Source organism: Mobula birostris, chromosome 8, assembly GCF_030028105.1.
Source record: "Mobula birostris isolate sMobBir1 chromosome 8, sMobBir1.hap1, whole genome shotgun sequence".
NCBI classification, from domain to species: domain Eukaryota; kingdom Metazoa; phylum Chordata; class Chondrichthyes; order Myliobatiformes; family Myliobatidae; genus Mobula; species Mobula birostris.
Genome location: NC_092377.1, coordinates 5,137,790 through 5,209,878, shown reverse-complemented (window position 1 = coordinate 5,209,878; position 72,089 = coordinate 5,137,790). Strand labels below are relative to the sequence as shown.

General features: G+C 45.3%; 1 protein-coding gene across 1 annotated transcript; it reads right to left on the bottom strand.

Moving 5' to 3' along the window:
* Nucleotides 1-18,533: 18,533 nt before the first annotated feature.
* LOC140201980 (uncharacterized) lies at nucleotides 18,534-68,144 on the bottom strand. The gene is made up of 4 exons (XM_072266846.1): nucleotides 68,019-68,144; nucleotides 38,225-38,332; nucleotides 24,497-24,989; nucleotides 18,534-22,030 (listed from the first exon to the last, which is right to left on the bottom strand). Exons 1-4 carry the CDS (start codon nucleotides 68,142-68,144, stop codon nucleotides 21,525-21,527), a joined length of 1,233 nt encoding a protein of 410 aa, XP_072122947.1. The 3' UTR covers nucleotides 18,534-21,524.
* Nucleotides 68,145-72,089: the final 3,945 nt, after the last annotated feature.

The following is a 72,089-nucleotide window of genomic DNA, read 5'->3' as shown; positions in this document are numbered from 1 at the left end:
TCTTCACCAGAGGCACGTAACAAGGTTTTAGATGCACCAGGTTGTGATTTGACCTTCCCAGTGGGGGGAGGGGAGAGGAGCTGTGTGCATCCTTAACGTTAGCGTACATCAAATCCAGAGTCGATCGATGATCTCTGATTAGTAGTGCAAACCACCCCCTCTTTAACTTCCTTCCCTATCTTTGCGAAAACTTCTAAAACATGATCCACTCTTGCCCATCTCTGAACCAAATTTCAGTAATGTCATGGTCCCGTCTGGCAATCCCCCACCTTGCCATTTGCATCAAGATTTGGGCCTCGATCACCTCATTTAGATTCCAATCATTCCCAAATACCACTAACTACACGCACCTGCTTCCCATCAAACGGCAGGATAAAAACCCTGTGACCACAGCAAGAAGCTGCTAGTTCATTAGTTGACTCTTGTGAGAGTAACCATTGTTTCTTATTCCTGAGAACTGTTAGTTCTAAGCTTCGCATCGTCTCCTGGATATTGGTTCCCTGTTCGCGGAGGTGCTACGCCTAAGTGTGTCCTACACTTGGGTTTGTCCCCAGCCACGACCTTGCAACAGAACGAACCGGCCAACATGAACTCAACGGCCACGAATCCTCTGCAACAAGCCCTCGCCAGCCAGGGCTCTCTATTGGGCTTGCACGATCAGCTGCTCTGGGAAGTCATGGAAAACCTCCGTCGCCTGTCGGTAGATGTAAGAAAGGTCAGTGAACAGGTAGACGTAAGAAAGGTCAGTGAACAGGTCGACCGAGTATCCACCTATCTTACCCCGTCGACTCCGAGAACTCCGTCTGACCAGCCCAGACAGTCTGTAGTGGCGACGCCCGAGGCGTCAACAACACTTCCGCTAAGGGAGCCGCGCGTTCCTGAACCAGAACCCTACGCCGGAGATCTGGGGAAGTGCCGGGCTTTTCTCCTACAATGTTCCCTGGTGTTCGAGCAGCAGCCATCCACGGACAGATCTAAAATAGCTTACATTATGGGGTTATTACGAGGAAATTCCTTAGCGTGGGCCACCGCGATTTGGGATAATCAGCCAGAGACCTGCTCTTCCTTCCCCACCTTCATCTCAGAAATAAGGAACATTTTTGACCATCCCGTCCGCGGTAAAGATACCGCTAAGCGGCTACTCACCCTCCATCAAGGCTCACGTAGTGTTGCAGAATACTCCGTGGAGTTCTGGACGCTAGTGGCCGACGCGGGCTGGAATGATGAGCCACTCCAGGAGGTATTCCGGCAAGGCCTCTGTGACAAGGGAAAGGACGAGTTGGTGGCTATGGATGACACTAACAGCCTGGATTCAGTGATCCCCCTAGCCACCAGGCTGGACAACCGACTCCGAGAACGACAGAGGGAGAGAACCGGTCGTTCTTTGGCCACCCCACGGCACGCTTTACCATCTACTCCTAGCCCTAACCCCTATCCTCCCACTCCTAGAATAGCATCCGGACCGGCCGTTTCCTCTAGCCCGGGAGAGGAACCAGTGCAGCTGGGACGGAGCCGTCTTTCTCCCTCAGAGCAACTCCGGAGATTAAGAGCAGGGGATTGTTCCTATTACGGTCAGTCTGGCCATTTTCGTGACACCTGTCCCCTTCGGCCAAAAGGGAGGGCTCACCAGCAGAAAGGGGGACCCTGGTGAGCCAGACCACATTCCCTTCTGTCCACCAATCCCGGATGCAAGTCCAAGCCACTGTAAGCTACAACCAATTGTCCTTGTCTGCCTTGATAGACTCCGGTGCTGAGGGGAATCTGCTTGATGAAGATAACAGCCCAGGCCAGAATTCCTGGAGAGCCGTTGACTACCCCTCTGGAAGCCCGGGCACTGGACGGAAGACTTCTGGCCCGAATCACTCACTGTACCCCACCACTGCCTTTGATTCTCTCGTGGAACCATCGGGAACAGGTACAATTTAACTTGATCTCCTCCCCTCAAACCCCAATAGTTCTTGGCTACCCATGGTTGAGCCGCCATAACCCTTGCATTGATTGGTCCACCAGGAGGATAGCCAGCTGGAGTCTGTTTTGTCACGCCACCTGTCTGCAGTCGGCCCTTTCCCCTGCGAAAACCACCTCGACCTCACCTGCAGTTGAACCCCCTGACTTGTTTAGGGTTCCAGCGGAGTACCACGACCTGGGATACGTGTTTAGTAAACAACGCGCCCTTTCCCTGCCTCCACACCAACCATACAATTGTGCTATTGACCTACTCTCCGGAGCTCCTCTGCCCACCAGTCGGCTGTATAACTTGTCCCGGCCAGAGAGGGAAGCAATGGAGGGTTACATCAGCGAATCTCTCGCGGCGGGCATCATCCGACCCTCATCCTCCCCGGTGGGCGCAGGGTTCTTCTTTGTGGGGAAGGATGGCTCCCTACGTCCCTGAATCGACTACCAAGGCCTAAATCATATAACCATAAAGAACAAGTATCCACTGCCTCTAAGTTCTGTGTTCGAACCACTTCACGGAGCCACCATCTTCTCGAAGCTGGACCTACGAAGCGCTACCATCTGGTCCGAATAAGGGAGGGGGACGAGTAGGAGACGGCGTTCAGTACCCCTTTAGGCCACTTCGAGTACTTGTCATGCCTTTTGCCCTCACCAACGCCCCTGCAGTCTTTCAGGCCTTGATTAACGATGTACTACGAGACTTTATTAACCGCTTTGTGTTTTTCTATCTGGATGACATCCTAATCTTTTCCAGCAGTCCCCAGCAACATGTTCCCCATGTCCGTCAAGTCCTGCAGAGACTGGGGGAGAATAAGTTATTCGTAAAGGCGAGCTCCACGTCCCCCTCGGTCAGCTTCCTGGGTTATATCATCGAGAGCGGACAGCGAGAAGATCCAAGCTGTGACGGAGTGGCCCAAACCCACGGGCCGCAAGCAACTCCAACAGTTCCTAGGGTCTGCGAACTTCTATCGCTGGTTTATTAGAAACTACAGTCAGGTGGCGGCTCCTCTGACCCGACTTGCCTCATCTGCCACACCTTTCCTTTGGAAATCCGAGGCGGACTCGGCATTCGCGGAACTAAAGAGGCGCTTCACGTCTGCTCCCGTTCTGATTCAACCGGACCCCTCCTGTCAATTCATTGTGGAGGTTGAGGCCTCCGACTCCGGGGTGGGAGCGGTACTGTCCCAACGTTCGGTCCCGGATCAGAAACTACATCCCTGTGCCGCCTTCTCTCGCTGACTGTCTTCCGCTGAACGAAATTACGACGTGAGGAACCGGGAGCTACTGGCGGTCAAGCTGGCGTTCGAAGAATGGAGACACTGGTTGGAGGGGGCGGAAAACCCGTTCATGGTGTGGACAGACCATAAGAACCTTGAATATATCCAGACCGCCAAACGCCTGAATTCTCGCCAGGCCGGTTGGGCATTATTCTTTGGCCGGTTCAGGTTTACCTTCACGTACCGTCCGGGATCCAAGAACAGAAAGCCGGACGCGCTATCCTGCAGGCATGACTCCAAGGATAATACCTCCAGTTCCGAGACTATTATCCCACCCTCCTGCGTGGTTGCCACCCTCACTTGGGAGATCGAGGCTAAAGTAAAGGAAGCCCACCGGGACGACCCGGACAATGGACCCGGCGATCGCCTGTACGTGCCCGCCTCCGTCAGGTCCTAGGTTCTCCAATGGGGGCACACATCCCGGTTCGCCTGCCACCCGAGAGTGATCGGACCCTGGCTCTCCTGAGGAAGCACTTTTGGTGACCGTCCATGGAGGCGGAACAACTGTTCTTGTCTCAGCTTGTTCCATCTGTGCCCGGGGAAAAGTTTCTCATCGACCACCTGCGGGGCTACTTCGTCCTCTACCTGTTCCTGCTCGTCCCTGGTCACACATCGCCTTAAACTTCGTCACCGGTCTACCCCCCTTCCCGCGGAAACACCACAGTCCTCACCGTGGTAGACCGATTCTCTAAGGCGGTGCACTTTGTGGCCCTCCCTAAACCTCCTTCCTCTCAGGAAACCGCAGATCTTCTCGTCCGCCACGTCTTCCGTCTCCACGGATTCCCCGCGGACATCTTCTCCGATCGAGGTCTCCAGTTTGTCTCGCAAGTATGGAAGGCCTTCTGTCAAGCCTTGGGCGCATCGGTCAACCTGTCATCCGGCTTCCACCCCCAGACGAACGGGCAGACGGAACGGGCAAACCAAGACCTGGAGGCGACGCTTCGTTGCGTAACGGCGAACAACCTATCGACCTGGAGCGACCACCTCCCGTGGGCTGAGTACGCCCACAACACTCTGGTGAGCTCTGCCATTGGGAGGTCTCCGTTTGAGTGCTCCCTTGGGTACCATCCCCGCTGTTTCCCGCGCAAGAAGAGATTGCAGTACCGTCGGTTCAGGACCATATTAATCGGTGCCTTAAGATTTGGGAGGAGAAGCGCACGGCCCTACTCAGATCCACAAATCGAAATAAGAAGACAGCCGACGGACATCACATCCCGGCGCCAGAGTACCAACCTGGACAGATGGTGTGGCTGTCCTCCAAGGCCATCCCGCTCAAGAACGAACATAGAAAACTCGCCCCTCGCTTCCTGGGACCATTCAAGGTGGAAAGGGTAATCAATCCCACAGTGGTCCGCCTAAAGCTGCCTAGATCCATGCGCATCCACCCAACCTTTCAAGTGTCTCAGTTAAAGCCAATTTCCATCAGCCCGCTGTCTCCTTCCCCCCTCCCCCCGCCGAGACTCTCCCACCTGCCCGTATCATCGACAATCATCCGGCATACACCGTCCGACAACTACTAGATGTGCGCCGTCGGGGCAGGGGTCTCCAATATCTGGCCTGACGAAGGGTTCCGGCCCGAAACGTTGACCAATCTTTTCCACTGATGCTGCCCGACCTGCTGAGTTCCTCCAACGTGTTGAGTGTTGCTTTGACCACAGCATCTGCAGATTATTATGTGTCTCCAATATCTGGTACGGGTACGGTCCAGAAGAGCGTTCCTGGGTCCCCAGCTCCTTCATTCTAGACCCTTCCCTCATCCAGGATTTTCATCGGGACCATCCGGACAGGCCGGGAGGATCGCCTGGAGGCTCCCATTTTTGGGGAGGGAGGGGGTTACTGTCATGGTCTCGTCTGGCAATCCCCCACCTTGCCATTTGCATCAAGATTTGGGCCTCGATCACCTAATTTAAATTCCAATCATTCCCAAGTACCACTAACTACACGCACCTGCTTCCCATCAAACGGCAGGATAAAAACCCTGAGACCACAGCAAGAAGCCGCCAGTTCGTTGGTCGACTCTTGTCAGAGTAAACCTTGTTTCCTATTCCTGAGAACTATTAGTTCTAAGCTTCGCATCGTCTCCCCGTTCGCGGAGGTGCCACGCCTAACGACTCTGCCTGAGCATCTGTGTCCTGCACTTGGGTTCGTCCCCAGCCACGTCCTTGCAACAAGTAATGGCTGCAATAACATAGTTCCCTGCACTGATCGTGCTCTAAGTTCATCACCCTTGTCCATAATACTCTCAGCATTAAAATCTCCACATTTCAAACAATCTGATCCATCATACCTGCTTTATCTTTCAATATTTTTCCTGATCTCTACCTTCTGGTCTAATCCTTCCCTTACTAACCCGGGGCTGTGGTTCCCAGCCCCCTGCAAGACTATTTTAACTCTGCAAAGGAGCATCAGCAAACCTCTAGGCCAGGATATTGCCTCCCCTTATAGTTCATGGCAACCAGTCCCTCTTGTCCAAGTCCTTACTTCTCAAGAAAAGGTTCCAGTGACCCAAGAACTTGAAACTCTGTCCCCTGCACCATCTACAGCCACTCATTCACCCGTGCTACCACCCCATTCCAACCTGCACTAGCCCATGGCTCGGAGTAATCTGGAGATTGCAACCTTGGAGGTCTTTCTCTTCAGTCTCTTTCCTACTCTATATAGTCACTGAGTAGGACCTCTTCCCCTCTTCTGCCTATGTCATTGGTGCCAATGTGCACCACAACTTCTGACTATTCACCTTCCCCTTTGAGAATATCCTGCAAACGTTCCAATATATCATGGACGATAGCACCCCAGATTCAACGCACCATCCTGGTGGCCCTTTTGCAGCCACAGATTATCCTTCTGTCCCCCTAGCTACTGAGTCCCCTATAATTCCTGCACTGCTTGACTTTATCCTTCCCTGTCAAAGCTCAGAGCTGGCCACAGTGGCACTAGCCTGGCAGCTGCAGACATAACCTGGGTCATCTAGTGCTCAGCAGTATCCAAAGGGTATACTTGAAGTGTGGCCACAGGGAGCCCTGCACTGACTTCTTAAACCTCCTACTTCTGGTAGTCACCCATCAACTGTCCAAAGCATGTACTATTGGTGTAACCACCTCTTCACAAGTCTTGTCTGTAATACCTTCAGCCTCCTGAATGATCCTGAGTACCTCCAATTCTAGCTCCAATTCCTTGTCCTGGTCAGTCAGGTGCTGAAGGTGAGTGCACTTCCAACAGATGTAGCCATCAGGGAAACCATGTTTCCCAAATTTCTGTTTCTGACAGGAGCATTCTATCCTTACTACTCTATACCCCCCCCAAAAAAAAGAGGCTTGCCTCTTAACTGTGCCTTCACCTGTTCACGCCAAAGCCTTCACAGGCTATCACTGGCACACTTCAACAATGGCCACTGGGTCTGAGCATTCCCTGCTTTTATTTGCAGCTGAAATGAGGCCTCTGACAGTGCCATTTTCTGCTCATGTGTAGTCCAAAATGACTGGCTTTGCAATCCTCTGCTCCTTTTATCCTTTCTATCAACCTCTACAGGGTGCTGACCCAATAGATACTCTGCTCACCAGAGACATCGAAGAAAGACCAGCTTTACCCAGGTCTGCTCTTATTCCTCTCCTAGGTTTGGTAGGTCTTCAATGCCAACACTGTGCCTGCACAGTGTAAAGAGTCTAGCCTTGTCTGAATCTGCTGCTTTTATCTGTTCACCCAACTTCTGTAGGGCTTTGACCCAGTACACACTCCTCTCCCCTGAGGTGCTGAAAAAAGACCAGCATTACACGAGGGGGGCAGCACAGTAAGGGTGACAAGGTAACATAAGGATAACACTGTAATGTGGGGGACACTGTAATTTAGCAGGGGACACTAATGAAGGGGTCAGTTATAGGGGGTTGAGACTGTAATGTAGGCATGACACAGTATAAATAGGGTGGGGCTAAAATGCAACCAGAAGGTGAGAAGCAGCCCATGCAGATATGCAAAAAGGGGCTGCAGACTCTCACACTCCATGTACGTGGTCTCTTCCAGCCTGCAGAAGTGCTAATGCGGCTGGGAGATCCATGTACAAACTAAAAAAAATTATTACAAGTCACTGCTGTATGCAGCAACCTCCACCCCAGGTGTATGGGGAGAACTCCCTCGTAAAGGAACTTCCACTGGGGACTCCCTTCACCTCCAGGTGGCAAGACCAACCACCATGGCATGTCAGTGGACAAGGGGAAGGAAGTGGAGGGTGTGGAGCATCAGCCCATAGAGGTACCTCCTACTTGCATGCCTGAATGGGATTGTGGGTGTCAAGGACACAGCTCAAGTTGTGTGGACTCGGCTCTTGGATAAGGTTGCGGGGCCTGGGCCTGACAAGCAGCTCAGCCTGAGTCGTTCCACACACCTGAGCTGCACTGACATCTGTTGTGGCAGGGCAACGGTCAACTAGAACTCTGCCCCCTGCCAGAGGAGGGGATTCCTGGCCTGAGGCAACCATGTTCCAGACTTTCAGTAGGTCCTGATAGAAGCCGGACAGACTCTGCAAAGCAGCACGACTGATGTTCACCGGTGGTAGCTCCATATCTTCGTGAAGACAGCAGCCTGTCCGGAGGAAGAAATTTGCCAACATGTACCACCTGAGGGGAGGGGATGCTTGGCGTACAGGAATCTCTGCAGGATCCTGAGGTGGAGAGCTGCCAGTCACGTGTGTACACACACCAATGACTGTCTGCTCTCTCCCACTGGGAGACTCAACACTGCTGCAGAGACCCAGTGTTTCCTGTTACCCCAGAAGAAATCCATTAACATCCTCTGCATTCTTGTGACAAAGGAGGCAGGAGGGACCAAGGTGACCATCTGGTACCACAACTTGGAGGCTACCATCTGGTTTATGACCACCACTCTGCCTCAATAGGAAAGCACCCTGAGAAGGCCTGACCAGCACCCAAGCTGGGCCATGACTTTCATCTCCAGCTCCTGCCAGTTTGCCAGCCAGGTAACAAATTTAGACCAATCTGTAGAAGTGTTTTCACTTTAATGCAAAAGAATCTTTTCTGTTGATCTGTGTGGAAAAAATTAAATCTACACTTCCAAGGGGGAGTGAATACTTTTAATAGGCACTGTAGAAATGGTGGTGAATATGTGGAATTCATAAGACCATAAGACATAGAATCATAGCCGATCCATTTTTCTTCTCAGCCCCAAACTCCAGCCTTCCCCCTGCATACCTTCATGCCCTAAGCAATAAAGAATTTATCAACCTCTACCTTAAATATACATAGATAGCCTCCACGGCTGCCTGTGGCAAAGAATTCCACAGATTCACAACTCTCTGACTAAAGAAATTCCTCCTAATCACCATTCTAAAAGGACACCCCTCTATTTTGAGGCTGTGTCATCTGGGCTTAGACTCTCCTGCCATAGGAAACATCTTGTCTGCATCCATTCTATCAAAGCATTTCACCACTCAATAGGTTCCATTCAAGTCATCTTTCAATCTTTAAAATTCCAGTGAACATAGGCCCAAAGCCATCCAACATTCTTTATAAGACACACTGTTCAAATAAGAATGATTTTTCTGAATCTCCTTTGAACCCTCTCTAGTTTGAGAACATCCTTTCAAAGATAAGGGGGCCAAGACTGCTCACAATACACCAAAAGAGTGCTCACCACCTCTTTATAAAATTGCAGCATCGCATCCTTTCTTTTATATTTTAATATTCTTGAAATAAATACTACCATCACATTTGCCTTCCTCACCACAGACTCAACCTGCAAATTAACTTAGGGAGTGTATACATGCACACCCAAGTCCATTTGCCCTTGTGATTTTTGTATTTTCTCAATATTTAGAAAATAGTCACCCCTTACATTTCTTCCATCAAAGTGCCCAACTATACCCTTCCCAACCCTGTATTCCATCTGCCATTTCTTTGTGAAAAGAATCCGTCCCAACATACACCCCTGTGTAACACCACTAATCACTGGCGACCAATCAGAAAAGGCTCCCTTTATTCCCATTCTTTGCATCCTGCCAGTCAGTCACTGATTTATCCATTCTAGAATCTTTCCTGTAATACTGTGGGCTTGTAACTTGTTGTGTATCCTCATGTGTGGCATCTTGCCTTTTGAAAATCCAAGTATACAACATCCTTCAATTCTCCTGTGTCTATCCTGCTTGTTATTTCTTCAAATAATTGCAACAGATTTGTAAGGCAATATTTTCCCTTGAGGAAACCATACTACCTATGGCCCATTTTATCACGAGCCTTCAAGTACCCCAAAACCACATCCATAACAATTGACTCCAATATCTTCCCAACATTGAGGTCAGACTAACTGGCCTATAATTTCTATTCTCTTGCTTTTCACCATTCTTGAAAAGTGGAGTGGTACTTGCAGTTTTGCAGTCTTCCACAACCATTGCAGAATCAATTCATTCTTGAAAGATCATTACTGATACCACCTCACTCTCTTCAGCCACCTCTTTCAGATCACTGGGGTGTACACCATCTGACTTACCCACCTTCAGACCTTTCTGTTTCCCAAGAATCTTCTGCCTAGTAATGGGAACTTCACGCACTTCATGACACCTGACTCCTGGAACTTCCACCATACTTCTTGTGTCTTCCACTTTGCCACAGATGGTTGTGGAGGCCACATCACTACGTATAATTAAAGTGGAGGATGATAGGTTCTTGATTAGTCAGAGCACCAAAGCTCATGTGGAGAAGGCAGAAGAATAGAGTTGAAACGGCTAATAAATCAGCCATGATGAAATGGTGGAGTAGACTCGACTGGTCCAATTTTACTCCTATTTCTTATGTTCTTGTAGTCTGACAGGCTTTGGGAAGTGGAGTCGGCAGGATATCATGGTCCCTTGTAACTTTCTGCCCGTCATTTTATACCAGTATATCCCCTAATGCACCTTCCTTCTGCTTCCCATCCCTCAATCTTCTCACAAATCCAAAACACATCAGCACTTGGAGTAAACGGGTGCCGATTGGTTCACTTAAGCTTAGCAACACCACAGACAATGGGTCTGCTGTGGAGTGCGGGTGAATATCAATGAGCTGTCTGACCAGGGATGGTGGGAGGGTGAGAAAGACTCCTTTGTGCAGTCAGCTCACTGAGTACAATGCAGGATATTTATTCTGAGTCGGAGACTGTGCCCTTGTTTCATTTTGATTCCAAAGAGGCGATCCCTTCTTGGGAGCAGGATGTACCAAAGCATTGTCCAAATATAAGGCAACAAAGGAGACAGATTCGAAAGTGGAGGCTTTCAGGACTTGAGAGTCAGGGTAACACATACAAAGTGCTGGAGGAACTCAGCAAGCCAGACAGCATTCCTGGAAAGAAACAAACAGTAAACGTTTTCGACCAAAACCCCTTACCGTGACTGCCCGACCTGTTGAGTTCTTCCAAAATTTTGTGTCTGTTGAACTTTGAGAAATCTAATTTATGGGGGAATAATAAAGTTAATGGCAGGACCCTTACTAGCATTAACATCTTGGGGACCAAGTGCATAGCTCACTGAAAGTGGACACACACGGAGAAAGGATGAGAGATTGCCATCATTAGTTGGAACATTGAATGTAAGAGTCCAAAAGCCATGTTACAGCTCTACAAAACTTTGATTGGACTACAGGGAAAATCGGATACATTTCCCATCACCCTATGACAGGAAGGATGTAGCTGCTTTGGAGAGAGTGCAGAAGTGGTTTACCATGATGCTGCCTGAGTCGAAGCTATAAGGAGAGGTTGGGCGTCCTAGCACTGTGTTTGGTGGAGCATCAGAGGCTAAGGGGACCTGGTGGAAGTTCATAAGTGTATGTGAAAGGCACGGCCAGACAGCTGGTATATCTCCCCCCACACCGAGACTGAAATGTCTAAATTGGAGCATTTCTGTTTAAGGTGAGATGTATGCGATGCATGGGACAAATTATTTTTACATAGTGGTGCGAGTCTGAAACAGGCATTGGGGTGTTGATGGATATGATAACGGTGTTTGTGTTTAAGAGGTTGTTGATAGGCACATGAATATACAGGTAATAATGGGAAATACAATTAGTGACTCTACTTTATTAGGTACACCTAATAGGTATACCTATGCTTGTTAATGCAAATATATAATCAGCCAAACACGTGGCAGGAACTCGATATATAAAAACATGCAGTAATGGTGAATGAATTTCAGATCGGGGAAGAAATACGATCTAAATTACTTTGAACTTGGAATGATTATTGATGCCAAAAGGAGTAGTTTGAGTACCTCAAAAACAGCTGATCTCCTGGGATTTCCACACACAGCAATCTGGAGTTTACAAAAAATGTTACAAAAAAAAAATCATCCCGTGAACGGCATTTCTGTGTGGGGAAAATGCTTTGTTAATGAGCGAGGTCAGACAAAGATTGCCAGACTGGTTCAACCTGACAGGAAGGCATCAGTAACTCAAATGACCACAAATTATAACAGTGGCATGCAGAAATGCACCTCTGAACGCACAGCATGTCGAATCTTGAAGTGATGGATTACAGCAGCAGAAAACTATGAATATATACACTCAGAGGCCACTGAGCATATGGGAAAAGTACACTGTTAATGAAAGGACCCCTAACAGCTTAACATACAGAGGAATGTATGTTCCTTTGAAGTCTAAGTCGATAGTTCCCTGAAAGTGTACATATTGTGCAAGTGATAGATCACCTTCATTAATTGGGGCTTTGGATATGAGTGAGGAAGTTATGTTGCAGTTGTAGAAAACTTTGAATAGGCTGTACTTGGAGTACCGAGTGATTTCTGGTTGCCCCATTTCAGGAAGGATGTAGCGGCTTTTGAGAGGGTTCAGGCGAAGTTTACCAGAACGCTGCCTGGATTAGAACGTTTGGGCAAGTTTATAAAATTATAGGACCCTCTGAGCAAGAGCAAGTTTAGATAAATGAGTTATTTTCTCGGGAGTACCAGAGACCAAACTGAGACCTGATAATGGTTTATAAAATATTGAGAAGTATAAACAAACAGTTGGTGTCTTTTCCCGCAAGGGTGAAATGTCTAGTACTAGGTGGGCTGTTTTATGGTGAGACTTGTGGGGTATACCCTCGTACCCCATCCGTTATTCATTTATAAAACTTCCGCTAATGCCCCACCTCCCCCTCGTACCCTATCCGTTATTTATTTATATACACACATTCTTTTTCTCTCTCTCCTTTTTCTCCCTCTGTCCCTCTGACTATACCCCTTGCCCATCCTCTGGGTTTCCCCCCCCCTCCCCCTTTTCCTTCTCTCTGGGCCTCCTGTCCCATGATCCTCTCATATCCCTTTTGCCAATCACCTGTCCAGCTCTTGGCTCCATCCTTCCCCCTCCTGTCTTCTCCTATCATTTTGGATCTCCCCCGCCCCCCCCCCCCCCAAACTTTCAAATCTCTTACTACCTCTTCTTTCAGTTAGTTGTGATGAAGGGTCTCTGCTCGAATCGTCGACTGTACTTCTTCCTAGAGATGCTGCCTGGCCTGCTGCGTTCACCAGCAACTTTGATGTGTGTTGCTTGAATTTCCAGCATCTGCAGATTTCCTCGTGCTTGTGGGGTAGATATTTTTTTGGTGGGTACCTGGGACCGGCTGTTTAAGAAGTTCTTAAATAGATATGTAAATATACAAGGAGTAAAGGGTTATGAGTCATGCGCAGGGAAAAGGGGGAAAGGAAATTAGATTAATTCGGCATCACAACATGATATACAATCACGTTGAGTGATGTCACAACAACATCGCATTCAACGTTAGTAAGACCAAGGACCTAAGGAACTGATTGTGAACGTCAGCAAAGTTGGGAGAGCACACTAGTTTTCGTCAACTGGTCAGTAATGGAGAGGGTAAGAAGTTTCGAGTTCCTTGGTATTAATATCCAAATCTATTCAGATGCGTCTGCAGGATCGCGGACATCCCAGGAACTAACGCTCTTAACTACCTGGGATATGGGTCAGCAGAGATCACTCAGTTGTCCGGTTGGGAGGAGACTGGTGGCCGGCGCGATAGCCAACCAATCAGAACAAAGAGCTGAACCAATATGAACACCAGTACTCGGCAGAAAGAACAGTCAATTACGCACCCCCACTGCTGACGAAACGTTTGCGACTTTGTCTCCAAGCTCGGCGAACGACACTACAAACAGTCAGATCTATCCTGGGCCTAACATAATGTTGCACCGATGTCTGCGGCTATACTTCATTCGAACTTTGAGGAGGTTTAGTAAGTTCCCAAAGCCTCTAGCACACTTCTACAGCTGTTTCGTGGAGAGTATTCGAACTTGTTGCATCACCGTCTCTCATGGAGATGCCATTGCACAGTTTGTGAAATGTCTGCAGGGAGTTGTAGATTCACCCAGATCCCTCTGGGGCGCAACGCTCTCCACCACCGAAGACATCTTCAAAAGGCGAAGCCTCAATAAGGCGGCATCCATCACGAAGGACCCTCAACATCCATAACATGCCCTCTCATCATTGCTCCCAGGAGTCTCCGGACGCACATATAGTATAACTTCTCCCCTTTGCCATCAGATTTCTGAACGATCCATGATCGCTACTGCAATATTCCGTTCTTTTTCACTATTTATTTATCTAATACATATTTATTATTAGAATTTATGATATTTGTAACTATTGCACTGCCACAAAGCAACACATTTCACTCCATATGTCAATGAAGTTACAAGTACTTCTGACCGGACATTGTGGGCTGAAAGGCATGTTGCCCTGATGCATTGTTCTGTTTCACGTATCATTCAGAAAGTGGTGGACCTTAGTAAATTCAGTCACGGAGTCAAATCAGAGCATTGATTGCTTATTTTAGGCTATTAGTGAGTGGGGAATGCGGGGATGTTGCGGGAGGTGGAAGATCAGCCGTGCTTTTGATGAGCAGTGGAACAGGTCCAGGGGTCGAATGCACCGCTCCTGTTCTTATCAACAGGCACTGCCCACCGGAAAGGGAGTGGAAGAGCCCCACAGCCAGGCACGGCATTTGCTGATTCCCCAAAAGCCAGGAGTAAGACAGTCTTGGAAACAGGGCAATAACAATCCGTACCCCATTGTGACCTCACACCCACCAACATCCTCCTTTCCAAACCCATCCTAGCCCTTCACCCACAGACCGTCCTCCCACATCATTACCTTCCCATGAATCACTCCTTCATCCCACTGACCTCATCCTGCTCCCACCCCCATAGTAAGCTCACTGCACCTCCATCAAACTGCCCTTCCCAACTCTTCACCAACTCCTAAATCACCCGCTATCCCCACTGACCAACACCAACAACCTTCACTGGCCTCGGTGCCTTCATCCCCCTGCCCCAAAGCTGCACAAACAATAAGGAAGCTTGTACGTTCTTCCCGTGAGCTTATGGGTTTCCTCGGGATGCTGCAGTTTGCTCCCACAGTTAGAGGGTTAATTGGTCATTGTAAACTGTCCTGTGATTTGGCTCGGGATAAATGCTGGGCGCCAGGGCTCGTTGGGCCAGGAGGACCTGTTTCATGCTACATCTCTAAATAAAATAAATAAAATCATCCAAGATACCCATAGTTTGGATTGTGATACCTTCTTGCAGATATCATCTGGCAGGGGTACTCTGAATAAAGATTTAAATGTTCTTCCTCCTTGCTATCTGCTAAATTAAAATGGAACTCTTTCCAGCAAAATAGCATTAGCCTGGAGTCAGATTATTTTGAGAAAGTAAGAGGAGTATAAATCTTAAGGGTTAGCGAAAATGAATAGATCTAAAGAAGTTGAGATTACTCTGCAGGCCCCGGCAACAAATGGCCCCTTATTGGAAAGGTCTACTGGTATGTATTTAGTTGGGTATAGAAAGGGAGTCAATTTTTTATGCAGAAGGAAATATATTCTTAGGCTGGCTAATAGGTAATGGTAGTTCTAAGGGTTGGTGAAAGAGACAAGGGGAGAGGAGAGAGGGGAAAGAAAGATGCATGAAAAGTTTTGTGTCTGCAAATCCCTTGGGCATTCTGCTGATCAGCCCATTCAGTGAATAAATAATAGTTTTCTCTCTGTACTGCCACGTCATGGACTATTTGGTTTCATTTTGCATCACAGATTTTAGATAATTCCATTAAAGTAATTCCTTGCAGTTTAACACCGGTATAATGCATCCTTTGTTTGCGAATACATACGCGAATGTCTCTTGCTGAACCAGAAAAAGAATGGAACAAATTTTAAAATATTTTCATTACAGGTGCATAAGTCTAACATCCCATATGACCATAGTCCTGACCAGCTACTTTCTTTTAACCATTTGGTTGAACCCTAGTCACTACAGGTTTGCAATACATTGAACACTTTGCACTAAAATGAGCTCTATCCTTATTCCCTTTATGTTCTCCCTTGGTGCATAATTTGTTTCATTCGTTTTTCTTATGAATGCTGCTAACATGATACTCCGTTCCTGTAATGCTGCTGAATTGCATCTTTGCATATTGATGTCAACAGTCCCATCGTGACCTCAGACTCCTCACTCTCTTCGTGGTCATCCTTGTTCTGGGTTCTCGCCATTCCATCAGTTTTCATTGGTAATAGTTGGGTTAAGATCCCCATATGATATACTAAGTGTGAATATTCCCACATCCCGTCTGTGCTCCCATTCACTTGCACCAGATATCTGTCCCAACAGGATTTTCTTGATAATGGGTGCGTGTGCAGGATAAACAAGTACCAGCTTCATCCAGGGTGTAGCTGAGTGACTTCCAAGGGGAAATTGGACAAATACTTAAAAAAGAAAGTCTAGCTGAAGAGCACATATGTAAATAATTTTAGAGATTCCAATTAGCAGCACAGACATAATGTGATGAATGGTCTTCTTCAGTTCTTTATACCACTGGGGTCGACCTGGTGATTTACACAATAACTTCATTAGCCCTTAATCATCATCATTATGTGCCATGTCATATGACGTGAGCGATCATTGTCTTCCACCTGTTGGCCATGAATGCTCTTGGCAAATATTTCTACAGTACTGGTTTGCCATTGCTTTCTTCTGGGCAGTGTCTTTACAAGACAGGTGGCCCCATTATCAATACTCTTCAGAGATTGCCTGCCTGGTGTCAGTGTTCGCATAACCAGGATAAGCACCAGCTGTTCATACCACCATCCACCACCTGATTCCTCGGCTTCATGTGGCACTGAGTGGGCCAAAGCAGCTGCTATATATTACCCAAGAGTGACCTGTAGGGCAGAGAGGTATCTCTATCCTGCAATCCCTTAATACATCCCCCTAATTTCAAGTTACAATATATAGTTGGAATCACAGAGACATGGCTCCAGGGTGACCAAGGATGGGAGCTCAACGTTCAGGGATATTCAATATTCAGGAGGGATAGACATGAAGGAAGGGGAGGTGGGGTGGCGTTGCTGGTTAAAGAAGAGATTAACGCAATAGAAAGGAAGGACATAAGCCGGGAGGATGTGGAATCGATATGGGTAGAGCTGCGTAACACTAAGGGGCAGAAGACGCTGGTGCGAGTTGTGTACAGGCCACCTAACAGTAGTAGTGAGGTCGGAGATGGTATTAAACAGGAAATTAGAAATGTGTGCAATAAAGGAACAGCAGTTATAATGGGTGACTTCAATCTACATGTAGATTGGGTGAACCAAATTCGTAAAGGTGCTGAGGAAGAGGATTTCTTGGAATGTATGCGGGATGGTTTTTTGAACCAACATGTCGAGGAACCAACTAGAGAGCAGGCTATTCTGGACTGAGTTTTGAGCAATGAGGAAGGGTTAATTAGCAATCTTGTCGTGAGAGGCCCCTTGGGTAAGAGTGACTATAATATGGTGGAATTCTTCATTAAGATGGAGAGTGACATAGTTAATTCAGAAACAAAGGTTCTGAACTTAAAGAGGGGTAACTTTGAAGGTATGAGACGTGAATTAGCTAAGATAGACTGGCAAATGACACTTAAAGGATTGACGGTGGATATGCAATGGCAAGCATTTAAAGGTTGCATGGATGAACTGCAACAAATGTTCATCCCAGTTTGGCAAAAGAATAAATCAAGGAAGGTAGTGCACCCGTAGCTGACAAGAGAAATTAGGGATAGTATCAATTCCAAAGAAGAAGCATGCAAGTTAGCCAGAGAAAGTGGCTCACCTGAGGACTGGGAGAAATTCAGAGTTCAGCAGAGGAGGACAAAGGGCTTAATTAGGAAGGGGAAAAAAGATTATGAGAGAAAACTGGCAGGGAACATAAAAACTGACTGTAAAAGCTTTTATAGATATGTAAAAGGGAAAAGACTGGTAAAGACAAATGTAGGTCCCTTACAGACAGAAACAGGTGAATTGATTATGGGGAGCAAGGACATGGCAGACCAATTGAATAATTACTTTGGTTCTGTCTTCACTGAGGAGGACATAAATAATCTTTCAGAGATAGTAGGGGACAGAGGGTCCAGTGAGATTGAGGAACTGAGCGAAATACATGTTAGTAGGGAAGTGGTGTTAGGTACATTGAAGGGATTGAAGGCAGATAAATCCCCAGGGCCAGATGGTCTGCATCCTAGAGTGCTTAAGGAAGTAGCCCAAGAAATAGTGGATGCATTAGTGATAATTATTCAAAACTCGTTAGATTCTGGACTAGTTCCTGAGGATTGGAGGGTGGCTAATGTAACCCCACTTTTTAAAAAAAGGAGGGAGAGAGAAACCGGGGAATTATAGACCGGTTAGCCTAATGTCGGTGGTGGGGAAACTGCTGGAGTCAGTTATCAAAGATGTGATAACAGCACATTTGGAAAGCGGTGAAATCATCGGACAAAGTCAGCATGGATTTGTGAAAGGAAAATTATGTCTGACGAACCTCATAGAATTTTTTGAGGATGTAACTAGTAGAGTGGATAGGGGAGAACCAGTGGATGTGGTATATTTGGATTTTCAAAAGGCTTTTGACAAGGTCCCACACAGGAGATTAGTGTGCAAACTTAAAGCACACGGAATTGGGGATAAGGTATTGATGTGGATGGAGAATTGGTTAGCAGACAGGAAGCAAAGAGTGGGAATAAACGGGACCTTTTCAGAATGGCAGGCAGTGACTAGTGGGGTACCGCAAGGCTCAGTGCTGGGACCCCAGTTGTTTACAATATATATTAATGACTTGGATGAGGGAATTAAATGCAGCATCTCGAAGTTTGCGGATGACATGAAGCTGGGTGGCAGTGTTAGCTGTGAGGAGGATGTTAAGAGGATGCAGAGTGACTTGGATAGGTTGGGTGAGTGGGCAAATTCATGGCAGATGCAATTTAATGTGGATAAATGTGAAGTTATCCACTTTGGTGGCAAAAATAGGAAAACAGATTATTATCTGAATGGTGGCCGATTAGGAAAAGGGGAGATGCAACGAGACCTGGGTGTCATTATACACCAGTCATTGAAAGTGGGCATGCAGGTACAGCAGGCGAAGAAAAAGGCAAATGGTATGCTGGCATTTATAGCGAGAGGATTCGAGTACAGGAGCAGGGAGGTACTACTGCAGTTGTACAAGGCCTTGGTAAGACCACACCTGGAGTATTGTGTGCAGTTTTGGTCCCCTAATCTGAGGAAAGACATCCTTGCCATAGAGGGAGTACAAAGAAGGTTCACCAGATTGATTCCTGGGATGGCAGGACTTTCATATGAAGAAAGACTGGATGAACTGGGCTTGTACTCGTTGGAATTTAGAAGATTGAGGGGGGATCTGATTGAAACGTATAAAATCCTAAAGGGATTGGACAGGCTAGATGCAGGAAGATTGTTCCCGATGTTGGGAAGTCCATAACAAGGGGTCACAGTTTGAGGATGAAGGGGAAGCCTTTTAGGACCGAGATTAGGAAAACTTCTTCACACAGAGAGTGGTGAATCTGTGGAATTCTCTGCCACAGGAAACAGTTGAGGCCAGTTCATTGGCTATATTTAAGAGGGAGTTAGATATGGCCCTTGTGGCTACGGGGATCATGGGGTATGGAGGGAAGGCTGGGGCGGGGTTCTGAGTTGGATGATCAGCCATGATCATAATAAATGGCGGTGCAGGCTCAAAGGGCCAAGTGGCCTACTCCTGCACCTATTTTCTATGTTTCTATGTTTCTAATATGAGTTGCTATCTTAGAAAGTTCATTTTCCTTCAGAAGATGGAGATTGTTGGAAACACCCAGCAGGTTAGGAAACCGATAATGTTTCTAGTCGAAGGCCCTTCTTCAGAACAGAGAAGAGATGTGTGTGTGTGTGGTGGTGGTGGGGAGGGGGGGGGGGGCACGGGAGGACAGCAAAGGGATTATCTGAAATAGGTGCTGTCCAGGAGGGTCTATGATGTTGGTCCACCTGAGAGGGAGTAGGAGTCACTTCTTGTTAATTTCAGCCGATCTGTCTGAGGGGTGTGTACAGAGTAATGAGTGAGCAAGCATACAGCAACAAACTGTACCGGAACAGAAAGATGCTGGAGAAAATGGACATGATGTGGTAGCCTTCATTACTCAGGAGTTAAGTTCAAGAGCTGCGAGATAATGCTGCAGATCTCTAAAACTGCAGTTCAAGCACACATGGAATATTGTCTTTAATCTGGAAGCACGTGGAAGCTTTAGAAAACATGCAGAGGAGATTTAACAGGATGCTACCTGGATTAAGGGGCAGTTTTATGAAGATAAATTGAGCAAGATAGGGCTTTTTTGCTTTGGAGCAGAGGATGATAAAATGTGAATTGATTGAAATGTACAAGATCATAAGAAGCGTAGATTGAATGGACATCCAAAGACTTCTTCACAAAGTGAAAATGACAAGCGTAGGATTAGGAATAGTCAGCGTGTTTTGTCAAAGGCAGGTCGTGCTTACGAGCCTGCTTACATTTTTTGAGGATATGACTAAACACTTTGATGAGGGTAGAGCAGTAGATGTAGTGTACATAGATTTCAGCAAGGCATTTGATAAGGTACCCCATGCAAGGCTTATTGAGAAAGTAAGGACGCATGGGATCGGGGGGACATTGCTTTGTGGATCCAGAACTGGCTTGCCCACAGAAGGCAAAGAGTAGTTGTGGATTGGTCATATTTTGCATGGAGGTCAGTGACCAGTGGTGTACCTCAGGGATCTGTTCTGGGACCCCCCTCGCTTCGTGATTTTTATAAATGACCTGGATGAGGAAGTGGAGGAATGGATTAGTAAATTTGCTGATGACACAAAGGTTGGGGGTGTTGTGGATAGTGTGGAGGGCTGTCAGAGGTTACAGTGGGACATCCATAGGATGCAAAACTGGGCTGAGAAGTGGCAGATGGAGTTCAACACAGATAAATGTGAGGTGATTCATTTTGGTAGGTCTTCATCTACCGTGAGATTGAGTTTAAGAGCCGAGAGGTAATGTTACACCTATATAGGGCCCTGGTCTGACCCCACTTGGAGTACTGTGATCAGTTCTGGTCACCTCAATACAAGAAGGATATGGAAACAGAAAGGCTGCAGAGGAGATTTGCAAGGATGTTGCCTGGATTGGGGAACATGCCTTATGAGAATAGGTTGACTGAACTCGGCCGTTTCTCCTTGGAGCGGCAGAGGATGAGAGGTGACCTGATAGAGGTGTAAAAGATGACAAGAGGCATTGATCATGTGGATAGCCAGAGGCTTTTTCCCAGGGCTGAAATAGCTAGCACGAGAGGGCACATTTTTAAGGTGCTTGGAAGTAGGTACAGAGGAGATGTCAGGGGTCAGTTTTTATGCAGAGAGTGGTGAGTGCGTGGAATGGGCTCCAGTGACGCTGGTGGAGGAGGATATGATAGGGTCTTTTAAAAGACTACTGGATAGGTACTTGGAGCTTAGAAAAATAGAGTACTCTAGGTAATTTCTAATGTAAGTACATGTTTGGCACAGTATTGTGGGCCGAAGGGCCTGTACTTTTCTGTAGGTTTTGTATGTTTCTATGACTAATACGAGAAGGCACAATTTTAAGGTGATAGAATGAAAGCGTGGGGTGGGGAGAGGGTGATGTCAGAGGTAGGTACTTTACACACAGAGTGGTAGGTACCGGGAACACTGCCTGGGTGGTGGTAGATGCAGATATATGAGGGTAATTTTAGATTTTGTGAAAAAGGGACATTGACGTTAGCAAAATGGAGAGGTCTGTAGGAGTGAAGTATTAGATTGATCTCAGAGTAGATTAAAAGGTCAGCACGCCCTTCTGGGCTAAAAGACATAGTGTGCTGCACTGTTCTATGTTCTGTGGACTGTGTGTTCCACTCAGAGGGCTAGGCGGCATCTGGGTGGGCAGGGGTGAGAAGTTTGCACTTGGTAGTTACTGCTGGGCGCGTTGTCTCAGAAGTGGCCCTCCGTTTGTGCCTTGTTCCTTTCCTTCAGTCTGGGTAACGTGCTCCCCAGAGTGTGGAGGACTGAGCGGGCTTGCGGTGCCATCAGCAGGAACTCGTTGCCTGGCACCCTCTCCTGGACTTGTTCGCAAGCCATGACGACCAGGGGTATGACCGGGCCCAGGCTATACAGGTGCTGGCTCTGGGTTTCCAGCACCTTCACATGTCCGTGGAGGGTGGACAGGTACTGGGTGCAGCTCTTGAGTTGGCACTGTGCGTCAGCCAGCGAAATGCGCATCTGCTTGAGCTCTAGCAACTCTCCCTTCACCTTGCTCAGTGCCTCAGCCGCCTTCTCCGCCTCCTTCTCCAGTTCCGGTGCCCGCTCCTCGATCCGAGCCAGCTCCTCCTCGTCCTTCTTGATGCCCGCCACCATCTGCGCAAGCTCCTTCGAGGCTGCCTCCACTTCCGACTTCCTGAACACCCGCTCCTTCTCAAAGGACACCGCCATGGGGATCCCTGCAAGAAGACACACTACAGCGTTGGAGGTTGTTCCTTTATTGCTGCTGAACCCACTTGTCTCCCCTTGCCCTCACCACCTCCTAGTCCACGTCTGACTTATAAGCAACTTGATCCTTCAGCTCTCTATCCCAGCGTGCTGTGATTAATGAGTCCACCGGGAAAGTCAAAGGCCCGATGTCTGAGAGTCTGAGACAACCCGAGACCTACCACAGCCTGTCAAGCGGTTGGAGGATTGCATATCTGGGGCGTTTGTTGTGTTATGTGTTGTGCTGCCGGGCATGGGCGAGCATGATATGTCTGTGGTGGAATTTGTGCCCACACTTGCGGGCTACCCCAGAACATCCTTGGGTGTGTTGTTCATTAACACAAGTGATGCATTTCACTGCACGTTTCGATGTACGTGTGATAAACGAATCTGCGTCTCTATTCATTCCTGTCCATTGAAGCTGTCTGACCTGCTGAGCTCCTCCAGCGTTTTGTGATACAGCTTCTGAATGAGATTCAGGTTTGTCGACATTTCAGGATGAGACCATCCATCAGGACTGGTAAGGAAAGCGTAAGAAGCCAGAATAAAAAGGTGGAGGGAAGGGAAGAAGTACAAAGTACCTCTCTCTCTCCATAGAAAAAACATTTGGACAAATGCCCTTGAAGGAAGAGTTCAGAGGAATATGACGAGTTGTGCCGAGTAAATTTTTTTCTAGAAACATTGCAAATAATTGTTATTTTTCTTGCAAATGTGATGCTTTGTGCTGGGAAGGTCGATGCAAGGAAGCATCATTGCACCAATTTCAAGTTCTTGGACCATTGGACCCTTTTCTGGAAGGAGTGACCTATACAAGAGGGACGAGAAATTCCAGTAGAACCATAGAGCCATAGAGAATTGCGGCACAGAAATAGACCCTTCGGCCCATCTAATCCGTGCTGAACTGTTATTCTGCCTAATCCCTGCACCTGGTCCAAAGCCCATTATGCACCTCACAATAATGTATTAACCAAATGTACCTAAAATTCTGAGATCGAACCTGCTTCCATCACTTCCACTGACGTCTCATTCTGCACTCTGAGTGAAAAGGGTCTCCCTCATATTCTCCTTAAACGTTTTACCTTTCACCCTTCACCCATAGCCTGTAGTTCTGATCTCACCCAACCTCAGTGAGCATATCTTTTAAATGAGAGCGGGGAAGTTTAAAGGAGATGTGTGGGTCCTATTTTTACACAGATAGGTAGGTGCCTGCAGAATGTTGGCGGGGTGAAAATGGAGCAGATAACATAGTGGAATTCATGTTCGACACTACAGGAATATGCAGGTATTGGAGGGGTATGCATCATGCGCAAGCAAATAAGATTAATGTAATTTGGTATCATAGTCAGTGAAGACAAGATGGGCCAAAGGATCTGTCCCTGTGCTATACTGTTCTGTGTCTATGTTCCAATGTGTTGCAGTGAGACTGCAGGTACGGACGGTGTGCAATCGCATGCAGTAGTATGGTTCCGTGTATATGTGATAAATAAACTGAATCTCAGTTTGAATTTGAATCTGAATCTGAATCTAAATCACTCTGCCTGAATAGTGACTGTTCACCACACAAGGGTTTGGGGTGCATGTTTGTGTAGTTGGTACATCTGCTTCAATCTTCTCCTTGGGCACTGCCAGGGAGTAGTTTACACATTCTCCGTGTGACCAATAGGTTTCCTCCAGAGTCTTCTATTTCCCCATTTGACCAAAGTCATGAAAGTCCAGGGGTTAATTGTTCATTGTTCTTTGCCTCTAGTGTGAAGGTGAAGGCTACAATCTGCAGGGAGTTTTGGGAAATGTGAGGAGAATGGGCTCAGTGGGGACCAGGAGAGCTCTGAGTGCTACATAGACTCTTAACAGTGGAGCAACACAAATAAAATGCTGGAGGAGTCAGCAGGCCACGCAGCAACTATGGAAGGGAATGAACATTGGATGTTTCTTGTTGAGACCCCTTCATTGGGACCGGAAAGGAATAGAAGCCAGAATAAGAAGGTGGGATGGGTGAGACCAGGGAGATGTGTGGCGGGGGGGGGGGGGGTGAGAAGCTGGAGAGTGATACGTGGACGAGGTAAAGGGCTGAAGGAGCGAGGATCTGATGGGGAAGGAGAGTGCACCATGGATGTAAGGGAAGGAGGAGGAGCCCCTTCCTTTCCTCTCTGCAATTTTGTCCTCCATGAAAGAAGAACACAAAAGCTGCACCCAGTAATCCAGATTTGGTCTTACCAATCCAGTGCAACCTAAATAAATGCTGCTTTCTGTAATTTGTCACTCAATATGAACATAGAGTCCTGATGAAGGGTCTAGGCTTGAAACATCGACTGTTTATTTCTCTCCATGGATGTTGACCTGCTGAGTTCCTCCTGAATTTTGTGTGTGTTACAAAGATTCTTAACAGCTTACCCCTTTTGGAAATATGAACATTTGCATTGCCAAGTGCTCCCACTTACCAATACATGGGATAACAAATGTCAGCCCAATACCGATGTCTCTCCCAGTCCGCTTCTCACCCAGTTTGGCCCTGGCCATTGCCAGGGTCTGCTTTGCCTGCCTGAGTGACACGTTGGCACTTTGGACCTGCCCTTTGAGCCGCTTCCGCTGATCAGCCAAGCCAGCCAGTAGCTCCTGTGTGTCCTCCAAGCCTGCCTGGAGCTCTTCTTGCCTCCTGCTCAGCTTGCCTTGCTGAGACGTCAGCTTCTCACAGCCTGTATCAATGAGACTGACAATGTTGCTGGCAGCCTCCTCTGCAGCCAGGATCTCCCTCTGTGCCTCCTTGGCCTTATCCTCGATCTCCTCGCACAATGAGCTGTTGAGTTCCTCAGACGGCGCGCTGACCGCGAGCTCCAGCACAGATAACAGGGAAGAGATGCCTCTGAGGAACTGGTGCAGAGTGGCCTCTTCAAAGTTCCTCCTGTAATCCTCCATTGAGCCTTTAGGTTCAGCCTAGAACACGAGAAGCAATTAACACCACTCAGCAAGAACTCAGCACCAAAAATAGAACCTAGAACACTACAGCTTAAATGTCCCAAATGTGTCTGCCTCCACCAGCAGCCCCAGCAGTGTGTTCATGCAGGCATATATCTGTGAAAAAAAAACTTAGCTCTGACATTTCCCTATACTTTCTTCTGGTCAGCTTAAAATTATGCATTCTGATATTAGGTACTACCGCCCTGGGAAAAGGTCTTTGTCTAGCCACTCGATCTATGCCTCATCATCTTGTACACCACTATCAAGTTGCCTTTCATCCTCTTTCACCCCAAAGAGTAAAGCTCCATCTTGCTCAGCCTATCTTTATAAGGCATGCTCTCTAATCCAGACAGCATCCTGGTAAACAAATCACAAGCAAGAGAAAATCTGCAGATGCTGGAAATCTGAGAAACACACACAAAGTGCTGGAGGAACTCAACAGGCCAGGCTGCATCTATGGAAAAAAGCACAATCGACATTTCGGGCCGAAACCCTCCGGCAGGACTGTTGGAAAAAAAGCTGAGGGGTAGGTTTGTAAGGCGGGGGTGGGTATATGTGAAACTTGGGGATGGCGGGGAGAGGGATGGAGCAAAGAGCTAGGAAGTTGATTGGTGAAAGAGACAGAAGGCCATGGAAGAAAGAAAATTTTGCCGGGGGGGGGGAGGAGATAACATGACAGAGGAAAAAGGGGATGAAAAATGGTTGAGGGGGCATCACTGGAAGTTTGAGAAATTGATGTTCATGCCATCATCCTGGTAAATCTCTTCAGCACCTTCTCTAAAGTTTTGACAATGCTCCTATAATGGGGTGACCAGAACTGAATACGATACTCCAAATGTTTTGTAACCACAGTTTTATAGAACTCCAACATTACTTCACAGTTCTTGAACCCAATTCCCCGACTTAAGAAGGTGAATACACCATACGTGTGGGCACATGGCCAAGTGGTTAAGGCATTGGACTAGCAACCTGAAGGTCGTGAGTTTGAGCCCCAGCTGAAGGAACGGTTGTGTCCTTGAGCAAGGCACTTAATCACACATTGTTGTGCGATGGCACTGGTGCCAAGCTGTATGGGTCCTAATGCCCTTCCCTTGGACAACATTGGTGTCGTGGAGAGGGGAGACTTGCAGCATGGGCTACTGCTGGTCTTCCATACAACCTTGCCCAGGCCTGCGCCCTGGAGAGTGAAGACTTTCCAGGCGCAGATCTATGGTCTCACAAGACTAACGGATGCCTTCTTTTTTACACCATACGCCTTCTTAACCACCCTATGAACTTGCGTGAAAATTTTGAGGAATCTCAGGATATGGACATCCATCATCAAAGATCCCCACCACCTAGGTTATGCCATCTTTTCACAGCTACCACTGGGCGGGACGTACAGAAGCCTGATGCCACACACTACCAGGTTCATGAGCTGGTACTTCCCATCTACCTTTCAGTTCTTGAACCAAACTTCAAAACTCTAATCACTGTAGTTTAGGAAATCTTTGTGCACGTTGATCGCTTTGCACTATTGTGGTCATTGTGGTCTAACGGTGTTTTTGTAAAAATGTTTAATTTATGTTTTTGAATGGGGCTTATCTGAGGCTATGTGTCTGCAATGGTGCAAGTAAGTTTTCTTATCTCACTTGTGCACGTGTGTACGTGCACATTTAACGGTAAACATGACTTTAGCCACCAGAGCTGCAAAATCTGCTAAATAGCATTCCAGTTCTCAGTTATCGCTTCAAAATACGCTTTCCCAGGAAACCACAGTGCACGTCACCCTCCTCACTGACCACAACGCAGAGCTGAGGATTAGAGCTCAGGACAAGAGCTGATCTTTGGTACCCTGGTGTTGGGGACGAGTGGGAGCTGGCAGTGAGAGGCAGACAGACAAAGGTAAAGATGAAGTGAGGAAGTATAAAAAGGTCGTCCCTGGTTAGGTCTTGTTATTTTTAGGAGGCTAGCCATGCATTCAAAGGTTTCTGGAAGTGCTGCCAATATGTGGGACATAGAGTCTGAGTTTTCCGGGGAAGATTATCCGTGCCTGGGAAACAATTGTTCCAATTTCATTAGTTCTGAGAATATGTTGTCCCAAACCCTAGTCACATTTCAGAGAACCACATTGATCGCAGTGCTGCAGCCCCCCCCATTCACAGGATGGGATTTCTGAAAGAGTGAAAGGCAGTGCCTTACACCCAATCCACACCCTACTAATATCTTCAATAATCACAACAATTGCTGCCTTCACTGCCCCTCTTCAGAGGATGGGGTATCAGAGAGAAAATAGGATGATGTCTGACATCAGAAAGGGAAAGAAGGCTTGAGTGCAAGAATTAAAAGGTCAGATTTCCATGGTGGGGAAAAAATGAGTCACCGTACACCGTGGTGGTAAAGTCTCCTGATCCATGGGAGGGTAGAAGATGATAAGAGGCACAAAACAACTGGAGAGCCAGGGACCTTTTCCCCAGAGCAGATATGACTAATATAAAGGGGAAGGTGCATTGTATATGGTCATACCACACTTGTAATATTGTTCAAAGTTCAAAGTGCATTTATTATCAAAGTACATATACGTTATAAAATCTTGAGATTAATTTCCTAACAGGCAGCCACGAAACAAAAAAAACCCAGAAAGAACCCATAAAAAAAGACCTTTGAACACTCATTATGCCGAGAAAAAGACACATCATGCCTATAAAAATGAACCTATAAATCAATAATGAAATAAATTGTGTTCGTTTCTGATCGTCTCATTAGGAAGAATGTGGAATGCTTTTGAGATGATGCAGAAGAGATTTACCAGGATGCTACCTGGAATCGAGAACATGTCTTATGAGGATAGATTATGTGAGCTTGGACTTTTCTCTCTCCAGTGAAAAAGGATGAGGGGTGACGATAGTGTTATAAAAGATTGTAAGAAAGATAGATCATGGACTTTTTTCCCCAAGACTGATCTGACTAATACAAGGGGGGATAATATTAAGCTGATGGAAGAGGGGAGATTTCCGAGGTAAGGTTTTTATGTGGAATGCGCTGATGGGGATCATGGTAGAAGCAGGTACATCAGACATTTAAGAGATTCTCTGGTAGGCATACAAATGAATGAATAATGGAGGACTGTGTGGGCATGTTGATCTTTCAGTAGGTTAAAGAGTCAGCACAACATTGCAGGCTCTATGTCCTATGATACACTTACCTTAGCAGCTCATCAGAAGGATTTCTGGGATGGTATTGGGAGAGAAGGTCAGCTACATGACAAGGGTAGGGGTTATTAGCATATCAGGAGAGAGTATATAGATTGGGACTGTGTTCCAGAGAGTTTATGAGTATGAGAGATGAATACATCAAAATAAAATCATTTTCATACTGAGAAATAAGATGGGCTATGGAGGCGGGAAGGGTTAAGTTAATCTTGGAGTAGGTGAACAGAATGACACAACATCGTGGGCCAGTACTATGTTGTAATGTTCTCTGTTCAAAGGAAGATGCAGCCGGGACTGAAGGACACCAGACGTTTCAGGCTCATCATTTCCCTTCATAGATGCTGCCTGACCCGCTGTGTTTCTCAACATCTTTGTTGCTCCAGATTTCAGTATCTGTTATCTCTTTTGCCTCCAAATTTGTACGGGACTTCCAAGATAGATGTTATTCCAGATTTGTCTCACAAGAACCAGGATTCATTATCTCTGAATATGGAGTCATCCATTCATGGCAGATTTCAGAGGAATTTCCACTTGAGACTGGTAAACCATTAGAATTCCTGACCACAGAATATGGTGGAAGCTCAGACACTGAGTACATCGAAGGTAGGCAGAGATATTTTAGGAATACGGCATTGGTACTGAGTTAAAATGTCACAGGGTCCTGTTGAAAGGTAGAGCCAGGTTGGAGGGGCTGAATGGCCTCCTTGTTTTATTTGGGAGAGAGGGAGGAGCAGCTTGTGTGAGGATGAGGGAGTGGGAGAGAGAAGGAGTATAAAAATAGGAATGGTATGAGATTTGTTTACATTAGCTTTAGATTAATAGTACTTATTTGTCATTTGTACATTGAAACTTCCGGTAAAATGCGTTGTTCGTGTCAAATCAAATCAGTGAGTATATGCTGGGGGTAGCCCACAACTATTGCCATGCTTCTGGCACAAACATAGCATGCCCACTGTTTCCTGACTCTGACCTCACTGCCTTTAGAATGTGGGAGGCAACCAGAGCACCCGGTCATGGGGAGCATGGACAGATGCCTTGCCACATAGACACTCCCTGGGCTCGAATTGGGTGAATTTTTGGGTATATTTAAAGAGGAGCTTGATATGATCTTGATCTGTAAAGGCATCAAAGGTTATGGAGAGAAGGCAAGAGAATGGGGTTGAGGGGGATAAAAAAAATCAGCCACAATGAAATGGGAAGAGAATGGAGGAGTGGAGGGAAGAGCTCGGAACATGGCAGGTGGGTGGGGAGATGGAAGCTCGGAGAATGGGGAGGAATGCGTGAGTGTGCGGGGGAGTCATGGTGATAAAGAATGGGGGAATTATGGGGCAGGGACACAGGTTGTGGTGGGGAGATTATTTTGGGGAATGTGTTTGGGGATTCGCAGGGTTGGGGTAGAATGTGGGAGTGAGAGGAGAGTCGGAGGGTGGAAGGGGGTGAGTGGGAGAGTGCAGGGTGTTCTTGGATTTTGGAGAGAATGATGGAATGTAGGGAGAGATAGTGAAGAGAGAAAGGGCAGTGGGGTAGTAGATGATAGGAAGAAAGGGAAATTGCATGGAGTACTTGGAGGGTGGGGATGAATTGGAGAGTGTAGGGAGAGTCACTGGTGAGAGAAAAGGGCAGTACTGAGCGAAAGGATGAGGAAAGGAGTACTGAGTGAGAACGGGGGAGTGTGGGGAGAGTCAGTGTGGAAAGGGGTCATGTGGGGGATTGGAGGGTGGGAGGAGAATGAGGGGCTGTGGGAGGACTCGGTGGTAGGAGAATGGAGAGAGTAGTGGGAGACTCTGATTGTTGGGGGAAGGAGGTTGGGAAGTGTGGGGAGAGAAAGGGGTAGTGCTGGAGGACAGAGAGTGGGGGAAAATGGGGAGAGTAGGGAAGGCTCAGGTTGTGGGGGATAAATGGGGGTGTCGTGAGATGGAGGGGGGAGAATGAGGGAGTTGGGGTGAATGGGGGAGGCTCATTGTGGGGGAAAATGGGGGAGTGTGGGGAGATAGAGGGTGGAGGAGAATGGATGGGTTGGGGGTATGGAACTGATGCGCATGTGAGAAAGAATAGCTTATGGGGATATACTGTAAGTGGAATGATGGACTGATGGAGTTGTGCTGAGGCTGCATAGATTTCCTGGGCTGAATGTCCTGCATCAGAATTTATGCTGTCAGTCTGATGGATGGAAAATTGCACAAGGGTGGAGTTGCTGGCCCCCAACTTCAGGGATCCTGGTTTAATCCTGACCTCTGGTGTTGTCAGTGTAGAGTTTACGAGATTTCCCTGTGTCTGTATGGGATGCTCTCCGGTGTTGCAGTTCCCTTCAAAATCCCAAAGATGCACAGGTTATGGGTTAAATAGCCACTGTAAATTTCTCCCTGGTATCTGAGTGAGGGGTGGAATATTGGGGGGGGGGGTTGGTGTTGGTGCTGAGACTTTGGTCAGATCCCATTTGGAGTATCGTGAGCAACTCTGAGCTCCTCATCTACAAAAGGATGCATTGGCCTTGGAGAGGATCCGGAGGAGGTCCATGAGAATGATACCAGGGATGAAAGGGTTAACTAATGAGGAGTGTTTGATTGGTCTTGACCTGTACACACTGGAATTTAGAAAAATGTGGAAGGGATCTCTTTGAAACCTATCAAATATTGAAAGGCCTAGATAGACTGGATATGGAGAAGATGTTTCCGATAGTCAGGGAGCATGAGACCAGAAGGCATAGCCTCAAACTGCAAGGAAGTCCCTTTACAGCAGAGATGAGGAGGATGTTTTTTGTTGTAATTGAAATTCATTGCAACAGCTGGCAGTGGAGACCAAATCATTGGGTACATTTAAAGCAGAAGTTGAAAGGTTTTTGATTGGCCAGTGGGTCAAAGGTTAAGAGGAGAAGATAGGAGATTGAAGTTGAGAGAGCTAATAGATCAGCCAAGGTGGAATGGCAGAGCAGATTCGATGGGCTGAAGGGTCCGTTTCTCTGCTCACCCCTTATGGTTTGGGTGAAGGGAGAATGAAGGAGTGTGTGGGGAATTGGAGGTCGGGGGTCAATGAGGAAGTGGCAGAGACCCGGGGTGTGGGAGGACTCAGAGAGTTGGATAGAATGGTGGAGTGTAAAGGGGATTTGGAGGGTGGGAGGGAAATGGAAGAGTGGTGGGAGGAACTTGGAAAGTGTAAAGCTGGGGGATCCAGATTTGATTGAAGTTTACATGAATACATGCATGGGAGGGTTATGGTCCATGTACGGGTTTTGGGACTAAGCAGAGGAACGGCTCGGCACAGGCTAGATGGGCTGAAGGGCCCATTTCTCTGCTGTGGGGATCTGTGACTATAACTATTTAACCAACAACCCCATTGTGTCGAACCTCTCCTTTATCGAATTCCCAAAGCAGAGAGCAGTACTAACGTGGACTTTGTGGTTCAAAGGGCCTATTTCTGTCTCTCTGTCATTCGCTGCTGTTCTCAGTATTGATTGATCTTCTCTGAGCAGGGAATGCATGATCCATTCTGCGCCCACACTTTGTCTTTTGTGACAGACATTCATTCTGTTTGCAGCTCTCGTGAACCACATAATGCCGCCTTTGTACGACTGTCCCCTAAGTTGTAACAAGTCCCAGTCCCACTGAATGAGACTTTATGTAGGTCGAGGAATGCTAGTGAGGGAGATTTTCCTGTCTCCGGGACACTTCAATAAGCATTCATTTTCTTTTGTCTGGAAATAACAAACCTCGTCCCATCTCCGAGTTTCAGTTAAAGCTGATCTCCGCACAGACATATTCTGTGCCGCAGGCATGAAGCAGTCAGCAAATGGCCACTCTCGGAGATGGGACACGCCGTCCAAAACAGCGAGGGCAGGGAATGCAGCGGGATATTGTGGCAAGGGCAGAGTGTGCTAGGTGACCAGATTCTGTGCTGTGTAACATCGCCGTGAAAGCAGATCAACATATCACTGGAGTGACACACACAAAATGCTGCAGGAGCTTAGCGGGTCAGGCAACATGTTTGGAGGGAAAGAAACTTTCGACGTTTCAGGCCCACCCCCTTTATCAGGACTGCTGAAGGGTCTCGGCACCAAAAAAAAGGACTGTTTATTCCCCGTCATACATGCTGCCGGACCTGCTGAGTTCCTGCAGCATTTTGTGTGTGTCACTCTGAATTTCCAGCATCTACAGAATCTCTTTTATTTAAGATATTTCTGGAGACAGGCAATAAGATCACAACAGGAGGGAGACCTGCAGCCATTGGGAAGAGCTAAAGTTTACAGAACATGGAACATAGCACACTACAGCACAGTTCAGGCCCTTCGGTCCAAAACTACTCAAAAATCAATCTAACATTTCCCTCCCACAGAGACCTCCAATTTTTCGATCATCCTTGGGCTATCTTAGAATTCCTTATGTATCCGTAATGTATCTGCCTCCATCACCACCCCGGCAGGGCGCTCGAAGCCCTGCTGGTCACGGCTTATTAACAGCTAAATCCACAGAACACAGGGCAATAAGAAAGAAACAGGCCCTTCTGTCCACAATAGCTATGCTGACCATGATTCCAATTTAATCTACCTGTTCATAGTCCATATCCCTCCATTCTCTGCCTGATCATATGACTGTCTACACACCTTGATCATGATCGCATCTGCCTGTAGCGCTTCCCTTGGCAACCCGTTGCAAGCTGCCATCGATCCGTGCGTAAAACTCTTGCCTCATGTATCTCTTCCCCTCTCACCTTCTCGCAGTATCCTGTGTTATTTGAAGTAATTCCCAATGATGAGACTTCCTGCCTCCAACAACCTTTCAGAAACCATGTTCAATATCAGAACCACCACAGTGTGAAATTATTTTCAGCTCTAAAACCCCTAAATCTCTCCTGAATTTTTCATCAGCCCCCTTCAGTCTTTGTGTCCTTTGGTTCCCACTCCTGAACTAACAACCCACTCACATCCCTACACCCAAAGTCAAAGAAAAACATTAAGTATGTAAAGCAAATCCATTGCTAAAGTACCTACGTCACTCCATACTACCTTGAGATACATTTCCTTGCAGGAATTTATGGGAAAATACATAGATAGAGAAAATTTATGATCAACTATACACAAATGAAGACTGACAATCAGTCAATGTGCAAAAAAAAGACACATTTTTAAAATGATATATGGCCAAATAAAGTATATAGAGAATTTTACAATCCATCTATCGATCGATAGAGCAAGCAATCTTTCTACTTATATACATCTGTATTATACAGATGTGGTTATATCTCTATAACTATCCCCTCTCAACTTTCTCCAATCACATAAAAAGTTGCCTCCTTGTATTAGTGATTTCCACCCTGGGGAAAAGCCTCTAGCTATACAACTGATCCTCTTGTCCTCATTTATTCCAGAGAGAAAAGACCTAGTTCAGTCAACTTATCCAATAAGTTCAGCTCTCTCATCCAGTCAGCGTCTTGGTAAATAACCTCTGCACCTGCTCTAAAGCTTCCTATTGTGAGCCGACCAGGAACGAGCACAATACTCCAAGTGTGGTCAAACTAGAGTTTTAAAGAGCTGCAAAATTACCTTGTGGCTCCAGAACTTAATCCTCTGACTAATGAAGACCAACATTACATACGGCCTCCTTACAACACTATCAACTTGCGTGGCAACTTTAATGAATATATGGACATGGACCACCAAACCCCCTTGTTATTCCACACTGCTATGAATCTCTGGCCTATGAGCACTTAAATCATTGTCTTATTATTATTACTATTATTATAAAAACTGTAATTTTTTTAGCTCAAGCTGGTAAAATCTGAGGTGCAAGCATGGTCAAATACATTCATTTCTCAATTGCTGGTAACTTTTGGACTAGTGGTGTTTAGTATTGCGGCTTTCTGAAGATTTACATAGATATTGCTGCATAGGCCTAATTGTTTAATGCTATTGTGTAGTGACAATGGGATGATACCAGTTGTAGATATTACTATGGGGATAATGCATACCCTGTTCATGTTCCACTGTCTTTTAATTTCCACTTTTATTTCAACATATTTCTGGTGTTTTTCACTTATTGGTTTCTGTAAGTTTTGTGAGTTTGGACTGGCTATATCCATAAAGTAAGCTGTTCTTACTTTTTTATCCTGTATTATTGTAACCAGACGGTTATTATGGATTTCCTATCTGTAATAACGGATGAGTCATAATGCAATTTCTGGTATATAGACTCTTAAAACTGGGTCAGGCTTGTATTTAAAGCTGGTGTGATTTCATTTATGAGTTTGTATTTTAAAGCAAGACTTTGATGAGTGACATTTGCCACAATTGTGCCAGCATAAGTAATCGGATTGTGTTAAATTCTACAGGATCCTGTATGTATTGGATTGCTTCCAGTTTCTCTCAGCATTTTTTACATTGATCATCTTCAATTTCTTGGTGTTTTATTATGTATTTTTGATATTCCTTTGAGTTATTCCACAAGGAACTTCTATGTTTTATTAGTATAATTATTGTTGCTGTTATTATTATTAACATCATCATCATTATTATTCTCTTTTTGTGTTTGCATTGCTTGTTGTTTTTGCACATTGATGTTTGTCTGTCTTGTTGGCTGTGGTCTTTCATTGATTCTGTTATGTTCTTTTGCACTTACTGTGAGTGCCCGCAATAAATTGATTCACAGTGTTGTATATATTGACATATATGGACGTTGAAAATAAGCTTACTTTGAACTTTGAAAGTTGAATCTCACCAGCTAATCTGAATACCCCAATCAACAAATGTAATTTTAAAAAACCTCTGCCAAAGTTTCAGTGCTTTGACACAACAAAAAAGTTCCACTCAGTGGTAATAATAAATAAAACAGAGCAAGACAGTTGTCCAGAAGCTAAATGGCAAAAAGTTGATTCTAATGTTTGTGGAAAATTTGAGACCTATAAAACCTAGAGCTCTGTCTCACGCAGTCGACGCTCACAGAAATCAGGCAGACTAGTAAGGAAGGTGTGTGGCGTGTGTGTCCTCCTCAGTAGTGGCATGGTGTTTAAGTGTCAGGAAGTCATGTTACAGCTGTATGAAACTTTGGTTAGTTCGCACTTCGAGTACGGTGTGCAGTTCTGGTCACCTCTGATACGAGAAGTGTATGGAAGATTTAGAGAAGTGGTTTACCAGACACGTTAACAACGTTGAAGAGGCAGTTAGCTAGACACAGAAACAGGAAGGGAAAGGAGAGATTTAGTCTATATACGGTTTAGATTGACTTCAAAGTCAGCACAAGCATGATGGGTTGACGAGCGTGGCGCTACGGTGTACTGTTATATTCATACATCTCTACAGCAGAGACATAAAACGATATTTTATAAACACGAGAAATTCTGCAATGCCGAAAATCCAGAGCAAAACATACAAAATGCTTGCGAACCTCAGCAAGTCAGGCAGCATCGATGGAAATGAATAAACAGTTGACATTACGGGCCGAGACCCTTCTTCGGGACTAGGAGGCGGAGCGTGGGAGGTGGGTGGGGAGGGAAAGATGCCAGAATGAAATAGTGGGGGAGGGGAATGAGGACTAGCTGGAACGTAACAGGTGAAGCCAGGTGGGTGGGAAAGTTAAAGGACTGGAGAAGATGAAATCTGATAGGACCATAGGAGAAAGGGAAGGAAAGATACTGGGTCACGGGTGGTGATAAACAAGTGAGAAGAGGTAAAAGGCAAGAGTAGGGAACAGATGAAGAGGGGAGGATGCGGATTTTGTTACTGAAGAAATCAATATTCATGCCATCAGGTTAGAGTATACGGAGGCGTTGCTCTACCAGCCCGAGGGTGGCCTCATCATGGCACAAGAGGAAACCAATGACTTCTTCTTATGCCACAATGATTTTTATTATTTTCCTCTCACAGAGCACAGGCATAATGGAGAAAATGATATTCTTTCCTGCATTGTAGGCGAGAGGGGGTACGTTCAAGGGGAATGTGGGCGTGTGTTTTTTACTTAGAGGTTCGTGGATACCTGGAATGTGCTATCCGGTATGGTGGTAGTGGCACTGGAGGTTTTTAAGAGGCGTTTGGATGGGCACATGGATGTAAGGAAGATGGAGGGATATGGGCATGGTGCAGGTCGGAGGGATTAGTGTTCAGGTGTATTTGATTAGCTGTTTCGACGCTACATTCTGGGATGAATAGTATGTTTTGTGTTTTGTTCCTCTATGTTCAATGTTCTTCCTGTTTTCCAATAATCTGACGTTTAAGGAAGGGGTATGGATCGTTATGGTCCTGTTGTATGTAAATGCGACAAGGCAGAAATCAGGTCGGCATGGAACAGATGGGCTAATCTGTAATGCACTAATGCTCTGTAATGCACTAATAGCCTATGGCTCTAACTTTGTTCCTGAGTTCAAAGTCAACCGTAAATAACCCCTAAAGCTGTATAAACACGAGATATTATGTCGACACCGGAAATCCAGCGCAACGCACAGGAAATGCAAGAGGAACTCAGCAGGGCGGTCAGCCTCTATGGAGCGGAATAAAAAGGAGACGTTTTGGTTCCAACTCCTTCATCGGAATTGGAAAAGATCGCAAAATCTTAATGGGACTTGACGGGGTGGGTGCATGAGTAATGTTTCACCTGACGGGGGTGTTTGGAACTTTTTCCTGGGTGAACCCTGTCTCGTGCGGGTCACTCCTCCTGTGGCGGACAGGGGCGAACTGAGACTGACGAGGGAAACCGTAGTGACTCATTCCAGAGAAGACAGTTCTCTCTGAACCGAGTTCCGAGCCGGGAGAGCTTTCCCGCCTTTAACCTGGGCCATTTGTTCTTCCTTGGCATCTCGCTGTTCGCAGGCCCACTGTCTCGCGTGGAGTATCTCCATCCCTGCCACACAGCAGAGATCCGTTGTGTTACTTTTTCTCACCGTGGGTTAATTCTATCTCTGTGACTTCCGGTTAGTGGGATTTCTTGCTGTCCTGGGATAATTCCCCCTTCGATCACCTTCTGGAACAGGAAGAGGAAATACCGGAATTGTCCACCAGCATCTCTAGATAAGGCGCGCTCTTCAATTTGACGTGGCACCTAAACGTACCTCTATTTCTATCTCGCCGATGACGGAGTGTTCCTGCTACTTCTTCTTTCGATTTATATTTCCATATCTGAAGTCTGTTTTTGCTTTTTCGTTTAAGTCAATCTCTCCTCTCTCTCTCTCTGACATCTCCATCTCTCTCTTCTCTCTGCCTCTTTCTCCCTATCTCCCTCTCCCCTTCTCTGCGACTCTCTCTCCTCCCCACTCCACCTCCGCGTGTCTCCCCCTCTCACCACACTTATCCCCTTCTCGCTCTTCCCCCCCCCCCCGACCTCTCTCTGTATAATGCCTCCTCTCGGTCCCAGGTGATCTGCCCTCTTCTATGCCCCCGGATTATTTGTTCTTCTCCGTCTCTCAGTACCGGGTTAACTGCTTGGGTCGTCCCGCAGTCTCGGGTGCTGTCCCTGTCTGTGTGTCGATGGAACAACAGACAAACTTTTAGCGAAACTCAGCGGCTCGTGGAGTATCTCTTGGGGAGATTCATCGACATTTCGGGCCAAATCCCTGCCTCTGGACTGAGAGTGGACGTGAGTAAAGAATTTCTCTCTGTCTCGGGCGGTCTAAGTCTGTCACTGTTCCGGGCGGCCAGTGGTCCCCGGGCTCTTTGCCCCAGTTGAACACTGCTTAAATCCGTCTCCGTGGACACCCCTCTGTCGATCTGAACTGAAACGTGTCGAGGTCCGCCACAGCCGAAATGTACCCCACCATGTACCGCCAGGTAAATCTCCCCCCTCCCCGGGAGGGATTTCTCTTCTAGCGCCCGCAGTATCCCCTTTTATATCTGGGTGAGCCGTGTCCCGGACCAGCTGCCGCTCTCTGCGCCCCCTCAGTCCGAGGGCTAATCGTAATAACCTCTTGAGGCGGGAATCCCGGGAACTGGGAAATAACAGGGAGGCGGAGGGAGGAAGGACACGCAGGGTAATACAGAAGCAGGTGCTGAGGAAGGGAAGGGGTCAGGTGTGAGACAGGTCAGGGGAAGAATAACTCTCCTACCTCCATTGCAAGACTTCGTGTAGACGATGTTTCAAGAGGCGGGTCAGCGATGAGAAGCAGCAGCACAGTGGAGATTCCGTAGAGCAGTCTGTCTGGTCTGGTCCGGTCCTTAGCACAGGGTAGAAGGGCGGAGCTTACGGGTGACAGTGGGAAAAAAAGCGAGGGATCCGAGAGCGACGTTAACATACTTTACACGCGGTTTCGCAGGGCGTGAGTATTGGAGGGGTGGAGCAGGGTCTTGAGCAAACAAGCTTTAATGGAAAGCGGATCACAGCGGAGTATGCGGTGAACAAGACCGGAGAGAGGTGGGAGACTCCAGAGAAATGAGCAACTGAAAAGAGGGCCGGCCGGAATGAAGAAACCAGGGAGGGAAAGAGCGAGCAGAGTACCGGCTTCAAACTCATTGATAATGAATTCCGTAAGAGCTGCCACTGGGACAGGTGATCCACCCGGACCAAACCTGTGCTGTACCGGGCAGGACGATCTCAGACAGCCTCGCGCTGCTGAGGGACACCATCGCCTACGTGCAGGACAGGGGGGTGGACGCCTGCCTGGTCAGCTTGGACCAGGAGAAAGCCTTCGACAGGATATCGCACACGTACATGGCGGACGTGCTCTCCAAAATGGGATTTGGGGAGGGAATCCGGAATTGGATCAGACTGCTCTACACAGACATCCGTAGTGCAGTCCAGGTCAACGGGTGGGAAACAGACAGCTTCCCCATCAGGTCTGGAGTCAGGCAGGGCTGCCCCCTCTCCCCTGTCTTGTTTGTCTGCTGCATAGAACCCTTTGTGGAAGCCATCAGGAGGGATGAGGGCATAAGAGGGGTGACGCTGCCAGGCAGTGGAGGGACCCAAGTGAAAACCTCCCTGTACATGGACGACGTCACCGTCTTCTGCTCTGATCCGAGGTCAGTTCGCAGGTTGATTGGCACCTGCGAACAGTTCGAGCTAGCGTCGGGGGCCAGGGTCAACCGCACAAAGAGCGAAGCCATGCTCTTTGGCAACTGGCCCGACCGATCCAGCGTCCCCTTCACCATCAGGTCTGACCACGGGAAGGTGTTGGGGATCTGGTTCGGAGGGGCTGAGGCGTGCAACAAGAACTGGCAGGAGCGGACTGCCAAGGTGAAACAGAAACTGGGACTGTGGGGAGGGCGCTCCCTGTCGATAACGGGCAAGAACCTGGTCATCAGGTGTGAGGTGCTCTCAGGGCTGCTGTACTTGGCGCAGGTCTGGCCCGTCCCCCGCTCCTACAGCTCGGAAATCACCCGAGCTGTCTTCAGATTCGTCTGGGGATCCAAGATGGAGCGGGTGAGACGGACCGCCATGCACAAGTCCCTGGACAACGGGGGCAAGAACGTCCCCAATGTCGCCCTCACCCTGATGGCCAGCTTCGTATGTGGCTGCATCAGGTTGTGTGTAGAGCCCAGGTATGTGGGCACCAAGTACCACTATGTGCCCAGGTTCTACTTGTCGCCCTGGCTGCGAAGGATGGGTCTGGCCCCACTCCCGCGCAACGCCCCAGTCAGCTGGTCGTTGCCGGCATACCTGTCCCACGTAGCAAAGTTCTTCCAGGAGAACGCCTTTGACCACAGGGCCATCAGGCAGTGGTCGGCACGAAGTGTCCTGCAAGCACTGCAGGAGAAGGACGTGATGGACACAGTGGGGTGGTTCCCTGAGCAGACTGTCCAGTTCATCTGGCAAAATGCCTCATCACCAGATCTCACCAACAGGCACCAAGACCTCGCCTGGCTGGCGGTGAGAGGGGCCCTCCCAGTCAGAGCCCTCCTGTACGCCCGGAACGTCGTCTCCGCACCCCACTGCCCACGGGAGGACTGCAGTGAGGAGGAGTCTGTGACCCACCTCTTTGCACACTGCCAGTTCGCAAAGAGGGTGTGGAGGAGGATGGACGGGCTAGTGTCACGTTTCATCCCCAGCAGCTGCGTGACAGAGGACTCTCTGATCTACGGGCTGTTCCCGGGGACGCACACGGAGACCAACATCCGGTGCTGCTGGCAGATCATCAACTCGGTGAAAGACGCTCTTTGGTCAGCCCGAAACTTGATGATCTACCAGCACATGGAGATGTCCGTGGGAGAATGCTGCCGACTGGCACACTCTCGGCTGCAGGAGTACGTGCTGAGGGACGCACTGAAACTTGGTGCAGCCACCGCAAGGGCCCGGTGGGGAAGGACCACAGTATAGGTTTCTCCACCCGTGGGAGTGGGAGGGGTCGGTGGGCGAGGAGTATACCCCTCAACAATGAGATGCTAAGCTGAACTACTGGAGTGCCACGTGGGTGGCTATAAACACGGGTATTTTACTGAGTATAATGGAAACGTATGTAAAGGATGAAAAGTTATTGAATGGTTTACTGTATATATTTATTTTTGAATAAAGTATATTTTGAAATAAAAAAAAGAGCTGCCACTGGGGGGCAGTAGAGGGGACAGGTGAGCGCCAACATTCAGACATAGAACATAGAGCAATACAGAATGCTGCACAGCCAATCAGCACGCCATGAAACATATGATGTGTATCATGCATATCTCTCCATATTCAAGCCGCTAAAACTCCATCAAACCACCTGCTTCCACCATTATATCTCGTAAAATATATCAGGCGCCCAACTCTCCCTGTGTAAGCAAACTTCTCCGTTCACGTCGCGTTTAAACATTCCCACCGCCACTAATCTTAAAAGCAAGTTCTCGGGTGTTTGACATTGCCACCTCGGGAGATGATTCTGTCTGTCTACCCTCTCTATGATCACAGAATATTGGACAGTACCGCATAATATAAGCATTTTGATCCACAATGTCGTCCCGACATTTTAACATACTCCGAGATCAAGCTCGGCGTTCTCTCCCGCACACACCTCCATTTCTCTTTCATCCATGTGCCTATCTAAAAGTCTCTTAAATGTCTCGAATGTATCTGCCTCTATCACAAGACCCAGCAGTGCCTTCTATGCACTCCACTCTCTGTATAAAAATACTTCTGACGTGTCTCCAAACTGTCATCAAATGACTTTAAAACGATGTTCTGTGATAGTGGTTATTGTCCCCCTGGGGGAGAAAAGGTGCTGGCTGTCCACTCGATCCGCGCCTCTCGTCATCGTATGCACCTCTATCCATTTAACATTCATCCTCGATCGCTCAAGCTTTCCTCATAAACTATGCTCTCTATTCGCTCCCTAAGGCATCCGCTTCCTTCCTCTGTTGAGAGAACCATAACTGAATTCAATATTCTTATCTGTCGACTAACAAGACGATGAAAGAACGGCAGTGGAAGTTTTCTACATGCACTTTCGCAAGGCCTTTGACAAGGTCACGCGTGGGTCATTGGTCAAGAAGGTTCAGTCGCTGGGCATTCAGGAAGATGTATCGCTTTGATTTCGACGTTGGTTTCGCGGTAGAATCCAGACACTGGTAACAGATGTCTGTCTCGCTGACCGAATGCCCGAGACTGGCGGTGTGCTGCAGGGATCGCTGCTGCGTCCATTTTGTTTGTCATTTTATGAATTATGTTGCTGGGATTTGAGAACCTGAGTTACAGGGAAACGTTCAATAGGTTATGACTTTATTGCCTGGAGCGTGGGAAACTTAAGAGAAATTTGATAGGACGTAACTTAATTGCTAACAGGCTTTCACCACTGAGGTTGGGAGAGGTTAGAACTAGAGCTCTGGGGTAAGGATGAATATTTAAGGTGAACCTGAGGGAGACTTCTTCAACAGAGGGTGGTGCGAGTGTGTAACAAGAGGTGTTTGAATTTCAATGATTAAGACAAGTTTGGATCGGTAAATGAATGAGAGGGGTATGGTGGTCTATGGTCCAGGTGCAGTTTGATGGGACTAGAGATAAGAGTTCAGTATGCACTCGATGGGCTGAAGGGCTTACTTCTACCTTGCAGTGACCTATGATTCTATAACAGAGTTTTACACAGCTGCACAATTATTTCATGGCTCTTGTGCTCAGTCCCCTGACGAATGATTGCCGGTATACCATACTCCTGCTTAACAACCCTATCAACTTGTGCGGCAACTTTGAGATATCTGGGGATATGGAAGCAAAATCCCCCCTGTTCCTCCACACTGCAAAGAATCCTGTCATTAACCCTGTATTCTCTCCCTTCATCAATTTGTGTCGTCACTTCCTCAAAAAGGTAAATCGGGCTTGCGAGGTTGTTCTGTTCGTTGGCCTATAACCATTGATGAAACGCAAAGCCAAGAGACAAAACACGCCAGAACTAGAAAGAAACCTTTTCTTGAGTAAAAGTACGCAACTACAAAAATCTCAGAACTCCACAGTACATCCCAAAGCACTACTATTTTAAATGGCTCACCCAAGAGCATTGTAGACGTTGATGGGATCAACGGCCAATTAGTAAAAGTCGGCCTGCGATTGGCTGTTTCTGCTCACCGTAGCGCCCCCTTCAAGAAGACGATTACCTGTAGGGTTTGAGCGGAGGGTTGATTTGGGTTGGAACCACCGTCTGAGTCTCAGACGGGAAAGGGTCCCGACTATGTGGAAAACATTATGTTTCGTTCCACTACCCAAGAAGGGCCAGCCGAAGGTCTTGAATGACTACCCTTCAGTGGCCCTGATATTGCACATCACGAAGACCCTAGAGAGGCTGGTCCTGGCTCACCTCCGACCCCTGGCCAGATCAGCCCTCGATCCCTTGTCGTTTGCCTACAAGGAGCACATTGGGGTTGGCAATGCTGTCATCTACCTGCTGAACAGAGCCTACTCCCATTTGGATAAACAGGGCAACACTGTGAGGATTATGTTTTTTTTTTGATCTCTCAAGTGCCTTCAATACCATACAGCCCACATTGCTGGGTAGAAAGATTCGTTCAGTGCAGGTTGGCACTTCCATTGTGCCCTGGATATTTGACTACCTGACTGGCAGATCAGAGTGTGTGCGGCTTCAGAGCTATGAGTCAGACATAACTATAAGCAGCACAGGGGACTGTATTGGATCCCTTCCTGTTTACCCTGTATACCTCCGACTTTAGATACAACATGGAGTCATGTTCTCTGCAGATAATTTCTGACTCAGCAATAGTTAGTTGTATAAAGGGAGGTCTGGAGGATGAATATAGGGTCCTGGTGGAGGACTTTGTCGAATGGTGCAGACAGAATTATCTACAGCTCAACATCAGTAAAACAAAGACATGTTGATGGACTTTAGAAAGACCAAGCCTGCACTGCTTCCTGTTACTATTGATGGTGAGGACATGGATGTGGTGAGAAGCTATAAGTACCTGGGAGAGCACCAGGACAACAGACTTGAGTGCAGCACTGATACAGAGGCTGTATACAAGAAGGGCTAGAAACGCCTCTATCTCCTGAGGAGACTGAGGTCCCTTGGAGAATGCAGGCCTCTGCTTCACATGTTCTACCAGTCTGTTGTCTCCAGTACAATCTTCTATGCGGTAATGTGCTGGGGCAATGGCAACAACACGTGTGATGCCAATGGGCTCAATAAACGGATTAGAAAGGCTGGCTCTGTTATAGAAGTCAAACTGGATATAATGTAGAATAAAGGACCCTTCAGAAAATCCTGCCATTCCTGGAAAATATCTCTCACTTCTGCATGCCACCGTGACTGAACAGAGGAGCACTTTCAGTAATGGACTAAGACAACTGCACTGCTCCAGAGAACGCTATACTGTATAAGGTCATTGTTACCCTCAGCCATTAGGCTCTATAATGTGTCAGCCTATAGCCTGGGAAGTGCTGACACCCTCCTGTTAGACAGCTATTAACCTCTGTATACTAGAGCTCCGTTAAAGCTCTGTTAACCGCACCCTGTTATCTTGTCCATTTTATTTTAAGGTACAGTAAACTTATTTTCTTTTAATTTTTCTCACATCTCTGTTAATATTTGTATATCTGTGCACTTGCAATGCTACTGTGACACAGTAATTTCCTTTGGAATCAATTAAGTATCTATCTATCTTACTTTAGCGATCCGTCGTTCTTAGTGGTTGCAGGCTATCACTTTCGATTCGCAATGTTGCTTTCGGCTGTGATCACGCTGGTGGTTGGTTCCGTTGGGGTTAATCGGACTCACTCAGGAGATGACGGTCCGTCTCTGTGTTTTCTGGTCTGCCCGAAGAACATGCTGTGGCCTGCGGGAGCACGTGGTTGGAAATGGTTGATGTGGTGACGCTAGTGATGTTCACATACGATAACGTCGTACAGCACTTCCCCATTCGTCTGGCAATCTGACCCGACCCCAGGTGTCTTTCCTATTGTGATACTGTCTGGCCCACACTGCAGCTGCGGGATGAATGACTTCACCGGTTGACCAAGGTCTGCGTGACAGCCTTTGTGCACTGACCATCCGCGCTCCTGGATGTTGGGCGCTCTGGATACTCGATTGCATCCAACACTGTGCGCAGTTTTCTTCCCAAAAGCGCCTCAGTTTGAGACTTCCTCTGGAGACCAGGCTGCGGTGCTATTCTATTTGTCAAGAGGTTGCGTTTGTGGTTGCTCCCTCCCCTTCTGATTTCAGAAGCGGCCGTTTGAAGGTATCCACCAACCGCTCTATTTGGCGGTGGGACTTCCGTCGATATGGAGATGAGCGGATGTAGATAATACCCCGGTTCTGGCAGAATTCAGCATCTGTGAACTGAACCGAGCGCAGTCGCTGGAAGGAAGTGATTTTGTCATCTCAATGCCGCGGAAGATCTGCAGCAGTTTTTGAGTGGTAGCCTCTGTCGTTCTTGACATCATAGGTAATACTTTTGGCCATTTGGAGTGAGAGTCGACCAGATAGATCCGTTGATTGTTTCAAGGAAGTCAAGATGTACTCCGTCAACGTCTACTCGACTCCAACGTCTGGTAGCCTGACGCCATTGTTGCGGACCGGCTCTATTTAGGTTCTTTACTACCATAGAGCACCAAGTACACTGCTTGCATATGGATGTTTTATCTTAGCCTATGCCCAGCCAGTACACAAAGTTTCTTGCCAAGGCATTGGTGGTATGACCTGATTTGAACGGCCAATGTCTTCGTATCGAACTCATTCAGAGGGGTGATCCAGAGATCAACCTTGTCCACCCAGTTAATGCCAAGGGCATTCAGATATGGCTGGTCTGTTAGAGGAGGAACTCAGCAGATCAGGCAGCATCTATGGAAAAGAGTACAGTCGACATTTCAGGCCAAGACTGTTCATCAGGGCTTGTACCAGTTGCTTCTTGACCAACTGATGTTGATAAATACGTTGATGTACTGTCTTCTGGGGGCAAAGTTAGCTTTGAATGTGAACACTACTCTACTTTCAGATTTTCATGTCTTCTAGAAATTCTTGTTCTTGTGTCCCTCTGGCCTAGAAGACAGTGAAGGACGGCTAAAGCAACCTTTGTGATCATTGTGTTGGCATTTGCTGCAAATGTGTCTTTTTTTTGTATTGGCTGTTTCTTGCATAATGCTATGCACCACAGTTCCAAGAAATTGTGTTTGAGCTCTGAGATGTGCTGAGTCATGATGTCTGGGCTAATCGGAACTACATTAACATGGCTGTATTGGACCAGGATGGAATCCTGTTTCAAGTCAATCAAACTCTAACGTTCTTGAGTGACAACTTGTAGAATCATATCAGAGCCTTGCTTCAATCTGGGCAAGTGTCATTTGCAAATGTTTGCAGCACCAAGTGTTTGAAGTCCACAAATAAGTCTGCCATAAATGCACCCAATGACTTGGCCTCCACAGCTGATGTGGCAACAAATTCCACAGATTTACTACCCTCTGATTAAAGTAATTTCTCCACATCTCAGTTCTTAAAGGATGTCCTTCAATCCTGAAGTTGTGCCCTCTTGTTCTAGAATCCCCTACCATGGGAAATAATTTTACCATATCTAATCTGTTCAGACCTTTGACAGTTGGAATGTTTCTGTGATATCCCCCCTCATTCTCCTGAACTCCAGGGAATACAGCCCAAGAGCTGCCAGACTTTCCTCAAATGGTAACCCTTTCATCCTGGAATCATTCTCGTGAATATTCTCTGAACCCTCTCCAATGTCAGTATATCCATTCTAAAATAAGGAGCCCAAAACTGCACACAATACTCCGAGTGTGGTCTCACAAGTGCCTTATAGAGCCTCAACATCACATTCCTGCTCTTATATTCTATACCTCTAGAAATGAGTGCCAATATTGCATTTGCTTTCTTCACAATCAACTCAACCGAGAGGTTAACCTTTAGGATCAAACCAGTTTGGTCTGTGGTGGTACCACTGAGTAACTCTTGGTGATGGACATTGACGGGAGGTGATGGACATTGACGTCCCCCACCCAGAGTACATTCTTTGCCCTTGCCACCCTCAATGTCTCCTCCAAGTGCGGCTCAACATGGAGAAGTACTGATTCATCAGCTGAGGGAGGACAGTACGTGGTGATCAGTAGGAGGTTCCCTTGCCCATGTTCAAACTGGTGCCATGAGACCTCATGGGGTCCAGAGTCAATGTTCAGAATTGCCAGGGCAACTCCCTCTCTACTGTATACCACTGTGTCACCACCTCTGCTAGGCCTGTTCTGCCGGTGAGACAGTACATACCCAGGAATGTGCATGTTGGAGTCTGGAATGTTAACTGTAAGGTATGATTCTCTCATTACAACTATATTAGGTTGTTACTTGACTAGTCAATCAGACAGCGCTCCCAACTTTGGCACAGGTCTCCAGATGTTAGAAAGGAGGACTTTGCAGGGTCAACAGGGCTGGTTTTGCCTTTATCGTTTCCAGTGACTAGGTTGATGCTGGGTTGTCCATCCGGGTTTATTCCTTATTATTTTCTTTTTAGCAGTTGGATACAACTGAATCGCTTGCTAGGCTATTCTATCCCCTGATTTAATGCCATCTGTGCCTAAGTTGGACTGCACCCACCAGTCACTGGCCCCGAATCCAAAGTCGGAGGAGCAACATAGGTTGGTTATTTTGTGTTTTCATGAATTTCATACCAAGGATCTTTTAATCTGTCATACGTGTTGAGTAGGAATGACCGATTACAGCGGGAAAATGATCAGAATTGTGGAAGATTATACACCGGAGGTTATGGCTGAATGTGCCAAATATAAAGAGGTTATGTCGCTGCTTTATAACAAAGGGTTTAAGCCCTCCCTTTGCTTCCCCACAAGTCTTAGAATTTTTGATCACATCTTTTAACTCTTCTGTTAATTAGTTTTTAAAATGGATCAAAGTATTACTTTACTTAGTTTTAATGTGAAAGGGTTAAATCATCCTGTGAAACAGAATAAGAGTTTTACTTATATTAAAAAGTTAAGGGCCGCCATTATTTTTCTACCAGAAGCACATGTGCATAGTTGTGACAACGCACGCCTTTTTAATCGGTGGAGGGGTTTACAATTTCATTCTTCATTTAGAGCAAAATCTCGAGGGGTCTCGATATTTACAGATAATACAATTTCTTTTGTTCAACATAAAGTTGGCTCTGACCTTAATGGGTGATTTGTCATAGTGTCAGGGAAACTAGATAATAAATTAATTGTATTTGCTAATGTGTACACCCCCAATTTGGATGACACAGGATTTTTTTGAGTATTTCTTTTCATTCCTCCCAGATTTGGGTCTTTATTCTTTAGTGATGGGAGAAGATTTTAATTATTGTCTAGACCCACTATTAGATCATTCTTCTCCTATATCAGACACACCTACTAAATCAGCTTTATTTATTCAATCCTTTCTAATGAAATGTGATACTGTCGATGACTGGCATTTTTTTTTCACCCAGCAGAAAGGGAGTATTCATTCTTATCTTGTCCATCATTCCTAAGCTAGGATTGATTTTTTTTATTGATAGTCAAATGATTCCATTAGTTCGATCCATTGAATATAAAGAAATAGCTGCATCTGACCACTCTCCTGTATTTCTATCTTTAAATCTTCCTGGTTTCACTCATATGAACAGATCCTGGTGCTTTAATTTAACTTTATTATCTGGTGAGGACTTCCTAAAATTTCTGGAGAATCAAATTACTCTTTTTTTTTTAAGACAATATGTTGGAAGAGACTTTTAGTCTTATCATTTGGGATGATTTTAAGGCATATATTAGAGAACAAATTATCTCCTATGCTGCATATATTAAGAAAAAGCTAATAAACAGAGAACTGACTTAGTTAATCAATTAAAACAGTTAGACCAGAAATATGCTTCGGCACCAGACCCTGAAATATACAAAAGACGTATTGAAATTAAAACTAAATGTGATCTTCCTAGAACGTATCCAATTGAAAGCCAACTTTTAAAAGCTAGAAGCCAATTCTATATAAATGGAGAAAAAAACTGGTAAACTATTGGCTAATCAATTGAAGACCTTTATAGCTAAATGGCAAATTAAAGAAATTTGCAAAACCAATGGTGATTTGACAACTGACCATTTTGAAATAAATGACACTTCTAGAGAATTTTATTCTAAACTGTACAGTTCTGATTTTGTTAAAGATAATAATGCAATGAACAATTTTTAGACCAATTAAATATTCCTGGACTTTCGGTTGATAATCGAAAGCAGCTGGATCGACCTATTTCTCTGGAGGAAATCACTGAGGCTGTACATTCATTGCATTCTAGGAAATATCCATGACCTGGTAGATTCTCTGGAGAATTCTATAAGGCTTTTTCTTCATTGCTTATACCTCATTTATGTTCTACCCTTACTGATTCCTTCAAGGTCTGTAGGTTGCTACAGTCTTTTTATGAAGCTTCCATTTCGTTTATTCTTAAAAAGAATAAGAATCCCACTGAATGCTCTTCATATAGACCAATTACTTTACTTAATGTTGATGCTAAGATCCTATCTAAAGTTTTGGCCCGTAGACTCAAGAATATTATACCTTCTATAATATCTGATGATCAGACAGGATTTATTAAAAATCGATATTCCCATTTTAATATACAGTGATTGTTAAATGTTATGTATCCTCCATCCAAGGAAATATCGGAATGTGTGATATCTCTGGATGCGGAGAAGGCTCTTGACCGAGTTGAATGGAATTAGCTACAAACCCCATTTCCAGAAAAGTTGGGATATTTTCCAAAATGCAATAAAAACAAAAATCTGTGATATGTTAATTCACGTGAACCTCTATTTAACTGACAAAAGTACAAAGAAAAGATTTTCAATAGTTTTACTGACCAACTTAACTGTATTTTGTAAACGTACACAAATCGATCTGGACTATTATTATAAAACACTATATGGTAAAGTACTCTTCTTTTTGTTTTTTTTAACCAACCAGCTTTGTCTTAGTAGTGGCTGTACATTTTCTAAAATAATATAATTAACCATATTATTGTATTTCATAATTCAATTTATTTGATTTGATTTATCATGAATATGAGATACAGTGATTGTATCAGTGTGATTTATATATAGTGCATTATATGCTACCTTATTTTGACCTATAATAAGTATCCTTATGAATTCTGTATTTATGTATATGAAATTTAATAAATTTAATAAAAATATTGGAAAAAGAAAGAGAAGATTCTTAGGGACAGGATTTCCAAGCATTTGGAGAAACATTAAGGACAGTCGGCATGGTTTTGCCAGGGGCAGTCGGTGTTTCTGTTAGAGCGAACCTGGTCTCCCAGATCCTGCATTCCACTGCTCGTGTTAGGAAAACCATACCCATGCAGACCTTGCCTCTTAGCTGTGTTCAGCCTCTTCTCTAAACTGTAACAGCCAAAGTCTCATCACTTTGACCTCGAAAATAACCACTTAACTACAATGGCCACTTGACTGCAGGCTGCCCCCCCTTTCTTAAGGCAAAACAAAATTTGAGCTCTGCTGGCTTCTCCCCTCTGCTTCTGAGTTTCCTGGGTATCGTTTGTTGAAAATAATGAATTTACCATGTAAGATGTTAATCTACAGGAAAAGGTAGTCTGAGATATTATTGCCTTTGCTTCCTCTTTCTGTGTGCTCAATAAATGCTGCAATGAGGAAGTAGAGTCAGCTGGATAGATAAACTGAGGAAAATGCGACTGCCAGTCTCTAAAGATAAGCACTGAACACCTTACTGCAGTGACTCTTTTCCTGTGTGCTGCTGTGGGTATGTACCTGTGTGTTTCTCTGGGTAAGCACCTGGGTATTTCTGTGGATAAATACCAGTGCATTTCTGTGGGTACATATCTTTGCATTTTCGTGGGTGTGTTCCTGTGTTACTTTGTAGGTTTGCACCTGTGTGTTACTGTGGGTATGTAGCTGTGTGACTCAGTAGGTATGCACATGTGTGTTTCTGTGCATAAGTATCACTGTGTTTCAGTGGGTATCTACCTGCATGTTTCAGCGGGTGCGTACCTATGTGATTCAGTAGGTATGTGCCTGTGCGTTTACATTGGAATATCTGTCGCAGCATCTGGCATAGTTTGATTTGTGGTGTGCATCCTGCATTCTGTATGCTCCTTTGTATAATTGCAATGTTCTGTATGGGGCACGACTGCGAAAACATGGAGATGGTTTCATGCCCTTTGGGCAGCTGTGTATCTCTGATCCTCTCCTACTGGGGTTGCTCAGACTAACAGTGTGAACTGTAAGGCATATACTTAGTGAAAATTAATCAGAATCACAGAATATCTACAGTACATCTCAGTAGGTCCACTGGGGAAATTGCGGGAATCCAAAGAATAAGTGGATGTACTTCTGGGAATTTAATTTATCTGAACAATCTGGATGTTTATTGAGGTAGCCTTATGGATGTGGAGGGTTTGCAGATTGCCAGCGACCGTATTTTCGCGAAGGACCCTCATATCCCCCCACAGCCAGCTGAATCACTCGCCCATTGTTATTCTCACGTCCCCACATAGTACAGTCATCTGGCACATGAGAAGCTCACAGGATCAATAGTGAGTATGGTAACATTGAACACAATGAGTGCAGAGCGCGGTAGGGCATTCCAAGGTGTTGCAAAAAAAAAATGCTGAAGTTGAGTTTTCCAGTTCCAGCAGCATTTTAAGAGTGACTTGCAAGGTACCAAATGGAAGCAGCCTCTAGTGGAGCGGCCATTTTTGGGAGTGTCTGCGTTTGAGCTGTAAGTGCTGTGTTTGTGCATGTGCTGAGGCTTTTGTTTAGGGAGCTTTGGTGAGAGGAGGCTGAGTTGAAGTATGGTTTTCCTTGGAATCCCTCTCTTTCTTGGTGAACTTCAGGTGTTCATCATGTTAGTGGCATTCTCCTCCTGCAGAATGTGGGAGATCAATGAATGTTCCTTTGTAACTGGTGACCACACAGGGAGGAAATGCACCTAGCTGCAATTAGCTGCCTCACCACATTAAGGAACCGGAGCTGGGGTCAGATGTACTTAGGATGACCTGGAATACTAGGAGCATCATAGACAAGAGTTTTAAAGAAGTGGTTGCACCTGATGTGCAGGCAGCAGATAGCAATTACCAATAAAGAAAGGTAGAAGAAGTAGTTAATCAGGCCAGGAATCCCCTGTGGGCACTGACATAGAAAAAAATTGTTGAGGGTAGAGTGGTGGATGTGGTGCATATGGAGTTTAACTAGGCATTTGACAAGCTTCCCCATGGTAGGCTCATTCAGAAAAGCAGGAGATATGGGACTGAGGGAAACTTGGCTGTGTGCATTTGGAATTGTCTTGTTCACAGTAGCCAGAGGGTGGTAGAAGATGGAATGGATTCTGCCTGGAGGTTGGTGACCAGTGATATTCCACAGGGAGCCTTCCTTGTGATTTTGTGAAATAACTTAGCTGAGAAAGTGGAGTGGTGGATTAGTATGTTTGCCGATGACATGAACATTGGTGTAGTTGTGGATAGTGTGGAAGGGTATCATAGTAGAGCTACTAGGACTTGATGTTTCAATCCCTATGGTAAGTTGGCACTCTCGATGTTGGCAGTGGGCTTGGAGAACAGGACATTAATAGGATCCAGAGTTGGGCTGTGTGGTGTCAGATGGAGTTCAAACCAGAATAACATGAAGTGATTCACTTTTGGAAGGTCAAACTTAAAGGCAGAGTACACAATGATTTGTAGGATTCTTAGCAGTGTGGAGAAACAGAGGGATCTAGGAGTCTATGTTCATAGATCCCTTAAACTTGCAGCCAAACTTGATAGGGTGTTAATAAGTTACTGTATATGGTGTGTTAAGTTACTGTACAGTGATTGGAAGATCAGGATTTATCCTGCCACTGTCTGTAAGGAGTTTATATATTTTTCCATGATCATGTAAGTTTCCTTTAGGTGCTTTGGTTTCTGCTCACATTCCAAAGTCATACTGGTTAGTAATTTGCTGGCGTCAGACATGTGGTGACACCTGTGGGCTGCCCAGTGCATCCTTGCACTGTAGCAGAGCCAGGGTAGGATCACAGTTAGTGAAATGCTGTTACAGGTCGTGACATCGGATTTCAGATTTCAGTCCCAGTGTCCTCCATAAGGAGTCTCTGTATACTCTGGTTTCCTCTCATAGTCCAAAGACATACCGGGTAGCTGAGTTGGTCATTGAAAATTGTCCCATGTTTAGGTCAGGGTTAAGTTGGGTTTGCCAGGGGTTGCTGTACAGGGTGGCTCGAAGGACCAGCAGGGCCTATTCTCTAAATAAATGAATAAATTATAGGAAATATGTAATCAGTTTAGAGACAGTGCAGAGAAGATTTACCAGTGTGCAGCCTGTATTAGTGAAGTGCAGAGCGTCAGAGGATGAGAGGCACAGATAAAGTGATCAGCCAGTACATTCATCTCAGGGTGGTAGTGGTCAATCATGGAGGATATTCAAAGATCAAAGTTGTAAGTAAATTTATTACCAAAGAACATATGTTACAATATGCAGCCCAGAGATTCATTTTCTTGCGGGCACACTCAAAAATTCCAATAAACGTAAAAGATTCAGTGAAAGACCACACCAACTGGGTGTACAACCACTGTGAAAAGTGACAACAAATGGTGCAAATACAAAAAGAAAGACACATTAATAACAATAATAATAACAACAACTTGAGATTGACATGACAGGATACAGGGACAAGCTTCATCAACAGTTTATGGTGCAATATCACTCCATTCAAGTAAATGTATAATGATAGCAAATAGTAAGAAATAACTTAATCCCTTTAGACATGTTAAGCCAACTAAAACATGAAGTTTTCACACAGTCCTGTAGGAAGCAGGTGTCGGACAAAGAGGTTGGGAGTTCTGTCCCTACCTAGTGTGAAAGTTTAAATGCTGAGTCAACAATGTTCAACCACAGAGAAAACCAAACCTCTCACTACACCATGTGTCCTCTACATGACGTCCTGGGAACTACTTTTCTGTCCAGGTTCCTCTCTGTGCTACAGTTGCAGGGGAAAATGAGAAAAGAAGCATCTGTAGGCCATTCAGTCCTTCATACTGACTCTGTTGTTCAGCGACATCATGGCTGATGTCTGTAATTGGTTCTCCTTTCCTCTGTCTCCAGATCTACACTCCATATGTAAAACTCTGTTGCTAAAAGTGGTGATGCAGATAGGCAGGACAGTACAGAAATGCTTCGCACGCTGACCTTCCTAGAACAGGACAGGACAGGACAGATTCAAGATTCAAAAAACTTTATTGTCATTCTAACCATACATCAGCTCTGCAGGGCAGACTGAGACAGTGTTTCTCAGAAGCAGTGCAATCATAACATAACAAATGCAACACTAAATAATGAACATAACAATAAATAGTAAAACACAATAGCTACATGTCAATTAAAATCAAGTTATAAGTGTCCAGTGCAAGTTAAAAGTGTCCAAAGCAGAGTCAGGTAGAGCAGCTATTTAGCAGTCTGACTGCCTGTGGGAGGAAGCTGTTTAGTAGCCTTGTGGTTTTAGTTTTGATGCTCCTGTAGCATTTGCCTGATGGCAGAAGAACAAACAGTTCATCGAGAGGGTGTGAGGGGTCTTTAATGATGTACTGTGTCTTCTGGAGGCATCGACTCTGAAAAAGGTCTTGGACAGAAGGTAGGGAGACCCCAATAACCTTCTCTGCTCCCCTAACCACCCTCAGCAAGGCTTTTTTGTTGACAGCACTGCAGCTGGAGTACCAGGTTGTGATGCAAAATGTCAGCACACTCTCAACCACGCCTCTGTAGAACGTAGTTAAGATGTTAGTGGGGAGTGATGCTTGTTTAAACTTCCTCAGAAAGTGCAATCTCTGCTGGGCCCGTTTCACAATCCCAGTGGTGTTCCTGGACCAGGTGAGATTGTCCGAGATCTGCACCCCAAGGAACTTGATTTTAAGTAAAAGAGTTGGGACACTTCAACCAAAGAATTGATTGTAGACTTCAGAAAAGTGTAGCAAAGGCTAAAAAAAAGCCATTAAGAAGGAAAAGATGGAATACAAAAGAAAGCTAGCCAATAATATTAAAGAAGATACATCAAGTGTATAAGAAATGGGAGAGTGGACATTGGACCACTGGAAAACAATGCTGGAGAGGTAGTAATGGGGGACAAGGAAATGGCAGATGACCTGAATAAGTACTTTGCATCATTCTTCACTGTGTAAGAAACCAACAGTAAAGTTCCAGAGTGTCAGAGGTCAGAAGTGTGTGAAATTGCCATTACTAGAGAGAAAGTTCTTGGGAAACTGAAATGTCTGAATGTAGATAAGTCACCTGGACCAGGTGCTGTACACCCCAGAGTTCTGAAACAGGTGACTGAAGAGATTGTAGAGGCATTAATAATGGTCTTTCAAGAATCACTAGGTTCTGGAATGGTTTTGGAAGACTGGAAAATTGCAAATGTCACTCCACTCTTCAAAAAGGGAGAGAGGCAAAAGAAAGGAAATTATAGGCCAGTTAGTCTGACCTCAATGGTTGGGAAAATGTTGGAATCAATTGTTCAGGATGTGGTTTCAGAGCACTTGGAAGCATACGATAAAGCAAGCCATAGTCAGAATAGTTCCTTCTTGCCTGACAAATCTGTTGGAATTCTTTGAAGAAATAACACACAGGAAAGACAAATGAGAATCAGTTAATGTTGTGTACTTGAATTTTCAGAAGGCTTTTGACAAGGTGCCACACATGAGGCTGCTTAACGTGGTATTACAGGTGGCTGACTGGCTGGTAGCAAAGAGTGAAAATAAGGGGAGCCTTTTCTGACTATCTGCCGGTGACTGGTGGTGTTCCACTGTGGTCTGTATTGGGACCAATTCTTTTTTATGTTGTATGTGAATGATTTGGATGGTACAGGTGTTGGCCATATTGCAAAATTTGCAGATAATATGAAGATAGGTGGAGGAACAGATAGTTTTGAGGAAGTATGGAGGCTACAGAAAGACTTAGACATATTAGGAGAATTGGCAAAGAAATGACATATGGAATACAGTGTGGGGAAGTGCATGGTCATGCACTTTGGTAGAAAAAATAAAATGGTAGGCAATTTTCTAAATGGAGAAAAAGATTAAAAGTCTGAGGTGAAAGGCGGACTTGGGAGCCTTGTGCAGGCTTCCCTAAATGTTAATTTGCAGGCTGGGTCTCTGGTGAGGAAGGGAAATGTGACGTTAGCATTCATTTCAAGAGGACAAGAATATAAAAGCCAGAATGTAATATTGAAGCTTTATAAAGCACTGGTGAACCCTCCCTTGGTGTTTTGAGAGCAGTTTTGGGCCCCTTATCTTTGAAAGGATGTGCTGACACTGGAGACAGTTCAAAGGAGGTTCACAAAAATGATTCCAGGATTGAACAGCTTGTGACATGAAGAGCATTTGATGGCTCTGGGCATGTATTGACTAGAATTCAGAAGAATGAGGGGTGACCTAATTGAAAGCTATTGAATATTGAAAGGCCTTGATAGAATGGATGTGGAGAGAATGTTTCCTATAGTTGGAGAGTCTAGGAAGGGAAGGACACTGCATCAGGATAGAGGGGCCTCTTTTAGAATAGAGATGAGGAGGAATTTCTTTAGCCAGAGAGGTGAATATGTGGAATCATTGTCACAGGCATCTTTATCATAGCCATAGTGATAGAGAAATACAGCACAGAAACAGGCCCTTTGGCCCATCTAATCCATGCCAAAGCCTTTTAAACTGACTACTCTCATTGGCTTGCACCAGGACCATTGTCCCCCATGTACCTACTAACCATGTACCTAACCAAATTTCTCTTAAATGTTTAAATCAAGCACATGTTCAACATGTGCTGGCAGCTTATTCCACACTCTCAGGACTGTCTGAATGAAGAAGTTTCCCCCAATGTTCCTCTTAAGCTTCTTAACTTTCACCCTCAAGCCATGACCTCTGGTTGTAGTCTCACCCAACCTGAGTGGAAAAAGCCTGCTTGCATTTACTCTTTCTATATCCTTCATAATTCTGAATCCTCTATCAAATTTCCTCTCATTCTTCTACATTCTAAGGATTACAATCTTAACTTATTCAATCTTTCCTTACGACTCAGGTTCTCCAGACCCAGCAACATCCTTGTAAATTTTCTCTACACTCTTCCAACCTTGTTGACATCTTTCCTGTAGGTAGGTGACCAAAACTGCACACGATACACCAAATTAGGCCTCATCAATGTTTTATACAAGTTCAACGAACCATCCCATTTTCTGTACTCAGTGCATTAATTTATGAAGACCAATGTGCCAGAAGATTTCTTTACAACCCAATTTATCTGTGATGCTGCTTTCAACAATTTATGGATTTGGTATTCCCAGAGTTCTCTGTTCTACCACACTTCTCCATGTCCTACCAATCAGTGTGAAAGATCTACCCTGGTTGACCACACTGAAGTGCAGAACCTTGCATTTGTCTGCATTGAATTCCATCTGCCATTTTTCAGTCTATTCCTCTAGCTGATGCAGATCCCTCTGCAAGCCATGATAGTCTTCGTCACTGTCCACTACACCCCCAAACTTGGTGTCATCTGCAAATTTGCTGATTCAGTTGACCACGTTATCATCCAGATCATCTATATAGATGACAAACAACTTAGGACCCAGCAGTGATCCCTGTAGCATGCCATGAGCCACAGGCCTCCAGCCAGAGAGACAACCATCTGCTACCACTCTCTGGCTTCTCCAGCAAAGCCAATGTCTAATCCAATCTACTATTCAATCTACTACCTCATCTTGAATGCCGAGTGACTGAACCTTCTTGACTAGCCTCCTATGCCAGATCTTGTCAAATGCCTTTCGGAAGTCCATGGCTGTTACTGTCTTACCTTCATCCAATTTCCTGGTAATTTCCTCAAAAAGCTCTGTAAGATTGGTAAGATGTGACCTTCCATACAGGAAGCCATGATGATATCCTTAATCAGTCCGTGTCTATCCAACTACTTATGTATCTGGTTCCTTTGAATACTTTCCAATAACTTTCCCACACCTGATGTCAGGCTCAACATCTTATAATTTCCTGGTTTCTCCCCACATCCTTTTTTAAACAATGGAACAACCATGCTATCCTCTAATCCTATGCTACCTCTCCTGTTGCTAAGGATGTTTTAAGTATCTCTGCTAGGGCCATGGCAATTTCTGCACTTGTCTCCTGTAGGGTCCAAATGGACCCCTCACCAGGTCCTGGGGATTTATCCATACTGATTTGCCTCAGGGTAACAAACATCTCCTCCTCTGTAATCTGTACAAGGTCCATGAGGTTGATGACACTTTGCCTCACTTCCAAAGGCTCTGTATATATATCTCCTGAGTAAATACAGATGCAAAGAATTCATTTAAGATCTCCCTCATCTGTTTTGTCTCTACACATGGATTAGCATTCTGGTCTTCCAGAGGACTAATTTTTCCCTTGCAATCCTTTTGCTCTTAACATGTCTGCAGAATATCTTAGGATTCTCCATCACCTTGTCTGCTAGAGTAAATGCATGCCTTATTTTAGCCACCCTGATTTTGCGTTTCTTACAATCCATAAGCAGCTCATTTGTTCCTTCCTGCCTATACCTGCTATGCCCTTCCTATTTTTCTCTTAACCAGGGCCTCAATATCTCTTGAAAACCAAAGTTCCCTGCACTTGTTATCTTTACCTTTTTTTCTGACAGGCATATATAAGATATGTACTCACAAAATTTTGTTTTTGAAACCCTCCTACTTTCCAAGTACACCTTTGCCAGGTCATTTCTGATACCATCGAATTGGCCTTTCTCCAATTTAGAACCACAAACTACAGACCAGACCGATCTTTTTGCATATTTACTTTCAATCTACTGGCATTGTGGTCAATAGATGCAAAGTGTTCCCCTTCACAAACTTCTGTCACCTGCCCTGTCTTATTCCCTAATAGTAGATATAGTGTCACACTCTCTCTTGTTGGGACTTCTATGCACTGATGAAGGGAACTTTCCTGAACACATCTGTCCCATTTTACAGTATGGGTTCCCAGTCAAGATATGTTTCTTGCAACAGTTTGCAATCTCTTTCCAACTTTTTTCCCTCTGAAGTCCCTAGGACTGTTGGGTGGTCAGTAATATTAACCAGTAACATGGTCATACCTTTCTTATTACTCACTTACACCCATAATGATTCACTAGTCGAGTTCTCCAGTCAGTCTGATGGAGCACTGTCGTGACATTTTCCTTGACTAATAATGACACCCTTCTTCTGTTAATCCCTCCTGCTCTGTCATGTGTAAAACAATAGAACACCAGAATATTGATCTGCCAGTCCTGTCCGTCCTGCATCCAAGTCTCACTAATGGTTGCACTATGCTTAACCATTTGATTCCTGACTTTGTCTGAGGTCTTACCAGCATCTGTCTTCACTCACTTTTCTGGCGCTCTGGTTCCCATCCCCCTGAAACTCTAGTTTAAAACCCACCTTGAAGCATAACCAAACCTTTCCCCTAGGAAATGAGTTCCCCTCTAGATCAGGTGCAAACCATCCCTTCTGTACATGATGGAATAGCGGAGCAGATGGTCTGAGGAGACCATCATATAGGATCATAATAAGCTGCAGAGTTTTGTGAATTCAGTCAGCTCCATCAGGGACAATAGACTCCCAGGCACCCAGGACACCTTGAAAGAGTGAATCCTCAAAAAGATGGCATCCATAATTAAGAACCCCCGTCACGCAGGACATGCTCTCTTCTCATTGCCACCAGTAGGAAGGAGGTGCAGGAGCCTGAAGGCACAGACTCAATGATTCAGGAACGGCTTGTTTTCCTCTGAAATTAGATTTTTGAATGGACATTGTAGCCATGAACACTTCCTCATTACTTTTTTTAGTTTACACAATTTAATTTATTTAAATTTAACTATATATATAGTGCCTATAAAAATTATTCCCCCCTTGGAAGTTGACATACTTTAATGTTTTACAGCATAGATTTAATTTGGCTTTTTTTGACACTGATCAGCAGAAAAGGACTCTTTCATGTTAAAGTGAAAACAAGTCTCTCCAAAGTGACCTAAATTAATTACAAATATAAAACACAAAATAATTGATTGCGTAAGTATTCACCACCCTTTAATATAACACACTAAGTCATCCCTGGTGCAACCAATTGGTTTTAGAAGTCACATAATTGGTTAAATGGAGATCTAATTTTGGAGACCTCTGTGCAGTCAAGGTGTCGGAACTGATTGTAGTAAAAATACACCTATATCTGGAAGGTCCAACTGCTGTTGAGTCAGAATCCTGGCAAAAACTACACCACACACCTAATCTCAGTATCATCGACAAATTTGCTGTTCCAGTTAACCACATTATCATCCAGCTCTTTGATATAGATGACAAAGAGTAATGGACTTAGCACAGATCATTGTGGCATTCCACTAATCACAGACCTCCAGTCAAGGAGGCAACCATCTACTCCCACTTTTTGGTTCTCCCACAAAGCCAAGATCTAATCCAATTTACTACTTCATCCTGAATATCAAGCAATTGAAACTTATTGACCAATCTTCCCTGCGGGATCTTGTCAAATGCCTTGCTAAAGACCATGTAGACAACATACATTTTAATCCACTTCATCCACTTCCCTGCTAATTTCCTCAAAAAACTCTATAAGATTGGTTAGACACAACCTACCATGTACAAAGCCATGCTGGCTATCCTTAATGTCCATATCCATCCAAATATTTATATATCCCGTCCCATAGAATACTTTCCAATAACTTTCCCGCTGCTGATGTCAGAATCACTGGCATATAATTTCCTGGTTTATGTTTAGATCCTTTCGTAAACAGTGGAACAAAAGTGGCTGTCCTCCAATACTCTGGTATCTCCCCTGCTGCTCTAGATGTCTGAAATATCTCTGCTAGTGTCCCAACACTTCTGCACTTGCTTCCTCTTGGGTTTGAAGGAACTGCTTGTCAGGCCCAGGGGATTAATCCACCCTGATTTGCCTCAGGACATCAAGTGGAGTTGATGCCATTTTGCCATTTTTCAATAGAAACTGTGTCCACCTCTTGAGTAAATAAAGATTGTGCTCCACACATGGATTACCTTTCTGATATTTCAGAGCACCTATTTTGTCCCCTGCAATTCTTGTGCTCTTAACATATCTGTAGAGTCCCCCAGGATTCTCCTTCACCTTATCTGCTGGGCAACCTCACATCTTCATTCAGTCCTCCTGATTCCTTTATTAAGGGTTCATTTGCATTTCTTGTACTCCATAAGAAGTTCATTTGTTCCTATTCGCCGAAACCTGTTATGCACCTCCTTTTATTTTCTTTACCAGGCTCAATATTTCTTGGAAAACAAGGTTCACAACACTTGCTCTCTTTACCTTTTATTCTGAAAGGCACATACAAGCTTTGTACTCTCAAAATTTTACTTTTGTAGGCCTCCCACTTACCAAGCACACCATTTCCAGAAAACAACCTGTCCCATTCCAGATAATTTCTGATACCATCAAAATCCACCTCTATCAAATTTACAATCTCAACCCACAGACCAGACCTATCTTTTTGCATATATATCAGTCTGCTTAACACTGTCCTCATGGACGTCATTTCCCTCTCCCTGATGAATACTGAGGCAATACAATCATTAACAATGTCCCCTACGTCCTCCAACATCAGGCTCATTTTCACTGCTATCCCTCGTATCGTTATCTGGCCAGCTCATTACCCGACACCAAGTTCAATACAGCCCTTCCTTCATTGGATTATCTACATACCAACCTAGAAACCCCTCCTGCAGACACCTGATAAATTCTGCCCTGTCTAAATCTCTTGCAGAATTGAACTCCCAGTCCACATTGGGGAATTTGAAGACTCCCACGACAACAACTCCGTTGTTTTTAAAACCTATCTGATCAACCTGTGTATTTGTTCCTTAATGCCCCAATGACTACTGGGGATGTGGGTGTGTGGTATAACCCTATCACAGTGATTGGACCTTTCACATTTTTCTGTTCTACACATACAGACTCAGTGGATGAGCCCTCCATTCTGTCCCCTGTGAGTGTAGCTGTGATTTTGTCTCTGATCAGTAATGCAAACTCCACCCCCTCCAGAATCACCTCACTCCAGCAGCTGTCTCCTGCCTTCACAATCCCCTCCCCACACCAGGCTCTCTCTCTGTCTGCCTTCATCTATCATTCACCTGACAGTCTCCTCCAGCTCCACATCCCGCTCACATCCCTCGCTGGCATTATCTTACATCCCACCTCAGTCCACCTATCAACTCAGTATCCTTCCTCACCACTCCTCGTCTTCCCTTTAAACTGGTCATCTCCCCTCTCAGTCCTGATGCAGGGTTTCAATATGAAACATCGACAATTCCTTTCATTGAGTCATAGAAAGTACAGCACAGAAACAGGCCCATCGGGCCATCTAGTCCATGCCAAAATGATTTAAACTGCCTACTCCATCGATCTGCTCTGGGATCAGAGCCCAGAGTCCATATCCCAACTATCCATGCACCTCTCTAAACCTCTCTTAAATGCTGACAACGAGCTGGCATTCACCACTTGTGCTGGCAGCTCATTCCACACTCTCATGACACTCTGAAGGAAGAAGTTTCCCCTCATGTTCCTCTGAAGCTTTCTACTTTTCACCTTTAACCCATGACATGTGTAGTAGTCCCACCCAACCTTAATGGAAAAAGCCTGCTTGCATTTATCTTGCCTATACCCCTTCTAATTTTTTATGCCTCCATAAAAACTCCTCTCAGTCTTCTACATTCTAAGGAATACAGTCCTGATGTATTCAATCAAGAATTACAGGTATGTTGCCTGGATTGGGGAGCATGCCTTATGAGAATAGGTTGAGTGAACTTGGCCTTTTCTCCTTGGAGCGACGGAGGATGAGAGGTGACCTGATAGAGGTGTATAAGATGATGAGAGGCATTGATTGTGTGGATAGTCAGAGGCTTTTTCCCAGGGCTGAAATGGCTAGCACATGAAGGCATAGTTTTAAGGTGCTTGGAAGAAGGTACAGAGTAAATGTCAGGGGTAAGTTTTTTACGCAGAGAGTGGTGAGTGCGTGGAATGGGCTGCCGGTGATGGTGGTGGAGGCGGAAACGATAGAGTCTTTTTTGAGACTCCTGAATGGATACATGAAGCTTAGAAAAATAGAGGGCTATGGGTAAGCCGAGGTAGTTCTAAGGTAAGGACATGTTCGGCACAGCTTTGTGGGCTGAAGGACCTGTATTGTGCTGTAGGTTTTCTATGATTCTATGTTTCTAAACAGGGTTATTATCACTGACACACTTAGTGAAATTTGTTTCTCTGTGGTAGCAGTACTGTCACGTACCCTGTGATGGGAATAAAGAACCAGCAGAGATGGAAAACACTTTGGAGTCCAGTATTGCTATTAATCTATAATATTTATTAGTAACTATGCAATACAGTAATATAAATGTAGATAAATCAAACAGGTTAGCAATGATGATGATATATATAAGTAAGTAAATCAGTAAGTGTGGAAATATATGTGAAAAACCAAGTTTCTTCAAGTCTAGGGGTAAAAAGATACAGTCTTACGATGATGAGTAAAGTTCAGTTCAGTTCATGGTATTGAGTTGAGTAGTGATGGAGAGAGAGAGATTTGAATCTTCAGATGAGCTGACTTCGTCGATCTTCTCGTTGTCCTCCGAAATCCTTTAAAAGTCACCGACTGTGACTTCAACAAAGGGGACTGGTTTTCTGTGGTGGAGCTATCCCCCAGGCGAGGGTGGACATACGGACAACTCCCCACCAGTCAATCCCTTTTCTCACTGCAAGAGGGACTGATTGATCTGCCTGATCGATCCTCCAAAAACCCACTTTTTCTGTGGACACAACAAAGCTTATTCAGTGTCCAAAACATGTGTCTCCAGTCTATATCATCTGACCTGCTATTTTATCTTCCCATGCTAAGCACCAACTGTCTCTCAAATAACTCCTCCCTCCTCTGTCTGTGGAAGAATACAAGCAGGCGATGTCCTTGGAGAAAGCATAAACAACCTGTGAGCAGTCTTCATCTCTCTCTCTCTCTCTCTCTTTCAAAACAACAAGTCAGTGTTAAATAACTCTCTCTCTCTCTTTTCAAAAGCACAGTTCATAGGGGTAATCAAGTACAGTTCATAGGGGTAATCGAGCAGTTCATAGGGGTAATTCAGGACCCCGTCACGGTACAGTGCAATGTACAAAAATTACTTTGTTACAAATTAATAATTAATACATAATGTGAAAGAGAAATAATAAGATTGTGTTCAAGCATTCATAGACTGTTCAAAAATCTGATGGCAGAGGGAAAGAAACTGTTTTGAAAACATTGAGTGTGCGTCTTCAGGCTCTTGTCCCTCCTCCTTGATGGTAGTGATGAGAAGTGGGTGATAGAAAGATAGGTGGAGGGACAGGCAGTGTTGGGGAAACAAGGAGTCTGCAAAAAGACTTGGTCAGATTGGGAGAATGGACAAACAAGTGGCAGATGGAAAACAGTGTGGGGAAGTGTATGTTCATCACGTTTTTGTTGAAGGAGTAAATGGGGAGCAAATTCAAAAATCAAAAGTTGCAAAGTGACTTGGGAATCCTACTTCAGGATTTCCTAAAGGTTAACTTGTAGGCTGAGTCAGTGGTGAGGAAAGCAAATGCAAATGTTTGATTAGATTTTGTGTATTTATGTTTGTGTTTCTTGTGAATGCTGTTTATCTGGTGCTCTGTACCAGTGGTGCAACTACAAGTAATTTGTCATTTCCCCCTGTACACACCTGGACTGTGTGTTTGATGATAAATTTGACTTTGACATCATAAATTGATTTGGTGCTGTGTATACCGAGCAAAATTACCGGAGTGTTGGACAACACCATGGGCTACCATAGACTATTGACCTCACCACGGATCTCTGGCCTGTTTCCGTGGTGCAGAAAGGAGAGAAGAAGATGAGGAATGAGGTAGTCATAGGGGATTCGATGGTGAGGGGAACAGACAGGAAGTTCTGTCAGCCTGATAGAGATACCCGCATGGTGTGTTGCCTCCCAGGTGCCAGGGTACGGGTTGTCTTGGATCGAGTACAGAGTATTCTGAGGGGAGAGGGTGAACAGCCAGAAGTCTCGGTACATGCTGGCACCAATGACATAGGTACAAAAAGGGAGGAGGTCCTGAAGAGAGAATTCAGGTAGTTCTGCAGGAAGTTGAAAAGCAGGACCTCCAGGGTAGTAATCCCAGGATTGCTGCCTGTGCCACATGCTAATAAGCACAAGAAAAGCATGATTAGGCATATTAATGTGTCGCTGAGAGACTGGTCTAGGGAGCAGGGCTTTGGGTTCCCGGATCACTGGGGCCTCTACAACCTGTACAAAAAGGACATTTTAAACCTGAACCCGAAGGGCTCCAAGATTCCAGCAGGCAGGTTTAAAAGAGCTGTTAGGGAGGGTTTAAACTCATTTGGCAGGGAGATGGAAAGCAGAGTGATCGGGCTGAGGAACAGGAAAACAGAAATAAATCAAAGATAACGTGCAACCGAGATGATAGAAAGGACAGGCAGGAGATGAGGCATAATCACAGCCAGTGGGATGCGTTACAGGGCAATAGAGGTGTAGCGCAGTTAAAACAGAAAGCAACAAATACTGGACTGAAAGTGTTATATTTGAATGCACGCAGCATAAGAAATAAAATGAACGACCTTGAAATTCAGCTACAGATTGGTAAGTATGACGTTGTGGCCATCTCTGAAACTTGACTAAAGGATGGCTGCCATCAGAAAGATAGGTTAGATAGGTTAGTAGGCAGTGTGGCCCTGTGTATAAGAAATAATTTTAAATAATTAGAAAGGGATGACATAGGATAGGAAGGTGTAGAGTTTCTGTAGGTTGAGTTAAGAAATGGCAAGGGTAAAAGGACCCTAATGGCAGTTGTATACAGGGCCTCCAAACAGCAGCTGGGATGTGGATTACAAATTACAGAGGTAGATAGACAAGGCATGTCAGAAGAGCAATGTCATGATAACCATTGGCTATTTCAACATGAAAGTGGATTGGGAAAACCAGGCCAGTACTGGACCTCAGGAGAGAGAATCTTTAGAATGTCTAAGGGTTGGCTTTTTAGAACAGTTTGTTGTTCAGCCCACTAGGGGATCAGCTGTGCTGGATTGGGCATTGTACAGGGATCCAGGGGTGATAAGAGAGCTTAAGGTTAGGGAACCCTTAGGAAAGAGTGATCACAATATGATTGAGTTCACTTTGAAATTTGAGAAGGAGAAACTAAATGCCAGTGTGTCAGTATTCAGTAGAATAAACAATATTATATTGGCATGGGAAGGGAGCTGGCTGAAGTCAACTGGAAAGGATACTAGCAAGAAGGACAGCAGAGCAGCAATATCTGGAGATTCTGCAGAAAATGAGGGAAGTGAAAGACATATATTCCAAATAATAAGACATTTTCAAATGGAAGAAGGACACTACCGTGGCTGATAAATGAAGTCAGGGCCAAAGTAAAAAATGGCTGTGAAGCCCAAATTTTTGAAGCTCCCTCCTTGACCTGGGTGGAGTCACCTTTATTTTACTCCTCCACCTCAGGGTGAAGGAGCAACACCTTACATACTGTCTGGGTAGCCTCCAACATGATGGCACGAATATAGATTTCTCCTTCTGGTAAAAAAAATTCTCTCCCCCTCCCCTCTTCTTCTATTCACCACTTTGGTCTTCACCTCTTCCCACCTGCCTATTACCTCCTCCTTCCCTCTTTCCTGTGGTTCACTCTCCTCTCCTATCAGACTCCTTCATCCCCAGCCCTTTACCATTCCCACCTGCCTGCCTTCACCTGTCATGTTCTATCTTTTATTCTGGTGCATTCTCCCTTCCTTTTCAGACCTGATGAAGGGTCTTGGTCCAAAATGTCGACTGTTTATACCTCTCCATAGATGCTGCCTCGATTGCTGAGTTCCTCCAGTATTTTGTGTGTGTTTCTCTGGATTTCCAGCACCTGCAGACTTTTGTATTTACCCTTACTTTTCACCTCTCAGCTCCGATTGGCTGCTGTTCAAGCTCCGTATAATGACCTGACTAGATGATGACCAAATCTGTACAATTTGTCCACGTGTGGTCTCACTGGCATCTTGTTACACGACCTTCCAACTCTTGCACTCCATACCCTAGTCGATGAAGACAAACGTGCTAAACACTGTCTTCACCATCCTATACTGTCTTAGGGTACTCTGTGCCTGAACCCCGAGATTTTCAGACAAAGGCACTCAGTAAATTCAACAGACATCAATATAGTTTTGCATATGAAGCTGAACAAATGTTAGGGATAAAGTACAATATGTTCACACATCAGCCATGATGTCACTGAACAGCAGGGTCAGCATGAGGGGACAAATGCCCTCCAGTTGCTTCTTTTCTCATGTTCCCCTGCATCTGTTGCACAGAGAGGAACCTGGGCAGAAAATCAGTTCACTGGAGGCCATGTACAGGACACACAGGGCAGTGAGAGGTTTGCTTGAACATTGTTGTCTTAGGGTTTAACCCATCACACCAGATGGGGTCAGATCTTCCAGCCTCTTTGTCCAACACCTGCTTCCTACAGGACCATGTGAACATGCCCTGCCTAAATGCTACACACCCACACTACTCATCCCGTTTTCCCTTACCTCTTTTCACAGACAGAAACCATCCCTTAATCCAACCTTCTGCTCAGACATAATTCTGCCTTCATTTCAAAGCAAAGCCATCAGAGTCTCTTGGATGAGCACTCCACTCTTCAAGAAGTGAGAGAGGCAGAAGAAATGAAACTATTGGCCAGTTAGTCTGAACTCAGTGGTTGGGAAGATGTTGGAGTCGATTATTAAGGATTAGGTCTGGGGGTACTGGGAGGCACATGATAAAACAGGCTGCAGTCAGCATGGTTTCCTCCAGAGAAAATCTTGCCTGAAAAATCTGCTGGAATTTCTTTGAAGAAATAAGAACCAGGATAGACAGAGAAGAATCGGTGATTCTTGGATCAGTACTTGGATTTTTACTTTTTGATAAGGTTGCTAAAGAATGATAAGAGCCCAGGCATTACAGGAAAGATATTAGCATTGGCTGATTGGGAGAAGGCAAAGAGTGGGAATAAAGGGATCCTTTTTGGACTAATGCTGTTCCACAGGGGTCTGTTTATATTGTATGTCAGTGATTTAGATGATGAAAATTAATGGCTCTTTGGGTAGCTTTGTGGACGGTATGAAGATAGGTGGATGGGCAGGTAGTGTTGAGGAAGCAGGGAAGTGAGTATATGGAACAAGCTGTTTGAGGAAGTGGTAGAGGGGGTACAATTACAACAATTAAAACACATGAGAACAAGAACCTGGATAGTAAACCTTAGAGGGATTATGGGTCCAACACAAGGAGATAGGACCAGTTCAGATAAATATCTGGTGAGAAGGGACATGTTTGGCAGAACGGCCCATTTCTGTGTTGTATAAGTCCATGACTCTCTCACCCTCAGCCCCTGTTTGTTCTTCAGGCCTGTCTCCATCCCACAGTTCAGTCCGTCAGCACATCGGTGCCAACTGGTCACCACCTGCGGCCAGTCCCATTCTACCCTGGACCCGTTTGACACTGACATGGTATCCCCTGGGTCCAGCTCTTTTCTGACCTTCAGTAGTTTACTGCCCACAGGTGTAAATGCAGGTACAGTCCTGATCCAATCACCAGGAGTTGTGAAGGTGCGTGAAGCTGGAACGGTGCAGATACAGTGTGACCTGCAGAGTGACAACGTGGAATACACTGTGGATCAATACAATGTACACTGGTACAACTCACGCAATAAACTGACAGATAAAGGATTTGTACTTAGTCTTTACAGTAATGGCCATGTTTACAGATCACGGGGCTTCTCCGATCGATTTCAGCTTTCCAGGAATGTCACCACTAACAGCTACTCACTGACCATCAGCAACGTGAAGCTCACCGACTCTAGACTTTACATCAGTGGCATTCGGGGAACGGTCTTTGGAAAGGGAACCCAGCTGAATGTGATCAGTGAGTACTTCATGTTGGTTCTGTTTTCCAGTCACGTCCCTGTATCAATGAGTAATGATGATATTGTATATTCAGTTTTACAGAAACAGGTGTTATTACAAGTTTATAAAGGGTGGTCCAAACTTAATGTGGATAAAAAATCACTGCCTGCCGAGCTGAGGGGTACGTAGGGATGGAGAATAAATATCAGCATTTCCAGTGACATCAACATCCCGTGAATGCAGAAAAGTAAAAAAAATTACAGAATATTCAGAAACAGCTCAATAATCCACCATCTTCCCTTGGTTCTCCACCTGGTTCACCAGGTGAAGTTTGTCACCTTCCCCGTCCACTCACCCAGATCTCCGGTTCCTGAGCTCCCTTTCAGTTTCCCCCACACCCTGACAATCTGACCAGATTAATGACATTGAAACATCTTTTATGTTTACTTAAACACCTTTCTTTGAAATGTGATTTAAAAGCGAGTTTGAGCATGAAGAGAGTAAAATGAGAGATCTATGGAGATCAGGTCGATGGGACGACACAGAACACCAGAGCTAGACGGACCGAAGGGCCTGTTCCTATGCTGTCGTGGTATATGACTCTGTGACTCTGGAAGATCTGACACTCCAATACCAGCCGATCCCTGAGTGTGCTGGATGATCTGAGTTTTCACATTTCAGATTCCAACCTCTTTCTGCAACTTCAAATCAGCTGTTTAGACTTGATGGGCTGAGTGGCCTAATTCTGCTCCTGTGTCTCATGCTCTTATGGTTATTTACAACTGCAACATAATATCTCAACTTGTGCACTCAAATTTCAAAGTAAATTTATTATCCAATACACATATGTCACCATATAAAATACTGAGATTCATTTTCTTGCAGGCTTTCAGAGAAGAACAACGAAATACAATTCAATCAGTGAAAAACTACAGACAAACCAACACAAAAAAAAAGCACTTATTAATAAATAAATAAATAAAGTGGATTCCGGTGAATTGGGACATCAGGTAATTGGGGTAACCACTTATTTGGAACAACACTTGAAGAACAAAATCTGATTGTGAAAATGGTCAGAATTCCCTTCATTTATTTGGACAATATGCCACTTCATGGGACAGGGGACTGTTGCCGAACAGTTTCTAACCGGGGTCAGTCGTGTGCGCTTGTGTGGCTGGTAGACACTATGCAATGCTTCAAGAGAATAGTTTTAAGAGAGTGTCAGTTGCATGTTTGTGTTCAGAAAGCGGTGACTTTTATCACCGATAGTGTGAGAAATAAGCTGCAGGACCAGTCAGATTGGAGATGCCAGAAATGTCTGGGAGTGAAAATGAAATGATTTCATGACTTCATCAATTGAGGAAATATGAAGGTATTTTCTATACAGTTTTAATAATTTCCTTGAAACTTCAGCTAATGGGGAAAGCACTGAATTGAGCCAAAATGTACTGATGCCAATGTGATCTAATGAACCGGAATCCACTGTAAATAAATATCACTGCGAACAGGAGTCGTAGAGTTCTTGGATGTGAGTCCATAGTTTGTGCAATCGGTTCAGTGTTAATAGACAATAGACAATAGGTGCAGGAGTAGGCCATTCGGCCCTTCGAGCCAGCACCGCCATTCACTGTGATCATGGCTGATCATCCACAATCAGTACCCCGTTCCTGCCTTCTCCCCATATCCCTTCACTCTGCTATCTTTAAGAGCTCCATCTAACTCTTTCCTGAAAGCATCCAGAAAATTGGCCTCCTCTGCTTTCTGAGGCAGAGTATTCCACAGATCCATAACTCACTGGGTGAAAAAGTTTTTCCTCAACTCCGTTCTAAATGGCCTACCCCTTATTCTCAAACTATGGCCTCCGGTTCAGGACTCCCCCAACATTGGGAACATGTTTCCTGCCTCTAGCATTTCCAATCCCTTAATAATCTCATATGTTTCAATCAGATCCCCTCTCATCCTTCTAAATTCCAATGTATACAAGCCCAGTCACTCCAATCTTTTAACATATGACAGTCCCGCCATCCCGTGAACTAACCTCGTGAAACTACGCTGCAGTCCCTCAATAGCAAGAATGTCCTTCCTCAAATTTGGAGACCAAAACTGCACACAACTTCTAAGTTTTAAGTGATGTTCTAACTTTAAGCATTTCTATAATTTTAGAAATGTTTTCAGCTTTGTTGAGTTGTGTTTTGAATGTTAATCATTTCCAACAACTCCTGACTGCCAGTGGCTTTCAGAAGTGCTGCGAGACCTTGCCAGCTTTGACAAGGGGGCACAGTGGAGATTTGGCTCCTACCCTCGGTTTCCAGAGGAATTCTGCAGACAAGGCTTGATCTCACCACCTCTGTGTCTCAGTAGCACTGTTATCCACACAGCAACTCCATCCAACCACCCCTCAAGCTCGGTTTAAAGTGACGATATTGTCCTTATCCAGTCCCCGAGCATACAGCGTGTCATTGAGGGTCACACGGCGTGGTTATGGTGTACCATGAGCAAAGCCAGGCTGGAAGACACTGACGTCCACTGGTATCAGAAACTACCTGGGCAAGACATGGAGTGGGTTTTAACACACAGGGCAGGAGGCAGATCAGAGTGGGGACAGGGTTTCACTGAGAGGGTCCAGTCCTACAGAGACACGTCCAACAGCAGCTTCACCCTGACAGTCACAGACGTGGTACACAATGATTCTGCCGTCTATTACTGCAGAGTGTGGGGAGACATCGACGGGAACAGCACCCAGCTCATCGTAACCAGTGAGTACAAGTTCTATTTATTCAGCAGTGTGTTCCTGAATGTTGTGTGGGGAAAATCACATCTCATCAGCTTGATTGAGTTTCTGAGGAGGGGATGAAGGTAATGGAGGGTTGGGAAGTGGATGTTGTCTACATTAACGTTAGTAAATCTTTCAATCATGTGACACAGTAGTGTAGTGGTTAGTAGAACAATTTACAGTGATTGAGGTTCAATTCCCACAAAATACTGGAGGAACTTAGCAGGCCAGGCAGCATCTTTAGAAATGAGCACAATCCAGGGAACAAGAAATGGGAAGGGTGGTTGATTGTCTGGAAGACTGTCAGTAGTGACTGGGATCAGGGCTGGGCCCCAGCTCCAACAATCTGTATCAATGAGGGGACCAAGTGTCTCCAAGCCTGTCAGGGATGCAGAGGTGCTGGCAGTGTGATTGGTCAGGAGGGTGCAGAGTCGTATGGGGATGGAGACACACGGAGTGAACGTACAAGGTGAAGACAGTTGGAATATCATGTGGACAAATGTGAGCTCATTCTCTTGGTAGGAAAAATAGAAACAAAGAGTAATTTCTGAATGGATTTCTGAGGGATGTTCATGTCCTGGGGAATCTGGGTGGCCTTGTACACAAAGATCAAACCCAACAGACAGGTACAACTGGTGATTCAGAAAGGAACCCCTTGTCCATTATTGTGGGACAGATTTGAGTACAAGAGTAACGATGCCTTACTGGAATTATGGTCTCTAGTGAGATGTCAACAAGGAACAGGAAGTCTCTGAGGGTCGTGCTTTATTCAGTC

What these genes read in the sequence shown, in the direction of transcription:
- LOC140201980 (XM_072266846.1), bottom strand. Translation starts at nt 68,144, where the DNA reads ATGTCAGTGTCAAACGGGTCCAGGGTAGAATGGGACTGGCCGCAGGTG. An exon ending in AGAACAAACAGGGGCTGAGG is followed by an intron (nt 38,333 to 68,018) that starts GTGAGAGAGTCA and finishes CCCTGTGCTAAG; the next exon opens with GACCGGACCAGACCAGACAG. An exon ending in CACGAAGTCTTGCAATGGAG is followed by an intron (nt 24,990 to 38,224) that starts GTAGGAGAGTTA and finishes CTCGTGTTCTAG; the next exon opens with GCTGAACCTAAAGGCTCAAT.